The sequence below is a fragment of the Salmo salar genome, chromosome ssa25 (assembly GCF_905237065.1).
Source record: "Salmo salar chromosome ssa25, Ssal_v3.1, whole genome shotgun sequence".
Taxonomy (NCBI): Eukaryota; Metazoa; Chordata; class Actinopteri; order Salmoniformes; family Salmonidae; genus Salmo; species Salmo salar.
The window spans coordinates 9,538,760-9,610,848 of record NC_059466.1 but is presented as its reverse complement, the minus strand read 5'-3'; the positions used below and the strand labels follow the sequence as shown (position 1 = coordinate 9,610,848).

The window sequence follows — 72,089 nt, the reverse complement described above, 5'->3', positions numbered from 1 at the left end:
CTTATTGATGAAGCTGATGACTGAGGTGGTGTATTCCTCAATGCCATTGAATGAATACCGGAGCATATTCCAGTCTGTGCTAGCAAAAGTGTAGCATCCACGTCATTTGACCACTTCCGTATTGAGCGAGTCAGTGGTATTGCCTGCTTTAGTACTTGCTTGTAAGCAGGAATCAGGAGGATAGAATTATGGTCAGATTTGCCAAATGGAGGGCGGGGGAGAGCTTGGTACGTGTCTCTGTGTGTGGCCAGGAAAACAATCTGCTAGTTGCAGCAGAGAGTGAACCTGTAAAACAGATAAAATAAAGATTATATAAACATCTTGGATACAACACTAGAAGCATTGAGTGCACCTCTACCCAGCTCAAAGGAGAGAAAAAAAGAGAACGAAAATGAGCAATAAGGGAGGGAAAGCAAAGGACTTAAAAGCAGAGCTAGAGAGATGGAGAGACTTATAATAATTCAATCAATGTCATTGATGGTACATTTGGAGGAAAAAATCTCCACTGTATGAAATGTTATTTTCCTATTCCAGGGAGACATTTTCCCTCAGCAACATTTTTATTTCCTCTCCACAGCTAAATGGCCCACCAAATGAATGTTATCTGGAAGGCACATTTCCTTATTAAACACATTTTTATGAACACATGTTGATTATTGTGCTTCCTCTGAAAATGTTACGTTCACAAATTTTGATGGCTACCTTTAGTGGCTTTTGACATTAAGTGGTTATGTTAATCAAATATAGCTAATTTACCAGTAATATATTTGTAGATCTGTAAATTAGAATTTGTGGCAAGGCTGAGTCTTGTATGGTATATTATATGTACTGTGTTACAATACTGTGGTTGGGGAGAGCACTACATGTACTACAAACAGTTTTCACAAAAGGCAGAAGAGAGCTTAGCATCAAAGGTGCTTCTCATGGATTGAGAAGTGTAACTTTAAAGGTTTTCTAAGTCTTCAATGGTTTACAAAAGTAAGATACCACTTCAAATGGGAAAATAATAATTTCAAAGTGCATCATTATTCAATATGATATATCTTGCAAATAATCCCCATATACTGAGGTATCTATGTGAATACACCTAATTCAACCGCAACAGTAAGTAGCAGTGGAGAGTACTATCACTAGAGCTTCTTCTTTTGTATCATATTGCCATCTAGCTGATAAAACAGATAATTACATCTAAAGAGGTTTTGTATGAGATTAAAGCTTGAATCCTTAATGGTGAAAACTACCACATCCGTTTGCAATATTACAACAACAAAGAGTTATTGCAAACAATCAACACCGTTCACATTCATATACTGTATTCACAAAGCTCATTATAATATCTAATCTCTTCGACTGTACATTGCATTTCGTCTGGACATTGAGGATTTCTGGTTTTTGATTAAGATTTGTTTCCATAAATTAAAAAATTAAAAAAATCTCCCTTTTTCTCCCCAATTGGTCGTTAGTCTTGTCCCATTGCTGTAACTCCCATACGGACATGGGGGAGACGAAGGTCAAGAGCCGTGCGTCCACTGAAACACAACCCAGCAAAGCCGCAATGCTTCTTGACACAATGCTCACTTAACCCGGAAGCCAGCCGCACCAATGTGTCGGAGGAAACACCGTACACCTGGCGACCGTGTCCGTGTGCATGCGCCCGGCCCGCCACAGGAGTCGCTAGAGCGTGATGGGACAAGGGAATCCCTGCCGGCCAAACCCTTCCCTAACCTGGACAATGCACCATGGGTCTCCCAGTTGAGGCCGGCTGCAACAGAGCCTGGACTCGAACCAGGATCTCTAGTGGCACAGCGATGCAGTGCCTTAGACCACTGCACCACTCGGGAGGCCTGTTGTGTACTTGTTTGACCTTTTTACGGCATTGTTTGGAGTTAGTAACATAAGCATTTCACTGCACCTACTATAACATCTGCTAAACTGTGTACACGACCAATAAACTTTGATTTGAATATGCACTGCTATTTTCTTTTACCACTTTGTGTGATGCTCCTTAGGTCCCCCTTTGTCAAAACAATAAAACAACAGCAGTGGGGCGGACAGTGGCGCTTTCCTCTACTGGGTATTCAATCTTTAACCATCCCAACCCACTGAACATCAGCGTTAGAGATTGAAATGTACAGGTCATTACATTTTTGAGAATCACAGATGTTAGTGGTCAAAACCTTTTGGACGGGTATATTCTTAGACTTGCACTGTATTTTGAATCAATTGGTTCTAAGTATCAAATCCTAGAAACATGATTCTTATAGGGAAGCACTGCATTTTTCTTCACGTTGATGTTGTGATTAACCCTCCGCCATGGCATGTTGCTCACACAAAAGTCCGGAGTACATCTCCTCACACTCTCACCGGTCACACAGGCAGTTTCCATGGTTTCCGTTTAGATCCCAGCAACGGTCCACCTCTGAAGAGCATTCGCATTCAGAACCCATAAACCCCTCCTCACAAGCACAGCGGTTGCAGTCACACCGCCCGTAACCTGGCAACCAAACAAAAACAAAACAGATCTTGCAGTTAAAGTGCCTTCAGAAAATATCAAATTAATTAAATTGAGGTTGTGTCACTGGCTACCTCATCTCTGTACCCCACACATACAATTTTCTGTAAGGTCCCTCAGCCGAGCAGTGAATTTCAAACACAGATTCAACCACAAAGACCAGGGAGGTTTTCCAATGCTTTGCAAAGAAAGGCAACTATTGGTACATGGGTAAAGATAAAAAAGCAGAAATTGAATATCCCTTTGAGCATGGTGAAGTTATTAATTACACTTTGGATGGTGTATAAATACACCCAGTCACTATAAATATACGTCCTTCTTAACTCAGTTGCCGGAGAGGAAGGAAACCGCTCAGGGAGTTCACCATGAGGACAATGGTGACTTTAAAACAGAGTTTAAAGGCTGTGATAGGAGAAAACTGAGGATGGACTAAGCAAGTCAGTTAAGTTAAGAACAAATTCTTATTTACAATGACGGCCTATGGGACTCCCGATCACGGCCGGTTGTGATACAGCCCAGAATCGAACCAGGGTCTGTAGTGATGCCTTAGACCGCTGCGCCACTCGGGAGCAGCAGTTGTAGTAACTCCACAATAAAGAATAGAACATATTTCAAAACATGCATCCTGTTTGCAAGAAGACACTAAAGTAATACTGCAAACAATGTGGCAAACAAATGTTTGTTACGTTCTGAATACAAAGCGTTAGGATTGGGGAAAATCCAACTCAACACATCACTGAGTACCACTCTTCACATGGTCAAGCATGGTGATGGCTGCATCATGTTATGGGCATGCTTGTCATCGGGAAGGACCAGGGAGTTTTTTAGGATAAAAATAAGCGGAATAGTGCTAAGCACAGGAAAAATCCTAGAGGAAAACCTTGTTCAGTCTGCTTTCCAAGAGACACTGGGAGACAAATTTACCTTTCAGCAGGACAATAACCTAAAGGCCAAATATACACTGGACAAAATTGAATGTTCCTGAGTTGACTAGTTACAGTTAATTTAAATGTGGAAAAAGTCCAGGGGTGGGACTACTTTTTGAAGCTGCTGTATGTACTGTAGTTATATCACAAACTCAAATCTGCATTAAGAAAATACTTTTGTATCTAGAATGATCAACAATGATGGTTTCAACGATCAGGAGTCGAGGGACTCCTAACTCCACGAAGCAACCTTTGTGACGGTCACTGTTTAAGTTTAAGTCCTCTCTCCAGGTTAGGGTCGGAGATCACATTCACTGCCCGCACACACACTGCCCTCTCAACGAGCAGTTCTCCCCTCCTCTGGATGACCTACATGGGGTGTCGCTGTCCTGTGTTGAGCATTTGCAACTGACCCCAAAGTACCCCAGCTCACATCTGGGATAGGGTAAGTCTGCCTGCCTGCCTGTCTGTGTCTGTCTGTGCCTCTGAGTGCGTTCTACTTGCACACAAGTCACATTCCCTTGATAACTGCAGTGGTCGAGGTCGAACCGTTCGCCGCACTCCCACCAGTATCAAGACATCAGTTGGACTGACAGACGCTCGGGAGAGCCCAGCAATAGGTCGAAGGTCATGGGCTTCACACAGCTCTCAGAGGACACGGTCACTTTGACGATCGTCTAGGGTTAGTATGGTGTCCAGCAACAGATGTGACATATCGAGACAATTGGATTCTTCAAAGATGTCTGAATGTATATGCTGTTATATTACCCTTCTTTACTAGGTGTTAATGTAATACAATATTACAGTTTAAATCAGCCTTATAACAACTGCATGGTCAAGCTTGAAGGACTGTGAAAAGGTTAGAGGGATCCGACTCAAAGGACTTTCCAGGTGGGAGTGCTGTAAGGCTAACTTGAGTTGCCATTATTTATATACAGCATGTACCATAACCACTACTGTCACTTTGTTTACTGTGAGGGGGTTTGATTTGACACATCATGGTTTGACTGAACTTGTCATCGCCCCAGCTCATGACCGTGTCAGCCTTTTGTGTGAGTTCTGGGAGCTAACATGAATCTCAGGTCTCAGGCAGGTAGCACATCATGCAAGCGTAGCTCATTGGCTTGTAATAGTAGTGTGTCCACTTCTAGTTGACTCGAGTGTTACTGAACCTGTTGACTGTCCCTGACCTCACTGCAGGCCCCTCGAAGCAGTCTGTGCTGTGCCCCACCGCTACATTAAGACACGTATGATACCTTGACCCCAGGAACACGTGTGTGGCTCAACACAACAGTGTGAGACAGTCTCTGTAAGATGAACACACCAATTAGCAATATATTAATGAAGTGCTGAAAACAAAAACAATATACAGAACGAAATATCAAAAGGCTTCATTTTTATGTATTCAGTAGATGACTGTCTTTTGTTACTATACTCTGTAATGTAAGCCTAATATACACACACCTAATTCAGACAGAATAAGTTTCTGTGAAACCTCTGTTTCAAACAGTCCCATTTTTTAGCACTTTCTTGCTAGTATGCCCCTTATATATACTGAACAAAAATGTAAATGCAACAATTTCAAAGATTTTACTGAGTTACAGTTCATATTAAATTTTTTAATGTTTTATTTAACCATAATTTAAGGAAATCAGTCAATTGAAATAAATTCTTTAGGCCCTAATCTATGGATCTCACATATCTGTTGGTCACAGATACCTTACAATTTTTAGCATTTTTATATTACTATAATTTTTTTATTTAACTAGGCTAGTCAATTAAGAACAAATTCTTATTTACAATGACGGCCTACCCCGGCCTCCCCTAACCCGGACGACGCTGGGCCAATTGTGCGCCGCCCTATGGGTGCCCCACACAGGATCTCGCCATGGTATTTCTTTGCATTCAAATTGCTGTTAGTTGTCCGTAGCTTATGCCTGCCCATACCATAACCCCACCACCACCATGGGGCACTCTGTTCACAACATTGATATCAGCAAACCGCTCACCCACACAACGCCATACACGTGTTCTGCGGTTGTGAGGCCAGTTGGAAGTACTGCCAAATTCTCTAAAATGACAGAGGCAGCTTATGGTGGAGAAATTAACATTCAATTCTCTGGTACAGTGGGGGAAAAAAGTATTTGATCCCCTGCTGATTTTGTACGTTTGCCCACTTACAAAGAAATGGTAGGTTTATACACTGCTCAAAAAAGTAAAGGGAACACTTAAACAACACAATGTAACTCCAAGTCAATCACACTTCTGTGAAATCAAACTGTCCACTTAGGAAGCAACACTGATTGACAATACATTTCACATGCTGTTGTGCAAATGGAATAGACAACAGGTGGAAATTATAGGCAATAAGCAAGACACCCCCAATAAAGGAGTGGTTCTGCAGGTGGTGACCACAGACCACTTCTCAGTTCCTATGCTTCCTGGCTGATGTTTTGGTCACTTTTGAATGCTGGCGGTGCTTTCACTCTAGTGGTAGCATGAGACGGAGTCTACAACCCACACAAGTGGCTCAGGTAGTGCAGCTCATCCAGGATGGCACATCAATGCGAGCTGTGGCAAGAAGGTTTGCTGTGTCTGTCAGCGTAGTGTCCAGAACATGGAGGCGCTACCAGGAGACAGGCCAGTACATCAGGAGACGTGGAGGAGGCCGTAGGAGGGCAACAACCCAGCAGCAGGACCGCTACCTCCACCTTTGTGCAAGGAGGAGCAGGAGGAGCACTGCCAGAGCCCTGCAAAATGACCTCCAGCAGGCCACAAATGTGCATGTGTCTGCTCAAACGGTCAGAAACAGACTCCATGAGGGTGGTATGAGGACCCGACGTCCACAGGTGGGGGTTGTGCTTACAGCCCAACACCGTGCAGGGTGTTTGGCATTTGCCAGAGAACACCAAGATTGGCAAATTCGCCACTGGCGCCCTGTGCTCTTCACAGATGAAAGGAGGTTCACACTGAGCACATGACAGACGTGACAGAGTCTTGAGACGTGACAGAGTCTTGGTGTGGGGTGGCATTTCTTTGGGGGGCCGCACAGCCCTCCATGTGCTCGCCAGAGGTAGCCTGACTGCCATTAGGTACCGAGATGAGATCCTCAGACCCCTTGTGAGACCATATGCTGGTGCGGTTGGCCCTGGGTTCCTCCTAATGCAAGACAATGCTAGACCTCATGTGGCTATGGACTGGCCCGCCCGTTCCCCAGACCTGAATCCAATTGAGCACATCTGGGACATCATGTCTCGCTCCATCCACCAACGCCACGTTGCACCACAGACTGTCCAGGAGTTGGCGGATGCTTTAGTCCAGGTCTGGGAGGAGATCCCTCAGGAGACCATCCGCCACCTCATCAGGAGCATGCCCAGGCGTTGTAGGGAGGTCATACAGGCACGTGGAGGTCACACACACTACTGGGCCTCATTTTTACTTGTTTTAAGGACATTACATCATAGTTGGATCAGCCTGTAGTGTGGTTTTCCACTTTAATTTTGAGTGTGACTCCAAATCCAGACCTCCATGGGTTGATAAATTGGATTTCCATTGATTATTTTTGTGTGATTTTGTTGTCAGCACATTCAACTATGTAAAGAAAAAAGTATTTAATAAGATTATTTCTTTCATTCAGATCTAGGATGTGTTGTTTAAGTGTTCCCTTTATTTTTTTGAGCAGTGTATGAACAGTGAGAGACAGAATAACAACAACAAAAAATCCAGAAAAACGCTTATCTAAAATTTTATAAATTGATTTGCATTTTAATGAGGGAAATAAGTATTTCACCCCTCTGCAAAACATGACTTAGTACTTGGTGTCAAAACCCTTGTTGGCAATCACAGAGGTCAGACGTTTCTTGTAGTTGGCCACCAGGTTTGCACACATTGTCCCACTCCTCTTTGCAGATCTTCTCCAAGTCATTAAGATTTCGAGGCTGACGTTTGGCAACTCGAACCTTCAGCTCCCTCCACAGATTTTCTATGGGATTAAGGTCTGGAGACTGGCTAGGCCACTCCAGGACCTTAATGTGCTTCTTCTTGAGCCACTCCTTTGTTGCCTTGGCCGTGTGTTTTGGGTCATTGTCATGCTGGAATACCCATCCACGACCCATTTTCAATGCCCTGGCTGAGGGAAGGAGGTTCTCACCCAAGATTTGACAGTACATGGCCCCGTCAAATGATGCGAAGTTGTCCTGTCCCCTTAGCAGAAAAACACCCCCAAAGCATAATGTTTCCACCTCCATGTTTGACGGTGGAGATGGTGTTCTTGGGGTCATAGGTAGCATTCCTCCTCCTCCAAACACGGCGAGTTGAGTTGATGCCAAAGAGCTCCATTTTGGTCTCATCTGACCACAACACTTTCACCAGTTGTCCTCTGAGTCATTCAGATGTTCATTGGCAAACTACAGACAGGCATGTATATGTATTCTTGAGCAGGGGGACCTTGCGGGCGCTGCAGGACTTCAGTCCTTCACGGCGTAGTGTGTTACCAATTGTTTTCTTGGTGACTATGGTCCCAGCTGCCTTGAGATCATTGACAAGATCCTCCCGTGTAGTTCTGGGATGATTCCTCACCGTTCTCATGCTCATTGCAACTCCACGAGGTGAGATCCTGCATGGAGCCCCAGACCGAGGGAGATTGACAGTTCTTTTGTGTTTCTTCCATTTGCGAATAATCACACCAAATGTTGTCACCTTCTCACCAAGCTGCTTGGCGATGGTCTTGTAGCCCATCCCAGCCTTGTGTAGGTCTACAATCTTGTCCCTGACATCCTTGGAGATCTCTTTGGTCTTGGCCATGGTGGAGAGTTTGGAATCTGATTGATTGATTGCTTCTGTGGACAGGTGTCTTTTATACAGGTAACAAGCTGCGGTTAGGAGCACACCCTTTAAGAGTGTGCTCCTAATCTCAGCTCGTTATCTGTATAAAAGACACCTGGGAGCCAGAAATCTTTCTGATTGAGAGGGGGTCAAATACTTATTTCCCTCATTAAAATGCAAATCAATTTATACAATTTTTGACATGCGTTTTTCTGGATATTTTTGTTGTTATTCTATCTCTCACTGTTCAAATAAACCTACCATTAAAATTATAGACTGATCATTTCTTTGTCAGTGGGCAAACGTACAAAATCAGCAGGGGATCAAATACTTTTTCCCCCCATTGTAACAGCTCTGGTGGACATTCCGGTAGTCAGCATGCCAATTGCACGCTCCCTCAAATTGAGACATCTGTGGCATTGTGTTGTGTGACAAAACAGCACAATTTACATGCTGACTAAATACGTTCGGTAATGACGATAGTTGCTTACGAAACTCCATTCTTTGGTAAGTACCGAAAGTATTTTGAAATTATTAAGGTTGATAACCTGGTGAATGGCTAGTTGGATGGCTGCTGCCTGGGCTTAAAGGAGAATCGCCAAATTCAATGTCTCCTGTAAAACCAGATTCTGGTTCAGCGTGTCTTACGGTGATTGTCCATATGCCACATATCTTCCATAGAGTATTGCTCTAGCCCTGTATGCATCTGCTGGCTGCGGTGTTGTTCATAAGGTCTGGGGTCAGCACAGCAACAGTTGACTTTGGCAACAGGTCACTAAGCTCCTGGGTGACCAATCAAATACAAGAGGGCCATTGAGTTATTCTCATTGTAGGCTTATTCAATTTGATTAAATTATATTTATACTCTATTGTTCCTGCAGGAAAATGTGTGAACTGTCCTGGATTTGACCTGTACACCTACAACACCTGAATGATTTCAAATGTCATGAGAGAAGTTCCTAGTCAGTCTCTTACTCGTATTTTTCTGCCATGTCCTCTGTGACAGCAAAAATGGCCTGCACATTGTTTTCAGTGAACAGGTTGCTAAGATCAGCAAATTAGGGGTAAACCTGTAGAAAACAAAACAGAATAACGAGGATGATTCGTTGATTAATAGAATAGATTTATATTGTTTGCAGGAAATGATTATACTTGGCTGTGGTATAGGCCTCCTTTCATGTGACACCCATCAGTTGCGCTGGTATTTGCGGTTTGGTTCTCTGCAGCTTGGAAGCCATGATTTGATACATACACCACTAGACAGACATTCTGAGCTAAGCCAATCATGTCCTGAGGAAAAAGTCATACACGCAGTTGGTCAATCAATATTGGTATCCCACTGCTGACGCCAATATGGAATGTTGGCTGTATTCAAACTAGGGTCCCCTAGGAATGCATTGAGAAACAATGATCTAGATTAGAAGTAGATAGAGCTGGATGAAAAGAGCCCTTGCTTCACACACTGCCCCCATCTGAGGCGCTGGCTTTTGGGTGGCTTTTGGGTCAGGGGTTGTAGGGAGACTGGGAGAGTGGCTGATTCTGAAGCTTTTTCCACATTTAGAGTCGTCTTCCTTACACTTCCTCAGCTCTGATTCTGGAACTGGTACGTCACCAAACACACCAAAACTTGGTGGGGAAAATGGACAGGCTTGCTCCATAGACTATGTAACACAACAATTGCTACAGGTTAACTAGAAAAAGGTTTAGAGTTATAGGACTGAAATATTTACCTATGCCTCTTGCCTCAGGATTGACATCCTTTGCTGCATTCAGCACTGCTGCCCCAAGTTTAGCTGTGCTGTATAGGCTTACTGTCCCCACTAAGGTGGACGAAGTAAGGTAGTTAACATCCACAGGGTTTCTCTTGGGCTTCGCCTTAACCTCAAACGTATGTGGTTCCCTGAAACATATCGTACATGTTACCAATCAATGGATGGGAAATTACATTTTGTGCCTGTGTGTGCACGTGTTACCAGGCCTCAGCTCCAGACTGATCATCTGGGGGCTCAGTTAGGCAGTCTTCCTCTCCTCCTTGTCTGTTTTCTGCCCAGTGCCTGTGTGCTGGCTTTCAGGGTACACGATGTCCCTCCCCACAGCTCAGCTCTCTGTCTGGCCCGGGTGCCACAGCGATCTTTCAGGTCACCCTCAAAGTACTGACAACCAAAAGTGCATACCATTGTTAGGTTGCAATTTTTCGGAGTAAATAACTCACAAACACTAGAGAAGCTTAACCAAGTTTAATTCTTCCCAAAGGGTCGACACAGCTGTATTCAAACAAAAAAAACATTTCACACAAGCACTGATATTTAACCCTTTCTCCTAGGCTGAGTCTCCTTCTCCACAACTGAACATTCAATGCAGCTCTGTTGCTAGACAGAACCTTAGTGATATCTGTTCTTCCTCACTTCATCTAACCTGACCTCTACCCCAAAGTGCTCACTCCTCCCCAACTCAAGGCTGTCATGGTTATTGATACAAGACTGTGTCTCCTCTCCTCCCAGAGTATCCCTGATGGCTAACAATAACATATCCTGACAATGTAAACGTTACACATTACCCTCTCTCCCTCAGTGACATTGTTAGTTTGCAAGATTTCCACCCAACACATTCCAAAGCCATCTGTCTTTCCACAGAAAGCCAGTAACTTCTGACATAAAACCCAGTCTCTTTCACTCCTTATATAATATGCTTCTGATCTATCATGTATTTAATATCTCAATGTACAAAGTTTAACCCGAATCCAACACCATTTATATTATTCAATAATAAACCATTAGGTTACACCAGTATAATGCTTTATACTCTACTCAAGTATGCCTTGTAAAGTGAGTACTCAGATTACTTTTTTTGTAGTAATGAGTAACTTAACACATTAGTTTTTCAGTTTCTTTTACAGTTACGTCCATTTTTCTTTGTTGGCACAAATAAAAAATGGAAATCCCTCCACCTAGGCTATGTTCACCGCAGTTCGCGCTCTTCCTGTTTGTTTACTAACGTTGTGGGGGGTAGCTGGCATGGTAGCTGGTAGCTAGATAGCTAACGAGATGGCAGAGACAACAGCCTTTGTCATGGAAGTATTCACATTACTTTGAATTGGTAGAAGAAAAGGACTGATGTTACCTCTCAAATCTTGATTGACGCTACTTGCAGGATTCAAACGCAAACACAGGATCATCGGGTTCAGGCGAGTGCCACATTTATTGTCTAGTAATAAAACAAACAACGTAGCTAGGTGATCAAGTTAATCAGTACTTTGTTGAAGAACCTTTGGCAGCAATATCAGCCTCGAGTCTTCATGGGTATGACGCTACAAGCTTGGCACAGCAGTATTTGGGGAGTTTCTCCCATTCTTCTCTGCAGATAGTCTCAAGCTCTGTCAGGTTGGATGGGGAGCGTTGCTGCACAGCTATTTTCAGGTCTCTCCAGAGATTTTAGATCGGGTTCAAGTCCAGGCTCTGGCTGGGACACTCAAGGGCATTCAGAGACTTATCCCGAAGCCACTCCTGCATTGTCCTGGCTCTGTGCTTAGGGTCTTTGTCCTGTTGGAAGGTGAACCGTCGCCCCAGTCTGAGGTCCTGAGCGCTCTGGAGCAGCTGTTCATCAAGGAGCTCTCTGTACTTTGCTCATCTTTGCCTCGATCTCAGTCCCTGTCGCTGAAAAACATCCCCACAGCATGATGCTGCCACCACCATGCTTCACCTTAGGGATGATATTGGACAGGTGATGAGTGGTGCCTGGTTTCCTCCAGACGTGACGCTTGGCATTTAGCCAAATAGTTCGATCTTGGTTTCATCAGACCAGAGAATCTGAGACCTTAAGGTGCCTTTTGGCAAACTCCAAGCGGGCTGCCATATGCCTTTTACTGACGAGTGCCTTCTGTCTGGCCACTCTACCATAAAGGCCTGATGGGTGGAGTGCTGCAGAGATGGTTGTCCTTCTGGAAGGTTCTCCCATCTCCACAGAGGATCTCTGGAGCTCAATCAGAGTGCCCATCTTGTTCTTGGTCACTTGCCTGACCAAGGCCCTTCTCCCCCGATTGCTCAGTTTAGCCGGGCTACCAGCTCAAGGAAGAGTCTTGGTGGTTCCAAACTTCTTCCATTTAAGAGTGATGGAGGCCACTGTGTTCTTGGGGACCTTCAATGCTGCAGAAATGTTTTGGTACCCTTCTCCAGATCTGTGCCTCGACACAATCCTGTCTCTGAGCTCTACAGACAATTCCTTCACCCTCATGGCTTGGTTTTTGCTCTGACATGCACTGTCAACTGTGGGACCTTATATGGACATGATTTGGAAAGGCACACATCAATTGAATTTACCACAGGTGGACTCAAAACAAGTTGTAGAAATATCAAGGACGATCAATGGAAACAAGATGCAACTGAGCTCAATTTTGAGTTTCATAAGCAAGGGTCTGAATACTTATGTAAATAAGATATATTTTTTTATAAATTTGTAAAAATAAAATACATATTATGTTTCCACTTTGTCGTTATGGGGTATTGTGTGTAGGTTGAGGAACAAAATTAATTTAATACATTTTAAAATAAGGCTGTAACGTAACAAAATGTGGAAAAAGTGAAAGGGTCTGAATACTTTCCGCATGTACTGTTTGTGTAAATCATTTATTTCAAGTATTGTAAAGGAGATATTGCGTCTGTCATTATTACATGAGTTGGTGTAGCCCAGAGTTATAAATTAGGCTATGGACCGCCATTCAAAAGGTAGTGTTCGCCCTCTACTGGCCATAAGAATAAATGTCCAACAGACACCCGCAAGGAATTTTTGTGTGTTTTTTGTAACGCAAAAGTAATATAACGTGTCGCTTTCCATAGTAAGTAACAAGTTGCTTTTAATGCAATTAAAGTAACTTTCTGAGCTACTTTTAAAAGTAATGTTCCCCAACACCCCTGCGTGGGACTTGCCAATCCCTCAATTTGGGCATTGTATTGAATATCAACTACTGTAGGTGCCTAATGGCATTATGTGGTTTGATACGAGGCAACCTTTCTCCTGGCCAATAGCCTCAGGGGTCAGGGGACACTAGATCAGCAGGCTCACCTTGTACTTGCACCAAGAACAGCCTGGACTGGAGGAGATACACTCTTCACGGGTGGAGGAGGCATCCTGGGGGCAGTCCTGTGCACATGCTAAAACCACAAAACTATAATGATAAGCCTGTCAATAAACTAACATAACAACGTACAACTTTTATGATACTAAGCGATTGCAAGCAAGGATTTTGTTACTCATCAGTTGGGTAATTTACAGGAAGTAAATCTCAGGCGCTAAAATCACAGGCTGTCACCGGAGAGTCTGCAAAATTAAATCACCGGAGAGTCTGCAAATTATTAGCAATATGATACTGATATATAAGCTCGACTGTTACATTAGTGGGAAAACACAATCATCAAGAGACCACAAATGTGATTATGCATGTGAAAGATGCATGTTTATGGTGAAAATTATCTTTCCCAAACTTGAAACTCACGCTCTGCTTATGTATGCCTGTTAGGCTCTACACCCCTGGTAAAGCGGATTAATGTGCTTAATTTTAAGAAGTCACTTGGCCACTTTAGTTGTGATACAAACTTTATCAAAACATATAGGCCTATAGGCTAGGCTACATGAGGTGTGTGACTATGATTCGAAAAAGTCACACAGAAAAAGGCATTGTTTATTGCCTTATGCTGGGAATCATTCACAAGTGATAATATATCATTCAAAAGTGATAGGCTAATATTGTCACCCACCAGACTATTCTTGATTTATTCTAGTCTTTACATATACCAAATAATATATGTGTGAAATGTGTTTTGATTTAGAATGGACCATTATCGAAACAGGGTCAGGGGAAGAAATACATGTCATCTATGCCCTTAAATAGCTAATGGAGGACGCTTTTCCTGTGGTTCATTTTCATGCCAGCCAGGTAGGCTATACTCCTGTGGTAAAGATAAGCAATGTGCCAAATATTAGGAAAGTTGAGAAATAAATATACTAGGCCTAGCCTATAGAAAGCTGATGGGATCGTCCTCTTTGTAATAGAGGCCATCGCTCTGTTTTCTCGCGCAATTGCATAGCCTATAGAAATGTTGCGCAACATGAGCTCATAGGCTTTCAGAAAGTATTTGATTAGATTTTCGAACATTTGCATTGATGTCAGAGTGATCAGAGGGATCGTTCGCAAGTTTGGTAAGCTACTAATGACCAGCAGCAGCATCAGAGCTTGGAGAAGCCTAATTACCATGAGTAAACGGTCACATGGAATTTGACTGCCTTCATGACTTGTGACCGCAGGTGTGGTGGTAAAATGGTCACCGCAACGGCCCTATCTGTAACCATGTTTCCATCCAGTTTATATGCGAGTAAAATCATACTGTATATAAAAAAAAATCATGACTGCTGTGATAGAAACAGGAGGTTTTTGTACAACTTCATAAATGCCGACAGATCATTTGTTCGTTCGACATGTTTGGTCTTTTTGTGTCAGTAAAATATATTTAGCGAGAAATGGCGGTGGAAACGCCTTTTATGCACAAATATTGATATAACAACCATCATAACGAAGTAAACTTGGAGCCACGCGATGACATGGTGTGTAGTCCTCCCACTACGACTCGGGAAAACATGCAGTTTATTAGGCTAGAGATAAAATGAGTTATGATGAACTTCACAGGGTGGTGAAGGTGCAAGGTGATCTTGATTCTCCTTTCCAATAAATATCAACAATCTTATTCTGGTGACATGATGATCGATGCTTGACTGCCAGTTGACAAATCAAAATAGTCCAGCTCTTACACATGACAATCTCAGAATGTAGACTAGCCTACCTGCACAGCCTACAAGCACTGTATCTGCCACCTGTTGGCTAGAGCGCACGTGCCAAGACCCGAGTAAGGAACATTTGTTATTCAATGCAACAGTTTGTGACAACAATCGGTAGAGTTGAAAATGTGATAGAAACACAGGGAATTTAAGATTTTTGTTCAGTACATAAAAATAAGCGAAAAAGTACATTTTGTGTGCACTACGTCAGCATGGACTGATTTTTCTTTCTCTAACAAGTCAGTTTTTAGGATATTCTCATTAAAATATGTCGCCAATTGGATGGAAACCTAGCTATTGTCAGCTACCTCACCTATGGGTCAACCTCACACATACAATTAGAGCATGGCAGTGTGGTGCCAGGACAACAATCTCTCCCTCAATGTGAGCAAGACAAAGGAGCTGATCGTGGACTACAGGAAAAGGCAGGCCGAACAGGCCCGCATTAACATCGACGGGGCTGTAGTGGAGCGGGTCGAGAGTTTCAAGTTCCTTGGTGTCCACATCAGCAACGAACTATCATGGTCTAAACACACCAAGACAATCATGAAGAGGGCACAATAAAACCTATTCCCCCTCAGGAGATTGAAAAGATTTGGCATGGGCCCCCAGATCCTCATAAAGTTCAACAGCTGCACCATCGTGAGCATCCTGACCGGTTGCGTCACTGCCTGGTATGGCAACAGCTCGGCATCTAACCGTAAGGCGCTACAGAGGGTAGTGCGTACAGCCCAGTTCATCACTGGGGCCAAGCTTCCTGCCATCCAGGACCTATATACTAGGCAGTGTAAGAGGAAAGCCCAAAAATTGCCAAAGACCCCAGTCACCCAAGTCGTAGAATGTTTTCTCTGCTACCGCACGGCAAGCGGTACCAGAGCGCCAAGTCTAGGATCAAAAGGCTCCTTAACAGCTTCTACCCCCAAGCCATAAGACTACTGAACAATTAATCAAATGGCCACCGTACTATTTACATTGACACCCCCCTTCCACCATTTGTTTTTTACACTGCTGCTACGTTGTTTATTATTTATGCATAGTGACTTCACCCCTACCTACATGTGTCACACTCATTGGAATTTAGCACTTTCCTTTAGTAGTGCTATAGATAGTGTAGTATGAGTTGAGCTCTTGGTAGCATGGTTTAGTTGTCGATGGCAGCTTGCTGGGCTGTCTCTTGCAATGTACTGGGCCTGCTGGGTTGTAATGTTGGGTGTAGCCTCTCGCAGCTGCGTCATGCGGGTCCCCTGTGTATGTAGTCACCCTGAAGGTAAATTCCAGTTCTTTTATACTCTAGACTAGTTCTTGGGCGTGTTTAGCAATTAGTCTATGCCAATCTGTGGAATCACAGCACACCATACAGGCAAGGAAAATAGTCCATGCGATTCAATTCGAATTCACACGTGAGAATGTAAGGAATTAAATGAAAGGAAATCGCTGTAAACTACACACAGCACACATGATTAAATGGCACTCGTACGTTACTATGGGTAGGCATTGATTGAAGCTCAATGTTAAATTCAAATGTCCTTACCATCATATCTATGCCAACATGACACCAATCTCTATGAAAATTTGCATATCAACTTGATTGAAGGTATACAACACTCTCCACGCCTCTCGTCATGGGCCGTCCGGCCGTTATCGAGAACCACATACCAGATTTTCTTTAACAGGGTTGTTAGCAATTGATTTTTAAGAGTATTTCTTGCATTTACAGTTGAAGTCGGAAGTAGACATACACCTTAGCCAAATACATTTAAACTCAGTTTTTCACAATTCCTGACATTTAATTCCAGTAAGAATTCCCTGTCTTTGGTCAGCTAGGATCACCACTTTATTTTAAGAATGTGAAATGTCAGAATAATAGTAGAGAGAATTATTTATTTCAGCTTTTATTTCTAACATCACATTCCCAGTGGTTCAGAAGTTTACATACACTCAATTAGTATTTGGTAGCATTGCCTTTAAATTGTTTAACTTGGGTCAAACGTTTCAGGTAGCCTTCCACAAGCTTCCCACAATAAGTTGGGTGAATTTTGGCCCATTCCTCCTGACAGAACTGGTGTAACAGAGTCAGGTTTGTAGGCCTCTTGCTCGCACACGCCTTTTCAGTTCTGCCCACACATTTTCTATAGGATTTGAGGTCAGGGCATTGTGATGGCCACTCCAATACATTGACTTTGTTGTCCTTAAGTCATTTTGCCACAACTTTGGAAGTATGCTTGGGGTCATTGTCCATTTGGAAGAACCATTTGCGACCAAGCTTTAACTTCCTGACTGATGTCTTGAGATGTTGCTTCAATATATCCACATAATTTTCTTCCTTCATGATGCCATCTATTTTGTGAAATGCACCAGTACCTCCTGCAGCAAAAGCACCCCCACAACATGATGCTGCCACCCCCGTGCTTCACGGTTGGGATGGTGTTCTTCGGCTTGCAAACATCCACCTTTTTCCTCCAAACATAACGATGGTCATTATGGCCAAACAGTTCTATTTTTGTTTCATCAGACCAGAGGATATCTCTTTTTTATGGCGTTTTGGAGCAGTGGCTTCTTCCTTGCTGAACGGCCTTTCAGATTATGTCGATATAGGACTTGTTTTACTGTGGAAATAGATACTTTTGTACCTGTATCTTCACAAGGCCCTTTGCTGTTGTTCTGGGATTGATTTGCACTTTTCGCACCAAAGTACGTTCATCTCTAGGAGACAGAACGCGTCTCCTCCCTGAGCAGTATGACGGCTACATGGTCCCATGGTGTTTATACTTGCGTACTATTGTTTGCACAGATGAACATGGTACCTTCAGGTGTTTGGAAATTGCTCCCTTGGATGAACCAGACTTGTGGAGGTCTACAATATTTTTTGTTGGCTGATTTATTTTTATTTTCCCATGATGTCAAGCAAGGCACTGAGTTTGAAGGTCGGCCTTGAAATACATCCACAGGTACATCTCCGATTGACTCAAATAATGTCAATTAACCTATCAGAAGCTTCTAAAGCCATGACATCATTTTCTGGAATTTTCCAAGATGTTTAAATGCACAGACAACTTAGTGTATGTAAACTTCTGACCCACTGGAATTGTGACTAAGTGAAACAATCTGTCTGTAAACATTTGTTGGAAAAATGACTTGTGTCATGCACAAAGTAGATGTCCTAACCGACTTGCCAAAACTATAGTTTGTTAACAAGAAATTTGTGGAGTGGTTGAAAAATGAGTTTTAATTACTCCAACCTAAGTGTATGTAAACTTCTGACTTCAACTGTACCTAGCTCAAATTCTAGACATCAGATTAAAAAGAGACTATAGCGTCCATAAAGTGAGCATTGGACTTAAAAAATGCAGAATTTGTAGGCGCAACAGTTTTTATTCAAATGTATAATTTATCTCTCTCACATGCGCATTTCTGTCAGTTTAACAACCAATTATGTACTACCTTTTGTGCATTTCTGACAATGTCAACATATTTTGGCTGCTTGGCAACAACACAGCTGCTTGCACCATGCTGCCACTTCCAAGCTGTGTTCAAATAATTCTCTCTTTCTTTCTTTCTCTCTCTCGGAGGACCTGAGCCCTAGGACAATGCCTCAGGACTACCTGGCATGATGACTCCTTGCTGTCCCCAGTCCACCTGGCCGTGCTGCTGCTCCAGTTTCAAGTGTTCTGCCTGCGGCTATGGAACCCTGACCTGTTCACCGGACGTGCTACCTGTCCCAGACCTGCTGTTTTCGACTCTCTAGAGACAGCAGGAGCGGTAGAGATACTCTCAATGATCGGCTATGAAAAGCCAACTGACATTTACTCTTGAGGTGCTCACCTGTTGCACCCTCGACAACTACTGTGATTATTATTATTTGACCATGCTGGTCATTTATGAACATTTGAACATCTTGGCCATGTTCTGTTATAATCTCCACCCGGCACAGCCAGAAGAGGACTGGCCACCCCTCATAGCCTGGTTCTTCTCTAGGTTTCTTCCTAGGTTTTGGCCTTTCTAGGGAGTTTTTCCTAGCCACCGTGCTTCTACACCTGCATTGCTTGCTGTTTGGGGTTTTAGGCTGGGTTTCTGTACAGCACTTTGAGATATCAGCTGATGTAAGATGGGCTATATAAAGTTTGCTAACTATAAGGGCACAAGGCAAGACCCAGACACAGGAGGCAGATGGTTAGAGTCCAAGATGTTTATTAACAATCCAATAGGGGTAGGCAAGAGAATGGTCGTGGACAGACAAAAGGTCAAAACCAGTTCAGCGATCCAGAGGTACAGAATGGCAGGCAGACTCGAGGTCTGGTCAGGCAGGCGGGAATGCAGTCCAGAAAACAGGCAAAGGTCAAAACCGGGGGAACTAGTAGAAGAAAATAGAAAAGTAGGAGCACGGGAAAAAACACTCTGGTTGACTTGAACATACAAGACAAACTGGCTCAGAGAGTCAGGAGACACAGGGATAAATACACTGGGGAAAATAAGCGACACCTGGAGGGGGTGGAGACAATCACAAGGACAGGTGAAACAGATCATGATGTGACATTAACTTTCTATTCAAATTTATTGGTGTGAGATCATTTATTTATTTCAGGATATGTATACCGAGTATATCCACATCACCATCAGACCATTTTATTGGTAAACTACATGGTAATGTAAAAGTATTTTTTTTTTCATGATCCAATACCTAATATAGTACACTGGTTGTAATCCAGAGAGGTTAGAAAAATTATCTAGGTCCTCTATGAGGCTGTGGAGGGATCCAAGTTGTGGATTTAAAAGAAAACATGAATCATCAGCGTACAATTACACCTTTGTTTTAAGCCCTGTATTTTTAATCCCTTCATATTATTGTTGGATCTGATATTAATAGTTAACATTTTGAGGACTATAATAAATAGATATGCCGATAGTGGACAACCTTATTTTACTCCTCTTGACAGTTTAAAACTTTCTGAGAAGTAGCCATTATTTACTGTTTTACACCTGGAGTTACTATACATGATTTTAACCCATTTTCTCCAAAATTGAAATGTACCAGGCATTTATATATAAACTTCAGTCATACTTTATCAAAAGCCTTTTCAAAGTCAGCTATGAGTAGCAGGCCTGGTTTCCCAGATTTTTCATAGTGTTCTATTGTTTCCAGTACTTGCCTTATATTATCTCCAATGTATCGTCCATGTAAAAAACCTGTCTTATTAGAATGAATAATGTCCGACAATACCTTTTTAATTCTATGCGGTATACATTTTGCTACATTTTTTTCATCACAACACTGAAATGTAAGGGGCATACAATTTTTTAAATGGACTGGATCTTTATATTTCCCACTTGTATCCTGTTTCAGTAATAATGAAATCAGACCTTGTTGAGTGTCTGATAATCTACCATTTACAAAGGAGTGGTTAAAACATGCTATACCTCAACTGGTATGTACACACTGCCATGTCTCTGACTTCTTCCCTATAGGCTGTCTCATCATTGTCGGTGATCAGGCCAACTTAATGAAGGTGTTAGAGTCCTGCTTGGCCACGCAGTTATGGGTGAACAGGGCGTACAGGAGGGGACTAAGCACGCATCCCTGAGGGGCCCCCGTATTGAGGATCAGCGTGGCAGATGTGTTGTTGCCTACCCTTACCACCTGGGGGTGGCCCGTCAGAAAGTCCAGGATCCAGTTGTAGAGGGAGGTGTTTAGTCCCAGAGTCCTTAGCTTAGTAATTAGCTTTGTGGGCACTATGGTGTTGAACACTGAGCTGTAGTCAATGAACAGCATTCTCACATAGGTGCTCCTTTTGTACAGGTGGGAAAGGGCAGTGTGGAGTGCGATTGAGATTGCATCATCTGTGGATCTGTTGGGTTTGTATTTGAATCGGAGTGGTTCTAGGGTTTCCTGGATGATGGTGTAGATGTGAGCCATCACCAGCCATTCAAATCACTTCATGGCTATCGACGTGAGTGCTACGGGGCGGTAGTAATTTAGGCAGGTTACCTTCGCTTTCTTGGGCACAGGGACTATGGGGGTCTGTTTGAAACATGTAGGTATTACAGACTTCGGTTGAGGTTGAAAATGTCAGTGAAGACACTTGCCATTTGGTCTGGGCACGCTCTGAGTACATGTCCTAGTAATCCGTCTGGCCCCGCGGCCTTGTGAATGTTGACCTGTTTAAAGGTCTTGCTGACATCGGCTACGAAGACAGTGATCAGACAGTCATCCGGAACAGCTGGTGCTCTCATCCCTTCCAGTCATCCCTTCCGAAAGCGAACAAAGCAAGAGAAACAAAAACATACATTTAGCCGTCCATTCATCAGTTGGTGTGTGTAAGTGTGTGTGTTGCGGGGTTAAAGCTACGAACCCATAGGCTTGGCTCTCTCATCTCTTCCAGGCTTTTCGGAGGGAGGGTGAACAATGAGACAGTCATTCGAATGTAAGCAATGTCCCCACGTGCTCTGGCAGCTTTCATGGCCGGGATAAGTTATTTTCTCTTCTGGCGCACAGCTTCAGGATAGTCCTCAATGAGGAAGATGTATGTTCCCCTCAAGTTCTTGGCTCATTCCAGAACCACTACCTTGTCCTTGAACCTCAGGAACTTGACAACTATCGGCCTGGGCCTGTCACGTGGGCCGGTGGTGGGTTTTCCAGTATTTTGGGCGCGTTTCAACTCAATCTCAATTTACAGTTTTCCAAGATCATTTCCCTCACTTTGTCCTACATCCATGGCTCATGTGGAGATTCTGCAATTCCGTCTACAACAATGTTGTTCCGCCTTGATTGTCCCTCAAGATAATCTGATTTCTTTGTCATTGTTATCATGGATTCACATACAGAACTAATGTCCTCTCTTAATGATTTACAGATTGTCTTCTTGCCGTTTTCCTGTTTAAACTCATCGAGCGGACCCTGGGAGAACTGCAAACTGTTCTTCAGGTCCTGGACCTCTCTGGTCAGGTCGTCCATTTTTTAAATTAGTTTACTTCACCAGTATTTGGACACAACAGTTGAAGCTATTTTCTTGTTGTAACAACTGCTTGTATAACTGCGATAGTGACACCACTGTCCTCAACAGTACTCCCACCGGCTTTGGTCTTTGTCATGGTAGCAACGTAGGCTACGCTGTTACTCCCCACAATTCCAGACAGGGCAGGTCACAGGGAAGATGGGAACACCAACAAACAGTTGGGATCTAGACAGCCACAAGCCTGGGAAAATCCGCGCTCAAAGCCACAAGGGCTAACTCAATCTCAGGCTGCATTCAAGCCCTCAAGGAAACCCTGCTTGCTTTATAGACAGCTAACCCTCGGACGGAATGATCCGCGAACAGACCGCAGCGGTCCCAGCATCTGATGCCAACGGTGCAGCAGGATCCAAAATCAAAAGGTATCTAGCTAGTAACCAAACTTTTCCAATAGAACACTTTCAGACACTTCCAAAACAAGAAACCGAGCGCTGCCTCATTCCGCATTCAACAGGAAATTATGTGATTAATGGACTGCATCAAGCTTGTGAATGGTAAATAATGTATTGTGTCATTTTGGAGTCACTTTTATTGCAAATAAGAATATAATATGTTTTTAAACACTTCAACATTAATGTGGATGCTACCATGATTACAGATAATACTGAATTAATCATGAATAATGATTAGTGAGAAAGTTAGACACACAAATATCATATTCCCCCCAAAATGCTAACCTCCCATGTGATTGTAATGGTGAGAGGTCAGCATGTCTTGGTGGTATGATATTTGTGCATCTGTAACTTTCGCACTCATCCTTATTCACGATTCATTCACCTCATGGAGTACAGAGCCAAAAGAAAAAATGCATCACTGTCCATGCCCTCATTGTAAATCTATTAAGCACTGAGCAGATAAGTCTTCAATCTATTAAATTCATATTTGAATATGTTTGTATTCTTTGCATTCTGCAACAATTAAGTCATGTCAACAACCCTCCCAGAGAATGTCCATATAACGTTAAATGTATATATTTTGTCTGTTTTAGCTTTGGAGTCAAAAGCAAATGAACATCAACAAATTCAGTACACTGCACACTGTCATTCATCTTTATTGATCATCTATTGTATACATTTTGTGTAAACATATGAATGTCCAAGACTCAGTGAACCACTCTGGTTGTTGCTCTTGATCCCAGGACAGGGAAGGGCCCAGTGGCTTATTGGTACAGTTTATAAGGCTGTGAGGTCACAGTTCAGTTTTCAGTAGAAGCTTGGCTTTTTTCATGTTCTTGGCCACTATGGAGAGAGGGACAAGAAGCTTGGGTAAGAATCTGTTTACCAGGGAAGTGGTAAATTCCATTTCATGTCAGGAAGATAATTGGAATTCAATTCAGGAATTGACTGAATTTAAATTGCCCAACCTTGCTTTATGTTGTTCTGATAGTAGTGGACCAAACGATTAATTATTTTACACTTTGAGCAATTAGAGTAATCATTTGCTTAATTTCTGACTAATAATAATCCTTCTTTCACTTTTCAGCTTTTCATTTGAGCAAGTAAAACCTTTATAAAGTATTCATCCACCCCTTTACCCACCCACCTTCTCTCCCTCTAAGAATTGTCCTTAAACAATCTCAATGCTTTATTGGTTGTATCTCCCAACTCTCTCCTCTCAACTAGTTAGTGAATTAGGTGAAGGAAGAAAGAGTAGAACCAAGTAACAGAAGGATATCTGACTCTCATAGGACCTCATTAGGGAAGAAGAGGCACACTCACAGTGTGGGATGTCGCTCGGCTCGTAGGTGTACAGGCGATTACTGTACTTCCCAACAAGGTCTAAACGCACGGTCATGGATGGATCTGTGGGGGGGAGAGATATTTTGGAGGACTTTGCCAAAGCTTCAAAACATAATACATCATTATGTAGGTATAACTAGATTGTAATGCTTTATTCATACTATTCAATTTCTAACACTATGACGACCCATAAATTACATTGATCCCTTGATCAAGACCCACATGTACTGTAAGTTATTTAGTGGTTCTTAGGCAAATCGCTACTGATTAAAATAAATGTATGCGAGGCACTGAATACAGTTACATCAAAGATCTCACAGCAAGCTTTGGACCTGAGTGATGTGTTGGGGATTCAGAATAAGTGGTGATTTATTTCCTAAGTGAGTTGGCATGGTAGAAGAAGAGACCCACCAACAAACATGATTCTTGGGACGTAGTTGCCATCTGCTGCCAGATTAGTGTCTGTAGTCTCATGCTGAAAAAGAAATCCAAAGGACATCAAAATATACATCTCTAATCAACAATCATCTATTTAGCATCTAAATTCGAACATTTACCTCCAAGTGATGAAATAATGAAATGCATAATACAATGTACAATATGTGATTGGGATATGGTTACAACCATATAATTTCATTGCTTCCAATGAGTGTATGTTGAATTAAAAAAAATGTAATCAATTACAATCAAATTGAGCATAACAAAATCCTTTTGGGCCATTTTCTGTACGGTTTTATCAACAGCAAACGCCTTCTTCAGAGCTGTGGAAGGAAGTGTGACAGAATGATAGTCAGTGAAAACCTCACCTTTAACTTCAACACACTTTATCCTAATAGTAGAATTTGTATGTATTGCTATTCTTTTGTCATACAAGCCTTTACAAATGATAATGTCTAAAGAAATGTTGGTACAACGAGACTAACTGTAAGGCAACAAAGACCTTGGTTGGGCCCTTTGGTTAGATGAAGTACAGTACCAGTCAAAAGTTTGGACGCACCTAGTCATTCAAGGGTTTTTCTTTATTTTTACTATTTTCTACATTGTAGAATAATAGTTCAGACATCAAAACTATGAAATAACACATATGGAAACATTTAGTAACCAAAAAAGTGTTAAAGAAATCAAAATATATTTTATATTTGAGATTCTTCACAGTGTTCACCCTTTGCCTTAATGACAGCTTTGCACACTCTTGGCATTCTCTCAACCAGCTTCATGAGAAATGCTTTTCCAACAGTCTTGAAGGAGTTTCCACATATGCTGAACACTTGTTGGGTGCTTTTCCTTGACTCTGCGGTCCAACTCATTCCAAATCATCTCAATTTGGTTGAGGTCAGGTGATTGTGGATGCACTCCATCACTCTCCTTCTTGGTCAAATAGCCCTTACACAGCCTGGAGGTGTGTTTTGGGTCAATGTCCTGTTGAAAAACAAATGATAGTCCCACTACGCGCAAACCATTTGATTAACTTCTCTAGGGCCAGTGGGACGATTTTGTCCCACCTACGTAACAGCCAGTGGAATCCCGTGGCGCGTTATTCAAATACCATACAAATGCTATTACTTCAATTTATCAAACATATTACTATTTTACACCACTTTAAAGACAAGACTCTCGTTAATCTAACCACACTGTCCGATTTCAAAAAGGCTTTACAATGAAAGCAAAACATTAGATTATGTCAGCAGAGTACCCAGCCAGAAATAATCAGACACCCATTCTTCAAGCTAGCATATAATGTCACATAAACCCAAACCACAGCTAAATGCAGCACTAACCTTTGATGATCTTCATCAGATGACAATCTTAGGACATTATGTTATACAATACATGCATGTTTTGTTCAATCAAGTTCATATTTATATCAAAAAACATATTTTTACATTAGCATGTGACGTTCAGAACTAGCATACCCCCCGCAAACTTACGGTGAATTTACTAAATTACTCACGATAAACGTTCACAAAAAACATAACAATTATTTTAAGAATCATAGATACAGAACTCCTCTATGCACTCGCTATGTCCGATTTTAAAATAGCTTTTCGGTGAAAGCACATTTTGCAATATTCTAAGTAGATAGCCCGGCATCACAGGGCTAGCTATTTAGACACCCACCAAGTTTAGCCCTCACCAAAGTTATATTTACTATAAGAAAAATGTTATTACCTTTGCTGTTCTTCCTCAGAATGCACTCCCAGGACTTCTACTTCAATAACAAATGTTGGTTTGGTTCAAAATAATCCATAGTTATATCCAAATAGCGGCGTTTTGTTCGTGCGTTCAAGACACTATCCGAAAGGGTAAAGAAGGGTGACGTTTCGTGACAAAAAAATTCTAAATATTCCATTACTGTACTTCGAAGCATGTCAACCGCTGTTTAAAATCAATTTTTATGCAATTTTTCTCATTAAAAAAGCGATAATATTCCGACCGGGAATCTGTGTTTTAGTACAAAGAGAGAGAAAATAAAAACATGGGGTCACCTCGTGCACGCGCCTCAGTCTCATTGTCCTCTGATAGACCACTTACGAAAGGCGCTAATGTTTTTCAGCCAGGGGCTGGAATTACATCATTCAGCTTTTTCCCGGGTTCTGAAAGCCTATGGGAGCCGTAGGAAGTGTCACGTTACAGCAAAGATCCTAAGTTTTCAATAAAAAGAGTCAAGAAGCCCAAGGAATGGTCAGACAGGGCACTTCCTGTACAGAATCTTCTCAGGTTTTTGCCTGCCATATGAGTTCTGTTATACTCACAGACACCATTCAAACAGTTTTAGAAACTTTAGGGTGTTTTCTATCCAAAGCCAATAATTATATGCATATTCTAGTTTCTGGGCAGTAGTAATAACCAGATTAAATCGGGTACATTTTTTATCCGGCCGTGTAAATACGGCCCCCTAGCCCTAACAGGTTAACACTTTTTTGGTTACTACATGATTCCATATGCATTATTTCATAGTTTTGATGTCTTCACTATTATTCTACAATTTAAAAAATAAAGAAAAACCCTTGAATGAGTAGGTGTGTCCATAGTTTTGACTGGTACTGTATGTGTGAGTATGAAAGCACAGCAGTATTACCTTGACTATGAGGACAATCCTCCATGTGATGAATGACCATCAGAGGCTTCTTACTGTGGGAACATGAGGACACAGACAAAACAAGAACACATTCCACTGCATAATAAGTAGTGGTTAGATGTGCTTACAGAGAAGTACAACGTCTCTGGGATTGTACCAAACTTAAGTCCCTAGTGTCATTATGGAGATAAGAAAACAAATAGGCTGGGTGTGTCCGAAATGGCAACCTATTTCCTATTCTGTGCACTACTTTTGATAGCGCCCTGGTCAAAAGTAGTACACTGTCTAGTGAATATGGTGCCTGTGCCATTTTGGGATGCAACCATATAATAAATATGAGGATTTCCGTTACAGTTTGATTAGTTTAATTGGACACGTTGAATTAATGGGGCGCAGTGATATGTGATTGTCTCACCTAGTTATCTTAAGATGAATGCACTAACTGTAAGTCACTCTGGATAAAAGCGTCTGATAATTGACTGAAATGTCAATTGTAATATATTATTTGTGAGGATATGGCTGTAACATAAGCAGATAGCTTTAATGAAATGTTTCACTCTCAGACATTTGAAAGACTGCTCTAATTGTCAAACATATGCCACTAACCAAACAACACAATTGCAATTTGATGTCTTGTGTATTTTGTCTAATCTTGTTTTACCTTTCTTTCATTGTCATCAGGGCTTCCTCATAGGTCTTGACCCAGGTAATGTAATCTCCCCATCCTGAGACAAAATTGAGGATGGAAATCAGAATGAATGGATTTGGTGTTAATGTAATGGGGATGGAGAACTGTTTTCATAAACTCAGAAACAAGTGTGCTTTCTAGAACCTGAGAGAGTTATTCAGCTGTCCCCATAGGAGAACCCTTTGAATAATCATTTTTTTGTTCCAGGTAGAATCCTTTTGGTTCCAGATAGAACCCTTTTGGGTTCTATGTAGAACCCTTTCCATTTTGAGTTCTATGTGGAACTCAAAATGGTTCTACCTGGAACCAAAAAGGGTTCTCCTATGGGGACAGCTGAAGAACCCTTTTTTTCTGAGTGTAGTAAACTCAAATAGACATTAGCGGTGGGGCAAGGATACATTGTTACATAATTCTTACCTCTTGAGAGAGTTTGAGGGCCTTTCCTTGTTTTCTTCTGTAGGGAAACTTCCATACAGGTGACAAAGAGCAATGCAAAGAGAGACCAGCGATACATGGTTGTCATCCGTTCTGAGGTAGAGAGAAGAGGAGGCAGTCTAGTCAAACTGTTCAAAAATACTTACATGTAATACTAATGTTTATTGCTTATTTAGTTAACCTTTATTTGACCAAGGAGTCATACTGAGACCAAGGTCTCTTTTACAGATGAGCCCTGAATTACATACATTACAGAAAATGCACACATCAAAATAGCAATACAAATTGCAAGCAGAAAGAAAAACACTGTCATAAAAAATAAACACATTCATGAGTAATAAGGTCCTCAATCAGCTTTCTGAATTGCCCTAGAGGCACCAGAACATCAAATTTAAGAACATTTTAAAGATCGTTCCACAAATAAGGTGCAAGAAAACTAAAAGCTGATTTACCAAACTCAGTAGAGACCAAAGGAATTTTCTAAGTTAGCCATCCTTGAGACCGGGTGTGGTAACTCGTAAGTCTAATGTTTAGTAATGATGTTAGGTATGGTTCGACTTTTTGTAAAAGGGCTTTATAAATGAAAACATAGCAATGTATCAACCTACAGTATAACTCTAGCCTTGACCATATAAAAGTCAAGTGTCATAAAAAGGAACCCCTTCCAAGAAACACCTGCCTTGTGCCATTTAGGGGGAGGCCTATTTCAATACAAGTGCCTAAATGAATAGTAGAGATATTCGTACATGCTTAGTAAAACAGGCCAAACCTGTTTGGTTATGTGTGTCACGTTTCCTCACACTACTCCTGTTCTCGATTATGACATTTGTCATTTGTCTATTAGTATTTTTAAATTCTAAAATAAAACCCTGTACAAGTATACTGTATTTTAGAGTTTGCACAAATCATATTAATGTATGCGTAACTTCAAACAACTGATTTTGGTGTCAGTCTGTTTCTTCTTCGGCCAAATTGGCAAAGGTAAAACGAAGGTTTAACATGATTGAATGTTGACAGAGATAGGCCTTCACACCAACCAGGTTATGCAAATGCTGCATCAAGTCAACACAATAATATTACAAGTTTCCACTAAGAAATGTTCAATAATTTTGATTTCTTACCTATTGCACAGGCATAGGAGGTGTGTCAGTATCTCCAAGCTGACAGTAACTTGGTTTTGATTTGCAGTTCTTTTTATAGACAACAGAACTCACCAAACAGGTATGGGGAGCCAAGCCTATCCAAAATATATATATATATTCTCTCTACTTGACAGTGTTCCAAACAGGACATTTTTATTTTTGCCTGAACTTTTAAACACCATCAGAATTCATAGAAAGCAGTGCACTGGGTTAGTCATATTTGATCAAATATAACTGAAGAGATGAGCTGGAATGACATTCACTCTCATGGAATGGGTTGCCAATAATAATTACCTGAAAGGCACATCCCCAATAAGCCCTAAATATGACTGCAATGAGGCATATGTCATAGTGCTTCTATGGTTATATACTGTACACCATGCCACTGCCTATTTCATTTGTTAATTTAGCAAACAAGACAACTGAAAATCCAGTGCCTTGTCACAGTCTTCACACCTACATATTTTCCCAGTCGTAGTTCGTTTTCCCCGAGTTCGCAGTAGTCTTGAACTCACTAAAGTCAGATATTGCAGTTCCTAGTTAAGTTGTTTTGAGCACGTCACAAATCATGCTTCATTGACAGCATGGCCAATGTTGAATGTTTATAATTTTCAACTAGGAAAAGAGACCCTTAATCTTAAACTTGGGACCACACAGCCACACCACTGAATAGCAGGCTAATGATTGCTTTGCAACGATTGCAGTTAGCCACTGATTCCTTCCAAACCACTCATTGTTGAATTTGCGATTCCCAACTTGTTGTGTAATGTTTATGTCCAATGGCCGATGAGCACCGATACATTTTATCTATAATTTCTCTTCATTATTTCTCTTCATATGACAAGGATTAAAAAGGATTTGCCAGTAGATTGTCAAATTGATTCATGATGATGACTGCTCACTGAGATTTTGAAACTATGATGTTGACATGACATAAAGTGATTTGATATAATTTTATCTGTGGCCAATGACCTTGAGCCTTTTTGGGTCAGCACTTCTAATATAACTCTATGGCAGCACCCAAGGGGATAGAATTTTTTTGGTCTACCCTTAGACTTGGTGGTGACGTAGTGTCCCCATGAGTGACAGAACACTGAGCGAATCACGGCGCAACACTGTATTTTCTGCTGGCTTGCCCCACCACCACAGAAAGCATTGAGTTAGGCTGAAACACCTGCATTTTGGAGCTGCCTTACTCAAGAAAACTAAAAAGAGACCATGTTTGTATGCGGCTTTATTAACGCAATGATATATATATATATATATATATATATATATATTTTACATTGTTTGCAAACTGATACGTGACACATATTAATGCCAAAATAACATGCAAAACAGGCAAGCCTGCTAAAAATGTGGGGCTCAAAAGCCACACCTGCCCTGAATGACGGGTCGCCACTGCACATGAAATCCCGGCAACTTTGAGAAAAAACACTTTATTTCGGAGTTGTCCCGCCCCCACTGTTAGGGCTGAGACGCAAGCATCTCGCCATTACATCCAGTATCTCTTATTTAGCACAAGCGCATTTCAGATTAATGATGCATTGTGGGATGGGATGCTATTGACATAGCGACAGGAGTGTTGATTGAAGAACAGTCTTGTTTTTATCAATAACTTTGGGGAATTTGTCATTTCAGCAGCTGCCATGAACGGGTCAGTGGCCCAAAAGACCCAAGACACTTTAGGGAAAGTTATAAAGAAACCGCCGCTTACTGAAAAACTGCTCAGCAAACCGCCGTTTAGGTATCTGCACGACATATTCAGTGAGGTGAGTGATTAGCTAACATTGGCTACTAGCTACAAAGAGTTCTTGCTAGTTAGATTGGATTTGATAGCTAGCTACCATTTATCCCCTGCTAAAACCAGCCAACTAACCTTTCAGCATTGAGACTGAGTCATGATAATTAGCCAATTTACGTAACAATAGCTAGCTATCAAATCAGCGTCGTTTTTCGTTGCTAGGCGCTCCTGTCTGCTTGGTTTAGTAAACAAAACCAAGTCGCGGCGCCGGGAAATGTGACTTTTCACTGTATCTATGTCAAAAATATGAAATTATTTGCTAATTGGCTGGCTATTTACTCATGAAACGGTTTAAAACATTATCCTATAACAAATTAAATGTCTGCCCCTGTGCTAGTTAACTCGTTAGTTAACGTTAACTAGCTAGTTAGCTAGCAGGTATAGTTAAATATTTTTGTCACCAAAGTGTTGTGAGGTTGTCATCCCTGTTATGAAATGAGTCCTCCTAACCTTCTATTCTCGGTGACGGTCAATGAGCTTATCCCTAAATGCAGCTGGATTGCTTGTTTGGAATTGGTCTGTCTTCCCTAACTAACTAGTTAGGATGGCAACATGAAGGCATGGCACTGTGGAAGGGTGGTGCTTGCTTGTTATAGCCCAAATAATATAAAAAGGAGATCCATTGTAATTTGTACTTGACATAACAAGTATCATGATGGCAGGGCCATGGGACAGGCAGGGGCATGCCCTCATAAATGGTGCCTTCAGAAAGTGTTTACACCCATAGACTTTTCCCAAATGTTGCTGTTTTACAGCCAGAATTTCAAATGGATTACAGTTTGTCACTGGTCTACACACCATACCCTATAATCTCCAAGTGGAATAAATTATTATACTTTTTTTATGTTCTTGAGTCAAGTATTCAACCTTTTTGTTATGGCAAGCCTAAATATGTTCAGGAGTAAACATTTGCTTAATAAATTGCATGGACTCACTCTGTCTGCAATAAGTGTTTAACATGATTTTTGAATGAATGAATGAACACATACAATTTTCTGTAATGTCTCTGAGTCAATCTGTGAATTTTTAACACAGATTCAACCACAAAGACTAGAGGTTTTCCAATGCCTTGCAAAGAAAGGCACCTTTTGGTAGATGGGCAAAAATAAAACAAATCTGACATTGAATATCCCTTTCAGCATGGTGAAGTTATTTATTACACTTTGGATGATCACTACAAAGATGCAGACGTCCTTCCTAAATCAGTTGCCGGAGAGGAATGAAACCACTCAGGGATTTCACCATGAGGCCAATGGGGACTTTAAAACAGTTACAGAGTTTAGCGGCAGTGATATAAGAAAACAGAGGATGGATCAACAACATTGTAGTTACTTCACAATACTAACCTAATTGATATAGTGAAAAGAAGGAAGCCTGCACAGAATAAAAATATCCCAAAACATGCATATGGTTTGCAACAAGGCACTAAAGTAATAATGCTAAAAATGTGGCAAAGCAATTCACTTTTTGTCCTGAATACAAAGTGTTATTTTTAGGGCAAATCCAATAAAACACATTACGGAGTACCACTCTCCACATTTTCAAACATAGTGGTGGCTGCATCATGTTATGGTTATGCTTGTAATTGTTAAGGACTGGGGAGTTTTTCAGGATAAAAAAATTAACGGAATGGAGCTAAGCACAGGCAAAATCCTAGAGGAAATCCAGGTTGTCTGCTTTCTACCAGACACTGGGAGATTAATTCACATTTCAGCAGGACAATATCCTAAAACTCAAGGCCAAATCTACACTTGAGTTTCTTACCAAGAACACATTGAATATTCCTGAGTGGCCGAGTTTCAGTTTTGACTTAGATTTTCAAGTAGATTTTAGGCAAGACCTGAAAATGGTTGTTGAGTAATGATCAACAACCAATTTGACAGAGCTTGAAGAAATTTGAAAAGAATTATGGGCAAATGTTGCACAATCCAGGTGTGGAAAACTCTTAGCGACTTACCCAGAAAGACTCCCAGGTGTAATCGCTGTCAAATGTGCTTCTACAAAGTATTAACCTAGGGGTGTGAATACTTATGTAAATTACATATTTCTGTGTTATATTTCCCCCCCAAAAAAATGTCTAAAAACATGTTTTCACTTTGCCATTATGGGGTATTGTGTGTGTGTGGGTGGATGAGAAAACAAATTGAAATAATTTTGAATTCAGGCTGTAACACGTCAAAATGTGGAATAAGTCAAGGGATATGATTAATTCTGGAGGCACTGTATGAACATAGGGTGTGATGCTGTGAGAATGGCTTCCTCGCTAGAAGGTTTGCCAGTGGCTGGGTCTGTGCCACAGGCTATACCAGGCTCAGCAAAGATTATCCAGGCAGAGCAGACTGACAGATCCACCTGCGCAAGACTACACCATCTTCTGGACACAACACACTCTCTGAGCAAGTCTGTCTTATAGGTCATTCAAGTTGCTTTTGGCCACTGCTGTTCCCACGAGCAGCAGAGCTGAGTACACTCTTAACCCCATTCAATTGGTAGTCTCTCTCTCTCCTCCTTCAGTGAAGTTTCTCACCGTTCAGTATATGCTCATGCATATTTGATAAGTGTGTTTGCGTGGATGATGCAATTGACCCTTCGCTAAGCCCCACCTCAGAATTTAGGGCACCAATCGCAGTGCTCCAATGGATAGCAACTGTTGTCGAGTCCGACATCTCGGACAAGCTCATGTTTAAATCGCATTAAAGATATTTTAGCTATTTGATTTTGAATTATAGGACCCTTTTAGGTAAACTCAGCAAAAAAAAAGAAACGTCCCTTTTTCAGGACCCTGTCTTTCAAAGATAATTCCTAAAAATCCCAATAACTTCACAGACCTTCATTGTAAAGGGTTTAAACACTGTTTCCCATGCTTGTTCAATGAACCATAAACAATTAATGAACATGCACCTGTGGAACGGTCGTTAATACACTAACAGCTTACAGACGGTAGGCAATTAAGGTCACAGTTATGAAAACTTAGGACGCTAAAGAGGTCTTTCTACTGACTCTGAAAAACCAAAAGAAAGATGCCCAGGGTCCCAGCTCATCTGCGTGAATGTGTCTTAGGCATGCTGCAAGGAGGCATGAGGACTGCAGATGTGGCCAGGGCAATAAATTGCAATGTCCGAACTGTGAGACGCCTAAGTCAACGCTACAGGGATACAGGACGGACAGCTGATCGTCCTCGCAGGACTGGCAAAAAGTGCTCTTCACTGACGAGTCACGTTTTTTTCTCACCAGGGGTGATTGTCGGATTTGCGTTTATCGTCAAAGGAATGAGCGTTACACCGAGGCCTGTACTCTGGAGCGGATCGATTTGGAGGTGGAGGGTCCGTCATGGTCTGGGGCAGTATGTCACAGCATCATCAGACTGAGCGTGTTGTCATTGCAGGCAATCTCAACCCTGTGCGTTAGAGGGAGGACATCCTCCTCCCTCATGTGGTACCCTTCCTGCAGGCTCATCCTGACATGACCCTCCAGCATGACAATGCCACCAGCCATACTGCTTGTTCTGTGTGTGAATTCCTGCAAGACAGGAATGTCAGTGTTCTGGCATGGCCAACGAAGAGCCCGGATCTCAATCCCATTGAGCGCGTCTGGGACCTGTTGGATCGGAGGGTGAGGGCTATGACAGCCCACCACAACATACCCAGGAGTTTCCTGATTTAGCAAGGGGTCATCTGTGTTTTAATAGAAACACAGTTTGAGATCATTGTGAGGGGATCTTTCCAGTGGTTGAATGGGAAATTGAGCTTTCTGTGAAAATGTTGTCAGAGGTTGCAACAGTAACCAAGGGGGCAAAGCAAAGGGTTAATTACAGACCACTGAATTTAGCATGCGTGTATTGAATATAATTGAATTGACTATTTATTAGGTTTTCGCTCCACAATAAATAGGCTCAAAATGATTCGCCTTAAAATCAGTCATGCTGTACTGCATTGATAATTACAACCATATAGTGGCTAACCGCTGCCTCATTTGGCAATGTATCCTAACCTTTTCTCCTATAGGTGATCCGGACCACTGGCTTCATGAAGGGACTCTATGCAGAGACTGAGATGAAGTCAGACAATGTAAAGGTAAGACATTTTCTCCATTTGATCACTTGGAGGAATTTGTGAAACACCAGAACAGACTGAAATCTTGTAGGCCCCCTGCCTATGAATATGTTGCTTTGACCTAATTGTTATACTGCACTGTGACAGATCTAATGAGTTATTGTCTATTTCATAGTCATTATAAAATAAATGATACATAGCCTAGCTCTTAACGTGTCCACGTGCTTCCCAACCAGAACAGTTCGTTCATATATTATGCCAAAATTGTGATGTTTCCGTCTTCTGAAAGGTTTTTTTCGGGTGGTCATGCTCACAACAATTTCGGAGTCGAAGTCTATGCCCCTTCATTGGTCAACAGTAGGGATTCTTCAATGAAGTGTTTGTTTTCATTCAACAATAGACGACCTGTTTACATGAAGAAAAATAATTACTTGGGAAATCCTACATCAAACATCTTAGCTATCTCCATGGCAAAAACGTCAACTCAAGGAATCTGTTTTATCTTACAATAATTTTGAGGAAGTGTGTACTGGCTACGGTGTCTGAAAATGGACAAACGGTTACTATTGCCGAATTTTTATTTTATTTATTTATTTTTTAATTTAAATTTGTTTCTTTTTTTTTCTATTTAAAAAAAAAAAAAAATCTATATATTTTTCATTTTTTACATGTATTTTTATTTATTTCTTTTTTTCTTCTCATTTTTCAAGCCAAGGTCTTTTTTAAGGGAGTATGCAAGCGAACTCGTTCGGCTAGCTCAGTTCGACTAGGCGCCAGCCAAACCGACTCATATAGAAACCTTTAGGCCTGTTTCATACAGTGATTGCTCTGTGAGCTGGGAATGAATCACACTCACTATCTGATTAGCCGGGGCCTTTTTAACACTAAGTGGATAGATATCATCTCACTGAAGTGTGCTTCTGCCCATACTTATCTGTGTGTGTGCATCACTTCCAGCACCCTGCCTGGGTGTGGAAAAACATCCAGCCATTACATGACATGATTAGTGTAACCCAAAACAGCTTGTGTAGTTATATAACCTGTAATTCAAAAGGCATAGAGGCACATAGAAACAGTGATTTTATGAGAGTAATCAGATGAAAATAATTTTGTCACTGTATTTATTATGTACTAATCATATGTGTTAAACATGTTACATTTGTAGTGTAGGCCAAATAATTGTGCTAATATTATATACTTATTATTTTCTGGCCCACCGACTTGGCTCAGAAAAAATTTGGCCCGACTCCAAACCTAGTTGACGAACCATGATATATAATATGTCTTACAGAGCCTTTCCATAAGTCCACTCAAGTTTCGTTAACTGTCTTGACTGTGATTAGGGTGTGGAAACGATCACATTGTACAGCGCCTTATTTTCCTAACAGAATTGCACAGCGATCTAAGACACTGCATCGCAGTGCAAACTGCGTTGCTACAGATGCTGGTTCGATACCCGTGCTGGCCGCGACCAGGAGACCCATGAGGTGATGGTGGGCTTTTGGTTTGTCTCCCTCTCTAAAAACAGAAATAAATAATTCTAAATAACAAACTGGCTTTATTTACAAATTAGTAAATGTTTTACCCCATGTTCAAGAATGGCCCTTAGCTATTCATTTAGAATCCTCTAAATCTAATTATTGGCGGAGAGTCACGTCATAACAAAAAAAAAATGGTGATATAGTGTAGGGCTACCGTAGGCAACATGAGTCTCACTAGTGTTGAGTAATGTGCTGTTAAAAGTGGTATAGGTCTTATTTATTTAAAAAGCATATTGAAGTTAGAAGCAATAGGATTTGAAGCAATAGCCTACCCGCTGTGGTCAACTATTTCAGCACTGTTTCACACTGCTGTGAGACAAGCATGGGGATTGGTCTTGATAAATCAATGATTTTTATTTTCACTGAATCTCTGTTTGGGTATTGGTTAGACTCCAATTAGGGTGTGGAAATGTTATGCTTTTAGGACTGTAGCCTACTCCTGCCCATTACGTTGTACAGCGCCATATCCTCTTGGAATAGAAACACTTAAATTAATTAAGCTACATTTCTTAAAATCAATCCCATATACTATGTTCTTACATAAAAAGTTTTAAATTCTCTAGTACAGCCAATATTGAAGGCTATCATATGCTTCTCAAAGATGCCCTCTGGTGGCAAACTAGTGTTAATGGTAACCATGGCTGACAATTAAATAACGTGCCATAGAATTCTGCGACAGCCCGCAAGGTGTGCTGCAGTATGATGCAACTTTTACTGGAATAACCACTGTAGAGGGGGGAGAGAGAGAAGTAGAGGGTGCATACTTAAATTCACACAGGACACCAGATAAGACAGGAGAATTACACCAGATATAACAGACTTACCCTAGCCCCCTGGTACATAGACTATTGCAGCATAGATAAGACGAGGGGGTCGGGGGGGACACTGTTGCCCCGTCCGATACCCCTGGACAGGGCCAACCAGGCAGGATATAACCCCACCCACTTTGCCAAAGCACAGCCCCCACACCACGAGAGGGATATCATCAACCACCAACTTACTACCCTGAGACAAGGCTGAGTATAGCCCACGAAGATCTCCTCCACTGCAAGAGCCAGAGGGGGCGCAAAACCGGTCAGGAAGATCACATGTGCTCAATCCACTCAAGTGGCGCACCCCTCCTAGGGACGGCATGGAAGAGCACTAGTAAGCCAGTGACTCAGCCCCCGTAATAGGGTCAGAGGCAGAGAATTTCATTGGATGGAGGGGAGCCGGCCAGGCAGAGACATTAAGGGCAGTTCGTCGCTCCACTGCCTTGCCGTTCACCTTCGCACCCCTGGGCCAGACTACACTCAATCATAGGAGATACTGAAGAGATGAGTCTTCAATAAAGACTTAAAGGTCGAGACCGAGTCTGCGTCTCTTACATGGATAGGCAGATTATTCTATACAAATGTAGCTCTATAGGAGAAGGTCCTGCCTCCAGATGTTTGCTTAGAAATTCTATGGAGAATAAGGAGGTCTGCATCTTGTGATCGTAGCGTACGTGTAGGTATGGTACAGCAGGACCAAATCGGACAGATGGGTAGGAGCAAGCCCATGTAATGCTTTGTAGGTTAGCAGTAAAACCTTAAAATCAGCCCTAGCCTTAACAGGAAGCCAGTGTAGAGCGGTTGCAAGATCGAATACCTGAGCTGACAAGGTATAAATCTGTCGTTCTGCCCCTGAACAAGGCAGTTAACCCACTGTTCCTAGGCCGTCATTTAAAATAAGAATTTGTTCTTAACTGACTTGCCTAGTTCAATAAATAATGGTAAAAAAAAAAAAGTCTCCAACACAGGCTTCCAGGGTAGGCAATTTTGGGTTTTCATCGAAATGTACAGCTGTGTGTTGTCCGTATAGCAGTGAAAGTTGACATTTGTTTTTCCGAATGACATCACCAAGAGGTAAAATGTATAGTGAAAACAATAGTGGTCTTAAAACGGAACCTTGAGGAACACTGAAACTTACAATTGAATTGTCAGAGGACAAACCATCCACAGATAAACTGATATCTTTCCGACAGATAAGATCTAAACCAGGCAAGAACTTGTCCGTGTTGACCAATTAGGGTTTCCAGTCTCTCCAAAAGAATGTGGTGATCGATGGTGTCAAAAGCAGCATTAAGGTCTAGGAGCACGAGGACAGATGCAGACCCTTGGTCTGACGCCATTAAGGTATTTTACCACCTTCACGAGTGCAGTCCCAGTGCTATGATGGGGTCTAAATCCAGACTGAAGCATTTCATATACATTATGTGTCTTCTGGAAGGCAATGAGTTGCTGCCCAACAGCTTTTTTTTTTTTTTTAAATTGAGAAGAATAGGAGTTCTTTTTTTAAAAACATTTTCAAGGTCAAAGGTATGGCTTTTTCATGACAGGCTTTATTACTGCCACTTTTAGTGAGTTATGTACACATACGGAGGATAGGGAGTAATTTATGTTTTACATAGGAGGGCCAAGCACAGGCAGTAGCTCTTTCAGTAGTTTAGTTGGAATAAGGTCCAGTATGCAGCTTTTAGGTTTAGAGGCCATGACTACTTTCATGAATATGTTAAGAGATACAGGATTAAGAAAATTGATAGTCTCTGTTGATCCTAGGTCCTAGCAGTTCTGTGCAGACTCAGGACAACTGAGCTTTGGAGAAATACGCAGATTTAAAGAAGAGTCCGTAATTTGCTTTCTAATGATCATGATCTTTTCGTCGATGAAGTTTGTGAATTCATCACTGCTGAAGTGAAAGCCATCCTCTCTTGGGGAATGCTGCATTTTAGTTAGCTTTGCGACAGTATCAAAACTAAATTTAGGATTGTTCTTATTCTCAATTAGGTTGGAATAAAAGGATGATCGAGCAGCCGTGAGGGCTCTTCGATATTGCACGGTACTGACTTTCCAAGCTACTCGGAAGACTTTGTTTGGAGCGTCTTTCCAATTTTCTGTAAGCTTTCTTCAGGGCTCTGGTATTTTCTATATACCAGGGAGAGAATTTCTTGTGACAGTTGTTTTGTTTTTAGGGGTGCGACTGTACTCTTGGCTCTGGCCCGTTCACTGCTTTTTCTTTCAGGCCTGAATATCAGCTGTGTTGTGAAATACAGGGCCTGGAGAGCTCAGGGGCTGAATGGAGATAGAGCTTGTTATAAGTTAAGTTAGTGGCCAGCTTAATGTTACACTGTTGGCATGGAGCTTAGGTTGTGGTCTCAACTGTGCTTATCTGGAAATGGATAACAGATGAGGACACCGTTTTGGAATGGTCTGTGCAGTGCAACTCCCTTAGTTCCATTTGTGCGTTGGCACGTAACTATACGATGTTGAGATTTCCCTCAAGTGCACATGGTGAAGAGGGGTTTCACACAAGCATGTCTGCATAAACTCTCCAGTGGTCATGTTTACTCTGATATCAATGGAGGATCCACTCAAGAAAACTGATGCAAAGAAACGGGTCAAAGCAGTTTTGTTATGCTAACCTCCGAGGGGAAAAAAAACATTCCCATTAGACGGTCTTCCTAAAGCCGTTGTTCTCACTCTTTCTTTCAATCCCTCTCATCCTTCCTCTCTCCTGCAGGATAAGGATGCTAAGATAGCGTTCCTGCAGAAGGCCCTAGATGTGGTGATGCTGGTCATCGGCGAGCCCCTGTCGGCCAAGCCAGCACGCATTGTAGCCGGCCATGAGCCTGAGAGGACCAACGAGCTGCTACAGGCCATCGCCAAGTGCTGCCTCAACAAGGTCTGTTTGCTTGGAAAGACCCATGTACATGTGCAATGGAGTTAAGAACGTGCCTGTAAGCTCACTCCACAGCTAGCTTGAAATGTTGCCGATGGAGATATCGAATTGGTAACTTTTGTATAGCTCAATTGGTTCATACGTTGTCAAGGAGGGTGGTCACATGTGTTGCGATGCAGAGGGTGACTCGTTCGAGCATGGTATGGGGACAGGGACAGTGGAGGAATTTAAACTGTTAGCAGCACATTGGCATCTGTTTCACATGCGCACACCTGTAACTACACAACATACACCCTCACAGACAGACAGACGCATGTGCACACACACACGCACACTCTGTCCAGATTGTCATACACATGCAACCAAATTTGCAGACACGTTTGTGTGCATTTCTAGCGGAATCTTCAGTCCACAACATCCAAAGTTGCCAAAAAATACAATATTTTACATAGCCACAGCCGCAAAGAAAAGTTAGCACTTGCTGCAAATATGATGAGCATATGTTTGTGCATTTGTGCACACAAACCAAATGCTCCAGATAAGGTCATGCATGTTTACACACACTAATGATGCTTGTTGGGTGAAATCTGAAGAGGATCAATTACATTGTAGCACATTTTAATTGGACCCTGAAGACAGCCAGTTCGAATAAAGGGCTTCGAGCTCAGGGGATCTCTGCCATGCCGCCCTAAGGGTATCATCATGACAACCGTTCACATGCATGTAAACTAGCTAGCTAGCACAATATTAATTATAACAAGGACCACAATGGAAATACATTTAGACTTTGTGTTTTTAATCCTCAGTAATTTATGTATTGTTGTACTCGAATGGCTGCGGCACCTATGTTAGATATTTCTAATAAAATGAATTCAATTCATTATGAACAGGCAGATGGGCAGGTAATTCGACACAAAGATTGATGTGTGATAGTAATGTGCACTCCTACAATGCATTACTTTGAAAAATGTTCAATCCCAATAAACAAAGTTAAAGAAAAGATATAGATAAGGTAGAAAGGACTATCTGCGTTGAACTTAATCTTGCACTGACTCTATGCATACTCCAAAGACTACATACACTGAGTGTACAAAACATTAGGAACACCTCTTTCCATGACAGCCTGACCAGGTGAACGCTATGATCCCTTATTAATGTCACTTGTTAAATCCACTTCAATCAGTGTAGATGAAGGGGCGGAGACGGGTTAAAGAAGGATTTTTAAGACTTGAGACATGGATTGGGTACGTATGCCATTCAAAGGGTGAATGGGCAAGATACCATTTTTAAGTGCTTTTTGAACGGGGTATGGTTGTAGGTGCCAGGCGCACCGGTGTCAAGAACTGCAATGATGCATTGGAGTCAACATGGGCCAACATCTGTGTGGAGTGCTTTCGACACCTTGTAGAGTCCATGCCCCAATGAATTGAGGCTGTTCTGAGGGCAGAAGTGGATGCCTTTATGTACATACTGTATCTACCTCAAATACCGCATACCCCTGCATGTTGGTCTGGTACCGGTACTCTCTGTATATTGCTTATTTGTGTTATTTTATTTTATCATAATTTTTTTACACTGCATCATTGGGTAAGGCTCGTAAGCAAGCATTTCACGGTATAGTCTACACCTGTTGTATTTGGCGCATGTGATAAATACATTTTGATTTGAAAGTAAGTTGACAATCACGTCTGTCCCCTGTGTCATGTCGTCCCCAGCTGTCCAGTGAGGAGGCGGTGAAGCGGGTGCTGGCCGGGGACAAGCTGGACCCCAAGGGGAAGGCCAGCTCCTCCCGGTCCCAGGACAAGGAGAACAGGGAGGGACGAGAGCGCCAACGAGACCAAGTGGTGAGACCAGGGGCTTCATCCACAAAGCCTCTCGAAGTGAAATGCTGATATAGTATCAGGTCCCAACCTGTCCATATAATTTTATTAATTATGATCTCCAAGGCTAAACTGGTCCTAGATCAGCAATACTACTCTGAGATGCTTTACGAATACGGTCCAGACACACACAATTCAGACTGGACAGGATGTATTCCCATCAGACCATGACATACCTTTGAGCTACACTCTCCTCTGTATTTATTTGGACAGTGAAGCAAAGATTTTATATTTTGCTCTATACTCCATCATTTTGGATTTAAGTATTTCCATAGATATCGGTGTTACCATTTTAGAAAAGAAAGCACTTCATGTATATAGTCCCCTCATTTGAAGAGGTCATAGGTGTTTGTACAAATTCACTTGTCTATTAAAGTAGTCAAAAGTGTAGTATTTGGTCCCATATTCATAGCACGCAATGACTATATCAAGCTTGTGACTACGAAGTTGTTGGATGCATTTCCAGTTTGTTTTGAATAATGATGATCATACCCCACATAAAAATGCTTAACTCCCCATTTCATTGATAATAATGAGAGGTTAGCATGTTTTGTTGTAGCCTCTGAATGGCATCTCACTCATCGTTATTCATGATTTTTCTTAATCGTGGCATTATCAGGATTAATTTAGAAGTGTTCAAAAACCTCTTATCTACTCACTTAAAGAAAATGACTCCAGTCATTCACCATTCAGTTACTATTGGACTAAACAGAAAACAACCAAAACAAACTGCAAATGCAACCAACGAGTTTGTAGTCACAACCTTGATGTAGTGGGTGCTAGGAATCTGGGACCAAATACACTAAATTCAATTATTGTTGTATGTAACTTCAACCTCCTAAAGTAAAGATTTGTCATACAGGGCTAATGTTTGCCTGGTACCACAGTGTTTTGAGGGTGTCCCTATGGTCACATAATGCATCTGTGTGTATGTACGGGGTGTGTGTGTGTGTGTGTGTGTGTGTGTGTGTGTGTGTGTTTCTCCAGGAGAGGAAGGAGATCCGAGAGCACAGTGCCGGGGGTTGGGAGCAGAAGGACCCAGACCTGCCCAAAGAGCAAGAGGGCAGGCGGGGCGACAAGGAGAAGGAGCGCCACCGCGAGAGAGAAAGGTCAAAGAAGAGCCGTGATCGAGACCGTACCAAAGACCGTGGCAAGGACAAGAGCCGGGACCGAGAGTGGGACAAAGACAACGAAAGAGAGAAAGACAGAGAACGAGACAAGGATAGCGAGAGGGACAGAGAAAAGAGCAAAGTCAAGGAGTCGCACAGAGGGAGAGATCGAGAGAGGGATAAGGAGAAAGATTTAGACCGGGATAAACGGCGAGACAAGGGAGAGAAGGAGGGAGAGCTCCGACACAAACAGGGGGAGGAGAAGGGTGACAAAAAGGTAGAGTATGTCTGTCATTCTGTGGCTTTGTGCAAAATAGTCCTCAATGTAACAGTGGCTGCAACAATGCTTCTATGAGATCCTGAGGAGTGTGTGTGTGTTTAGGCCAGAGCGTCAGAGGACACAAAACACAGACCCCATCCAGAGGAGCCCAGTAAAACGGCCAAACCTGAACCAGCGGTAAGCTTTAAATTACGCCAACCTCCTTCTCTCCTATGAGCAGTATCTACTATTCTCAGTCATTTTCATATTCAACCAATGCTTACATTTCTCATGCCACTCCAGTCCTTTCTCATGCCACTCCAGTCCTTTCTCATGCCACTCCAGTCCTTTCTCATGCCACTCCAGTCCTTTCTCATGCCACTCCAGTCCTTTCTCTTGCCACTCCAGTCCTTGCCATGGTTGTATTTTTGTTACATGTTAAGTCTAACCCCCCCCCAAAATGATATAGATGTACTATTGTAAACTGGATGTTCCACTGGATATCATAAGGTGAATGCACCAATTTGTAAGTCGCTCTGGATAAGAGCGTCTGCTAAATGACGTAAATGTAAAAATGTAGTTTGGGAAATGAATGTACTGTAATCAGTACATTATGAAAGTGACTTCAAGTCCCATTGAAGACAAGCAAAACTCAACAACATAAATAACGTTTTTACAGTTTGGCAGTTGCAATAGCATATGAATGTGTGATGTCAACCCATGACATTTAAAAATGTCAGATTTTTCATTATATTAATGGAGGATATTAAGATTAAGACTTGCAGTATCTAGAAGAGTGTTGATAAGGGATTGATTTTAAGGGTTCACCTATTACCTGGGGCAAGTGAACTAAGCATTCCCACAAGTTGAGCATGCTCTGAGGTTTCCCCATTGGGCAGGTGATAAAAAATGAATAAAAGTGAAAACTACCAAACTACAAAGAATTATAGTAGCCTAAAACTGATCTTTCCGATTCCTCACCAAGTGAAAGACACAATTTATGGCATTAATGGCAGTCGGGCAAGTTATCCCAGCTATGAGAAAATTTTTACTGATGATGACCCAAATAAAATGGATTCCTTTACTTATCTTTCTAATTCCTCCCCTATGTGTAGGTGAAAGGAAATATATGGCACTTCTGTGTGTAAATAGCTAATTCATATTTTCAGTCAAGTGAACATAAACTTGGGCCTCCTGACATGACGCCCTTTAGAATTTTATAACATTTTTTTTTATGGCAATTATAAATTGGTTAAAATTGTGACACGTTTGGGACCAACTCCATATTAATGCCCATGATTTTGGAATGAGATGTTCGACATGCAGGTGTCCACATACTTTTGGTCATGTTGTGTAAGTCTTTTTCCAGAAACCGTAGTCTCAAAATCCACGATATTTCAAAATAGTTCTGATAGATTTGAGAACAAAATGTGATCAATGTCCACATGGTGTGACACATTTTTGTGATTTAAAGAACCATTTGGTCACCATTGCGCGGGGGAGGGTTCTCTTACAATGAGAAAGTACGAATGACATTGCTGGAGCACCTGTTCTGGACAGATTGTGAGCTTTATCAAAAATATTTATCAAAATATTGCACTTCTCTGCCGTTACCATAAAATGGGTCAATTCCTTAGTCCTTTGGTGTGACGTCTTTTGAATGTATAATTGAATATAATAATTAATTCTAAGTATAAATAGCAATGAAAATATGTGTGGAAATCAAATGGTAAGCTTACTGTTAACAATAAAGCCAATACAGCCTGAGATTTCTACAGGCGTGCCAACTTTTTTCCCTTGGTGTGACTTGAAGATGGTGACACACCAGAGGAAATAGCTGTCACCCTGGGGGACATAACCTATTAATAAACTTCTATAATTGCCTTTTTAGATGTATTTCTCATCAAATAACACCTATTTGTATTAGACTTATCCTGTATAAATGTTGATCATTTTAAGTGGTTCTGAGTGCAATATTTACATTTTCATTCACCCATGTTTGGTTTCTCACACCCTGCAGGTGACCATTGCTCAGGCAACCTCTGGGTCTCTCTGTGCTGCCTGGGCAGGGTCTGGTTATTTTACCTGGCCCTAGTGATGGTGCAGGCCGATATTGGGGACTGGCTGTGGTGCCTCAAAGTCCTGGTTTTCACTCCCTGCATTAGACCATCCATCCCCTTGATCCCTCTCTGTCAAATCAGTTTCACTCCCCCTGACGGATTGGCATATGTAGTCCCCCTGGGAGGGCCCCCATTGGCAGGGCCTCTTTTGAAGACTATTCACCCTGCCTCCTATACGCCCCAGTCGGTCTTACTCTGAGTGTCTCAGATTTCCTCCGATGGTTTTCCGGTGCGGGGCATGGCACGCCAGTGCAGTGATGCCTGGAACGGGGGTCACCCTATTACCCGCCTACATCAGAGATACATTGTGTTTTTCAAACCCTGTCATTGGCTCCATTGTGCGGTATACTCCAAAAACCCTCAAACAGAACACCTATCAAGCCGTGCCTCGGCTCCTATGGCTCCCACGGCATCAGCTGTTGGGGCCTCCCACTCGGTGCACATGGGTCAGACCCAAAACCAATGTTGGCTACTCTCAGGCACCACAGACCCTTTTGGTGACTTTATAACCTCGACTGGTGACGCACTGACATGTAATTCAAATGTCTGCCCTGTCAGCTTTCAATGGTACTTTCTGTGCATACAATGGTGACCACGGGGAAACGGTTTGATTCTGGGTAGGGAGCCTAAGAAACGGCTACCACATCCACAGAAGGCACTAGGTGTGCAAATGACCCATTCCTGACCCTGGGAGGTAGTGATGAAAAATAACAATACAGGAGTCCTTTATTTATTTTACATTTGAGTCATTTATCAGACCCTCTTATCCAGAGTGACTTACAGGAGCAATTAGGGTTAAGTGCCTTGCTCAAGGGCACATCCGACAGCTTGTTCACCTAGTCGGCTCAGGGATTCGAACTAGCTACCTTTCAGTTACTGGCCCAGCGCTCTTAACCGCTAGCCTACCTGCCGCATTTGAGGCCCTTCAATTGGAATGAGTACACTTAAGTCCTTTTAATGAGTGTTCATTACTGATGTTTAAAAGTAGAATTTTACAGCGGTCAGACATTTTCGAAAGTGTCATTATTTATGTTTTAACTGTAAAATGTGACTGCCTGTTGTATATTGTCCACCGGTGTGATATAATGTCCTATGGAGTGACGCCAATCGATAAAGGGGGAAAAAAAGGTGTTTTGAACAAAATGTAAAAATGAAGCAAGTAACATCTTAATATGCAAGTAAACTAAGGACAAGTTCAATGAATGAAATGGTTCATTAAATTTGATTTAAAAAATTAAATCGAAGGTGGCCAGGCACATTTTGAATTGTTTAGACATAGTTTATTGCAGCTATATGTTTTTACTTTCATTTAGAATAATACTTTGTTCACTTTTGTTTTGGCCTTAGCAACTACCCTAATGTCAATTATTTGTTTATGCTCCCATTTATAATCTTGCCCCAACACCGTGTGTGTGTCATAGCCTTAATGCATTTGTACTCTCACCTTCAACCCCAAGGCTGAAGATGATGAACAGGAGGTAGCTACATGCCTAATAGTAATGTAGTTGCTCTAAATGCATTTGTGTTAGCATAGATGCTAATTTGCTCGCTTGCTTCATTTCACTTCAAGGGCTCTTACTCCTTGCTTGTTGCTAGGATAGAACACATTAGATTTTTTTCCCGCAACTTTGACCAAGACAGCTGTCATCTGCAGCACTCTGCATTCATTGAGAGATTAGTTATATTTAGCACACTCTTGGTTTGTGAGAGTTTCCAGTCTATTGCTTTTATCTTCTGTTTTCAACTCCAGTATTTCAGTAGAATTTCATCATTATTTATCTAGGCTAGCCTATATTTGCTAAAAAAAATCAAATAGAAAACTCAACTTATACTTGGGAAGACTAACCATTTTAGTTGGTCATAAGACTGCTGTTGTTTTTTGTTGTGTAGAATAACTTCAGGAGCTCAGCAATAATGATGGCGCTACCCTGCTCAACTCTTAAGGGCGCATCTCACACATTTGTATCTTTCTCTACAATACCACCAGAGATGGAAAATAAATTGACATTTTCTGAGTACGGATATAGACTACTGCTACATCCTTGAACTGATGTTGAATATGCTTTAGTTGTGTGGCACAGCTAAGATGGAACCCATTTAGTACCACATGGTCATAGGTTAGGGCTAAGGTGCCATCCATAGAAGTAGAAAATTGGGACAATAACATATTAGACTGGCTAATATAGTCTATTTCTATGCTGCTATTAGTGTGATAATGGTTCATTCTGTGCTTCTGTGCTACCGCTGGAATTATCCACTGAAGCCTATTGAAGATGCATCTGAAGAGGTATCCTTCCTTTGCTTCTATCGCTAGAGCTATTTAGCAGATTCAGAACTGCGTATAACTCGCTAGTGCAGTATGGCTGCCTGATAGGTTCACCTACTTTAACATAGCGCTGTGAGCATCTTCAGTAGTTTGTTTGGCTGTCTTGGCATAACTTGTCATTCCATGTTGTAGAAAAGAAAAAAATCATCGCAGCTTGGTTTTCCTACTGCTTTACTTGCGTTGTAGCTCCCTTTGGTGGAAGGTTTGGACATAGGTCTGCATTCAGATATTTACTCAACGCTGTCTTTCTCTGTTTGTAGACAGCGGAAGTCACATACAAGCAGGTAACCTCTTATTTTTAAAGAGGGGCTGCCTGTGTCCTCCTTTTCCTACGAATGACCCTGCATGTGTGCATGTTTATAAGTGTGTACACATGCTCTCCATCCGTAATGGGACACACTTACCCAGTCATCTTCCCCTCCCATCTCCTCTCCTCAGTCTGACAGTCCAGCCAGAATACCTCGGCCTTCATCTGCCAAGGGGCAGAGGCGCTGGCCCAAAGCAGGAGGCCAACAAGGTAACCCCAACCACCCCTCAACCCCTCCGGCCTTTCGCTGAAGTCATTCTTCTGTTTACACCATAATATGAATAGACACATAAAATAGATACAAATAATTGTTCTGTTTCCTCTTTTCCAGAAGAGTTTGACAGTGAAGGTGAGTATTTTTCTCACTGCACCGACAGTGCTGGAGTCTTTTTCCCATTTAGTAGTCCAGGTGGACATTTCTATGCATCTCTGTTCTAAAAGCCCTAGCCGTTAGTAGTTCTAGTTCTTGCTATCAAGTTCATCGGTTGTTCCAATAAAAAGTGTTAGAAGGGGTGTTCTCATGTCAGCATCATTTTGTAGACGGAGACGCTCCGTTGGCACAGAGGCCGGTCCCCCTGGAGAACGGAGATGCCACAGACGCAGTGCCAGCCCACACGGCCCTCAGGTCTGTACTGTGTGTGTGTCCACAGCTGACTAAGCAAATTAGCAGGGTTTGAGGGCGCTGCTCGATTTGCACAGTCAGCAACAATGGAAACGGTCTCTCCCGTAACCTCACAACTTTGAACCGTCTTTCTGCCCATTTCCTCTGTGTGACCGAAAAAGTTGTGTAACATGCAGCAATGTGCGTTTGCATGCTACAGCTCTCCATTCACTGACGCAAATCCTCCACTTTCTCCTTGATCAACCGCAACACTCAGCTGGAGTACTCTCTCTTTACACCACAACAAGTTGCTCTGCTAGTCCCCACTTATCATTTTCTCAGTGTAACGTCAAACGCGTGACTGTCCCATGGTGGAATAACTGACTGACTGAATGGGAGTGAGTGTTGTCGACTGTTGAGGGCCAGTAGAGCAGCAGGGTTTCTCAACTCTAGTCCTGGGAACCTCTTTATGTTCAGGTTCTCACTACAACCAAATACTGCCATTAGACTCTGGTCGATTTTATTATATTATTCCAACTAAATACAGTAACTCCTGTTCCTGTCTACCTGTCTTTGAATATTTGTGATTATTTGAAGATGTGATTCTCAGTGTCTCTTGGTTAAATGGTTGTCTTTAACCATCCAAACAGATGACTAATTACTGGTAATCAATTGGTGAAGAATATAGCGTACATAGCGGGTCCCCAGGATCAGTTTTGAGAAGCACTACAATTTATTTGTAATAGAGGCTATTGGTGAAAGAGTTGCTTTACTGGCTGGCTGATCATTCATTAGTGTGGCCCATCTTATCTCCCCAACAGGAGGATACCTCGGCCCAGCAGCACCCGGCCTGCCCCTCCTCGGGTCAAGAGGCAGGAGAGCTACACTGACGTGACCCCAGCTGAAAGGTGACTTCCCCTCATACCTTTTACTTCCTGTGCCACTATGAATTATACAGTAGTCAGGATAGCAGCGCTGCATTTAGCAGTGCACAGCATTTTGGAGCTTTTATAAATATATGACGTAGAACAAACATGCCTCTCTGGCATGTAGATTTAGGAGTCACATCAGCTCTATTTGTGACATTTCTATCTGCTACGTTCCACAGTGTTTACCTACTGAACCAGGCTGAGAAAATGTTGTACTTTGCTCCATGGCCTCCCTCTAAATTTTGTGTGTGTGTAAGGCTGACCAGTGCCAAGCCCCCAGCGGCCGTCATCACGGAGGGGAAGAAGCTTTCTGAGGATGAAGATGAGCAGTTTGTGGTGTTGGAGGCCGCCCCTCCTCCCCCCGACATGCCCGAGATGGTGAGGGAGTATATACATACAGTACCTTCAGAAAGTATTCAGTCCTCTTGACTTTTTCCACATTTTGTTACGCTACAGCCTTATTCTAAAATGGATTAAATAGTTTTTACCCCATAATGACAAATCAAAACAGGTTTTTATAATTTACTCAGTACTTTGTTGAAGTACCTTTCGGCAGCGATTACAGCATCGAGTCTTCATGGGTATGACGCTACAAGCTTGGCACACCTGTATTTGGGGAGTTTCTCCCAGTCTTCTCTGCAGATCCTCTCAAGCTCTGTCAGGTTGGATGGGGGGGCGTTGCTGCACAGCTATTTTCAGTTCTCTCCAGAGATGTTCGATCGGGTTCAAGTCCGGGCTCTGGCTTTGCCACTCAAGGACATTGAGACTTGTCCCGAAGCCACTCCTGCGCTGTCTTGGCTGTGTGCTTAGGGTCATATTCCTGTTGGAAGGTGAATCTTCGCCCCAGTCTGAGATCCTGGGTGCTCTGGAGCAGGTTTTCATCAAGGATCTCTGTGTACTTTACTCCGTTCATTTTTCCCTCGATCCTGACTAGTCTCCCAGTCCCTGTAGCTGAAAAACATCCCCACAGCATGATGCTGCCACCACCATGCTTCACCGTAGGAATGGTGCCAGGTTTCCTCCAGACATGACGCTTGGCATTCAAGCCAGAGTTCAATCTTGGTTTCACCAGACCAGAGAATCTTTAGGTGCCTTTTGGCAAACTCCAAGTGGGTTGTCATGTGCCTTTTACTGAGGAGTGGCTTTTATCTGGCCACTACCATAAAGGACTGATTGGTGGAGTGCTGCAGAGATGGATGTTTTTCTGGAAAGTTCTCCCATGTCCACAGAGGAACTGTGCCGGGCAGCCATCTCTAGGAAGAGTATTGTTGTTTCCAAACTTCCATTTTAAGAGTGATTGAGGCCACTGTGTTCTTGAGGACCTTCAAAGCTGCAGAAATATTTTGGTACCCTTCCCCAGATCTGTCTCGGAGCTCTACGGACAATTCCTTCAACCTCATGGCCTGGTTTTTGCTCTAACATGCACTGTCAACTGTGGGACCTTATATAGATAGGTGTGTGCCTTTCCAAATCCAATCAATTGAATTTACAACAGGTGGACTCCAATCAAGTTGTAGAAACATCTCAAGGATGATCAATTGAAACAGGATGCACCTGAGCTCAATTGCGGGTCTCTCATAGCAAAGGGTCTGAATACTTAACCTCTTCAGCATCTGATCCCGTTAGCGGGATCAAAATCCAGCGAAAAATCATATCGCCAATTAGCATTAAAAAAAAATCATAATTTAAAAAATAAATAAATAATATATATATTTTTTTTTTTATAGATACACCTCTCCTGAATCGACCCACGTCGTCCGATTTCAAAAAGGTTTTACAGGAAAAGCAAATCATTAGATTATATTAGATGAGTCCATCGTAAAAAGCAGCTTCATAGCCATTTTCCGACCAACCACTTGCATCACATATAATCAAAAAACAGCTAAATGCAGCACTAACCTTTTACAAACTTCATCAGATGGCACCCCTAGGACATCATGTTATACAATGCATGCATTCTTTTGTTCAATAAAGGTCATATTTATATATAAAAACAGCATTTTACATCTCTGTCTGACGTTGACTACATAATTTCCCCTCAAAAGCGTCCCGGTAAACAATGCTACATTTCAATAAATTACTATACTATAACGATTTTTTAAATGTATATTGTCAATCTAACATTTATAGATGAATATCTCTTGAGAACACCCGTCATACCAGATTTTAAATTAACTTTACTGGGTAATCACACTTTGCGATAAAAGGAGATGCGATACTCAGAAAATGAGCTAATATACAGAGCTCGGTGCCATCTTGGAAGCAATAGAATGTACCATCTCATCTTGTATAATATTGTCAATAATCGCCTACCTTTAGTTGTCTTCATCAGAAAGCATCCCAGGTCCACAACAGATGTATTTTCGGTCAAAAAGTCCATACTTCACGTTCCATTAACCTGATGTTGGTAGCGTGTCCTATGGCTCTCTCGAAGCGCAGCTCTGAAGTTCAGAATAAATGCAATGCTCGCGCATGTAGGTTCGTTCAAACATGTCAAACGTATAAAATAAATCTTCAGGGCCTCTAACACCAAGAGAGCCAATAAGATTCGAGGGGGATGATGTCATGGCCTTTAAAACCGTATCCAAAGGTGGGGGCAGACATGGCCGCCGGCGTCATAATGGTGATGGCCCATCCCCTGTGACCAATTTCAAACTCGTGTCATTCACTGAGTTTTGACTCTATAAGGCTCAAACCACTGTGAAAGGACTGGCGACATCTAGTGGAAGCAATAGGAAGTGCTCAGTGAACCATTGCTCACGGTGTGATTAATAGGCAAAGTGATGAAGTCGAGTCCACAATTCAGAATTACACTTCCTGTTTCAATCGGTCTCGGGGTTTTGACTGCCATATGAGTTCTGTTATACTCACAGACACCATTCAAACAGTTTTAGAAACTTTAGAGTGTTTTCTATCCATATATAATAAGTATATGCATGCCCTATCTTCTGAGTTTGATTAGTAGGCCGTTGAAAATGGGAACGATTTTTTTTCAAAATGCGCTGTGGCGCCCCCTATCCTACGGTATCCTCAAGAGGTTTAAGGTATTTCTGTTTTTATTTTTAATGCATTTGCACAAATTTCAAAACTGTTTTTGCTTTGTCATTATGGGGTATTGTGTGTAGATTGATGAGGAATTTTGTTTTATTTAATCCATTTTAGAATAAGGCTGTAACGTAACAAAATGTGTAAAAAGGAAAGGGGTCTGAATACTGTCCAAATGCACTGTAGGTCATTCAGGTTGCATTTGGTTGTGCTGTTCCCACGAGCATATACTGCACTGTATCTGTTCAAGAGAAGGCAGCAGCAGTGTTGGTCATTCTGAGACTTTCTTATTGTTTATTCACTATTTGGTCCTTCCACAGGAGCCAACAGTGGAACTCCAAGGCGATGAGAATCATGGTGAGCAATCCTACACGCCAAACAATCACTTAATTTGACATTGTAGGTGCTTATAATTCTAGTACAAATTGCTAGACCTTGGCCAGGGTATATTAAGGAGCAGTCTGCAGTTATTTATATCCATTTTCAGACTTTTATATTAATGATATACCGATTTGATTCCTGAAAAATATAACTTATATCTCATGAGCTTAGTTCAACTGTCTTACCCCATCAAACCCCACAAAATACACTTGTTTTACTCCAATGTTTGTAAACACTGTAATTGTAAACAAGCAGCATATAGCCTCAACATGGTTAAACTGCAAGTTTGATCTCATGAATGGTCAGTCCTTGCATCTTTACCTCTGTCAATGAATTTGAGTGGTCACATTTCTCAAGCCCCAGTCCTCAGCTATTTACCAAAACAGTGGAGGGTTACCCACTTACTTGAACCACTTTAAGGATGGTGAACCTTTTTTCATCCCCAGGTGGGCTGGTGAAAAAAATCCTTGAAACCAAGAAAGACTTTGAAACATCACCATCATCTCCAAAGTCGAAAGACCAGGTAAAATGTCAATGGTGTCCTACCGATGTAGTGATCTTGATCTCCACTAGAGGGCAATGCAATGACAGCATAACGACTGTGTTCCAAGTATTTGGCTCTCTCGTTCCTCTCCCGTGACTTAATTCTAGACATTTTACTACCTCTCACGGAGCGTACACACTGTTTATTTCTTGAAATTCAGTATCTTACGGATGTGGGGTTGCAAAACCCATAGCATACAGTCTATTAGCTGAAGAAAGAATCTTGCAAATGGAGTGACAAAGTGTAATTGCAAAAAACATTTAACATTTTGATCTCCTCAGTGGAGCTAGAAAAACAGCATCAAGCGGGTTGATTACATCAGCGAGAATGAAGATTAAATCAGCAAAAAATCTCCACCCTTTGTTGTAATTTAATATGGTTGTTTCTCATTTTATGTTTTGCAAGTGTTTTTGGCTGAGAAAGCGTTGCAAAAATGCATCCAAATTAGGCTTATCTAGCTCAATGTCTCAACAACCAGTTTGAGAGAAAGTATGTTTTATTTTCTTCTGTCTAGTTCACATGCCTAATGAATAAATTTGATCATTATAATGTCAAATGGATTTCAATCGGCTGCACTGATTTTTACACCAGCTGCAGCATTTTAAAGAGACAAAAGCAATAACGTGGATTTGACTTAATCTACTAAACTTAACTACATTTCCTTTCTGGTGTGATTTAAGTCTTCCTCAGAAAAAAAATCTTCCTTTTTTGGGGCCATGCTATATCCCACTTTTCTACCTTGGCCTCCTGCCCTACCTCTCCCTTTGATTCAACCATAAACTGTTTTCTCCACATTTCATAGTTGATAGATTTTTCATTACTCTGAACATGACTTCCAGTCTGACGTAACACCATTATTGCTGCCCCTCTTCTGTTTCCCCGAGCGTGTTTATTGGCCAGAGAGGGCTCCCACAGTCAATATTTGGATAGGGAATCGGTGTGAAGGCCTCTTGTCATGCTCCAGCGGTTTGGGTTGTACGACGCTGCCTGTTTTGGGTGGTCTTTTCTGCCCAAGCATGCTGCTCCCTCCGCTCCCTGCCCAGCTGACCACCCGACTCTGATGCTAAAAGGCTCTGTCTAGCCCCCCCCCCCCCTTTTCCTGACCCCATCCCTCTTCCCCAACAATGTTGTCTGTCCCAGGCCAGCTGCTGATGAGCGGGGAGAATGAGTGCTCCTATCTACAAAGCGTGCGCCAGGCTCCGTCCGTTGTTCTGCTCCGACGCGCATTTATCTCATAGCAACTCAGATGGACTCCCCCATTCCCAGTTTGCCTTCGGATGGACGGCTCCCCCACCCGCCCCAATAGGTCAGATTTCACTGCGCGCCCCTTGTAGTTTTACTTTCAAAATAATCAGACTGGATTTCCCTTTGGTTTCCAAATAAGTTTCCGGTTCAACTTGAGCACAGCCCACAGGGTTATCGTAATTGACTTAATGAGCTTTGGGATTCCAGGCCCCTTATTATAGGGCATCTAATGGGGGGGGCTGTGTTGCTGGGGCATTCTGCAGTCTGAATGGAAGGTAGGTGTACTTGTACAAGCCACGCTATGTGCTACCCCCCTCTATGTTACTGGCCTTGCCTCGTCCGCTGTAGGACGGACTATAATGGCTTCCTTCCTGACATGAAAGGGTTGACGGTCAGTGTAATAGAGACGTTGCTCTCTTGTAATCACGGCGGAACATGGAGGGTTAAAACATGTAAATATTGAACTTCCCCCATCCCCCGGTGTGAGGTCTGGAATTACGGCAGGACGTGATTCATTCTTAAATGCTTTATCAAACATTTTGCCGTATCCCGCCACACAAAGTGCACCATAGAAGACTTTGCTCTATGTTTATAGGTACGACCTTCCCCATGACCTTGCAGAACACTTGTATATTATTCTAAGATACTTCTGAGGCCTTTATATTTAGACAGATTTGGGCCCTTGTAGCAGCTGCGTTTTCACACAATTTTTTTCGGACTGTCTCCCTTTTCTTACCCCATCAAATTAGCCTTGATGAAAGTTTACAATGTATAAATAAACCCCGTGGCACACATGGATGGTTGAGTTAGAGTCACGGAGGAGGAGTGCCAGAATACTCTCGGCAGAATCAGCAGGAAAATAAATAGTCCAATACCCACCAGGCCCGTGTCTTTGTAAACATTCACCTTTTTTTGTGGAAACGTAATGAAATGACCCTGCAGCATTCCATTAGCCATATTGCCCTTGCAAGAGCAGCACTTTGAGATTCCAGTGGAATGAGAAAAGGTTTCTGAAAAATACCTTTCTGAGACTGGACTCCAATGCAGACCGTGGCGTTGTAGGTCCTGTTCTTCTTAAGTCGCTTCGATCACACCAATTGAGTCAAACCCCATAACCTTACAAGCTAGATGTCTTAGCAGCTTCAACCTTTTTAATGTAGCCTACTTGGTCAAACAATTGAATCAAGCCCTTTTCCCTGTCCTCGGTCTTTTTCAGGGGTAGGGGAGGTTCCCCCTTGTACCCCTGGGTTCAGGGCACGGGGCTCAGCTGTGACCCCCTCAGGGGGGCTACACACTGACCCTAACATCCTGTAACCCCTCTCGCCCTTAGCCTCACTCTTCACCTCACTGACTCCTAGCTATTTTTTATGATCTGGCTGGACATTTGGATGATGTCTTTCTCCCCCCCCCCCCCAAAAAAATAGCAAACCTCTGAACAACACTGGACTAATCATCATCATGCTGTATTACCTAGCTCCTTGGCCTACCTCTGAAACCCTCTCTGGGGACACAATTCAGGGCTCTTGTGTAGCCTGCATTGTCTCCATCTTAGAGCCAGTAGCCAGGAGGTGGATGGGTCTAAAGTGACGTCATCAACTCCTCGTCTCCTTTCCTTTGCCTGCTCTGTTCTGAACACGACTATGTTTTGAAATCTATCGCAGAAGCCCGAGAGAGCCAGGAGACTTGTTCATCTGTAAAAAAATGTAATGAAAATAAAATAATTATTAGCGTGGGGATGAAGGAAATAAGACAAGACGAGACGAGGAAATCCAGTTGACACTATTGGGACCGTAGTAATGCTCAGAGAATATGAGTAAACATACTGTACGTTCACCTGATCGACACTGGAAATTGAATTTATCATATACCCTAAGTATGTGATGCTATTCACCACAGAAACGTTGTTACACCATTGCTGTGTGCAGTTTATATGTTTGTCGCCAGACGTTTCAGCTGACCATAATTGAGGTTGATGAAGTGGCTTATTACATCCGTCTGGAAGCCAATACTCTGCCCTGAAATGGTCCGGTGGTGGGTAAATTAATTATTTAATTAAAGACGCCCAAGAGGTCAGTAGGTCTCTAACAGGTTTCACGCTGGCAACCCATTCTTCTTTTCAAAAGCCTTACTTTGAAGACAGTTATTCTCCCACCACTTCTCACCAGCTCCTTATTACCGCTCCATAAATCATGTGCTTTGCATGTGTTCCCTCTTTAAGCAAGTTAGGCATCAGAGGGTTCAGATGAATTCCACATTGCAGCGCAGCAGCCTGCCCTGCAGCCAGGCCAGCAGGTCTGTGAGAACTTTAGATCCAGCTCTTAGTCCCCGGCATGAGACTAGATGCCCATCAGAGTTTCCACAAGACATAGTAAAACATTCTGGCACGAGAGTGAACGTTTTGGGTTGATATACTCAGCAACACATTGTTTACAATGCCAAACCAGAGGGACATTTCTTCTGCAAAGAAAAGCAAGATTGCAATTATTGACATATCCCTGACACCCTCTGATCTGTATGGATTGATTAGGGGCTCCTAGGAAAGACCGATAGAAAGGGAATTGATGTTCAACACTCAGCGGTCTCTGGGTGCCACCTGCTCCCAGGAAGGATCATTAGCTCGTGTCTCCACCAGTGGCGGTCGGTGCCGTTTTCCGATTTCCTGTTTTTTTTGTGTGAGCATGGCCTTATTTCTATTACAGCATATCGGATTACTCTTTCATATTCCATTCACCCAGTTCAATGTAACATCGATAGGTTTAGGCCACTACGTGATACTCAAATTTGCCCTATACCCATCATGAGGTTGCTACAACCTAGCCTACAAATGAACGTTTATAACGTAGGTGCACAGGGCGAGAGACAAATTGGAGTAATCAAGGTGACTGACAGTGACCCATTCAATACCGCTTTGCACACTCTCGTCTGCTTCTAGATGATCTAGGGTGTAATCATTAGTGCTAACAGTTGCAAAACGGTAGGTCCATCCCCATTTCGTGCTGTTTGCTTCCGTTGAAAAAATGTTTTTCAACCGAATTGGTGGAATGAACCCCTTATCACCCGCACACACAGGTCACTTTCATAACAGCCATACACAAACATCACATCTACGTGCTTTCCTTCTCTTACGATGTCCCTTCGCTTGTGGACTTCAGTGCACAACACAACAGCTGTTGTGATCAGGTGAAAATACCTCTCCAAGCCAAAACTTCATACCATAACCGCTACACACAGCCTGCATCGTTGTCACCATATTAGCTAACATAGTTCTAGTAGCTAATGCATTAGTAAACCCACAATCCAATGCATGTGTACAATCCCACAGTAGTGTACAGAAAGCAGTTTAGCAGTTACACTGGAAGGACCCAGTGGCAATACATTTCTAAAATCGAAAGTTTACCTTGAATTGGAAGTGTTGGATAGCCTTAGCCAGCTAGCTAACATTAATATCATTCCTCTCTGTTTGAGTCAGGTTGTTGAATAGGCTAAATTAGCTAGCGTAAGTGAAACTGGAAAAACTAAAAAACGAAATATCTCTGTCCAACTATTGTCTCTCTGTCTTTGAGTCAACTATTCACCACATGTTATGCACTGCAGTGTTAACTAGCTGTAGTTTATGCATTTAGTACTAGATTCATGGAAGTTGTTACTGTGTAGGTCTATGGAAGGGGGTGAGAACCTAGCAGGCTCATGGTTTTGTATTGAAGTCAATGTATCAGAGGTGGCCCGGAAAATATCTGTCCTCCGGCTACACAATGGTACTACCCTACAGAGTGCTGTTGAGGCTACTGTAGACCTTCATTGCAAAACAGTGTGTTTTAATCAGTTATTTGTGATCCCGAGTGGCGCAGTGGTCTAAGGCACTGCATCTCAGTGCTAGAGGCATCACTACAGACACCCTGGTTCGATTCCAGGCTATATCACAACTGGCTGTGATTGGGAGTCCCATAGGGCGGCGCACAATTGGCCCAGCGTCATTTGGCCAGTATAGGCCATCATTGTAAATAAGAATCTGTTCTTAACTCTCTTGCCTAGTTAAATAAAGGTTAATTGGTGACGTGAATATATTTTGCACAGTTTTATCTAAAAAGGACAACTTAAAAAAATAAAATGTTTCACTATTTGGTTTTTTATGAAATTCACTGAGTAGGATGGTCCTCCCCATTGTCCTCCGAGGAGCCTCCACTGGTCTCCACGGCCAACGGAGCTTCCGTTACTGACTTCATGAGCTAATGGAAAAACCTGCCCCCACACCCTCCTCACCTTTCCTCCAGCCACCGGACTCAAAACAAATCATGTTCTTGGGTCAGGGTGAAAAAGAGGAAAGTAGGAGTGCGCTGGACTTGTAGAGCCTGACTATGAAGGGCTGATATATGCTCGCTGGACAGAGTGCACCGTGCAGACCAGGGACGGGATTTCTTTGTTTTACTGGTTTTCTGAGGGGTTGAGGCTGTGCAAGAGGACAGAAAACAGAGCCGCGCCTGTCGGAGCTTCGTCGGCGTTTGTGTAGCCGCAGTGTTCACGGGGTCGAGGGGAACGCCACCCACATTGCAGACGACGATTAGACATTTCTATCCTCGCACACTTTGCAAACCACAGAGGGAAGGGGGAGGGGGGGGATGAGGCAGCTTGTCAGACATTTTTGCTGGCTTCCTGAAGGAAGACAGTTGACATTTTTTTACATTTTAGTTCTATGTAGTTTAGCGTGTTTCTAAGCTGTAATTATTGACTTGGCTTGTTTTTATAAGCGAAATGATAAGAAGCTAGCTCGTAATGAAAGTTGGGTTAGTGGCGCTTAACGTGAAGTTTTGCCCACCTATCTGGCCTCTATACCTCTATGACGGTTGGTTTGTTTTGAAGGGGAGGTTGTTGGTTAGTTTACACTGTCATGTAGTAGGAATGTGATTTTTATTTTTATTTTTTTCGGACCCGTGAAAGCCAGAATGACACATTGGCCCAGGAGTTGAACTTGAAAGGGACATAAATGTAGTAGTTGTTACCGAATACTGTAGTAAAATAACTTCACTGCCATAGCCTGTTACTAAAATAAACAAGGGGTTTTAAGTCCACAGGAGTGTGGATGGGTGCCATCTAGTGTGTGTGTGTGTGTGCGCGGCTGCAGTGCCACACACACCAGTCTGCAGACCCAGCTGAGTAAACGTCCCTGGCCCTCACTGTGCCAAGGGGAGGCCCTCCACCCCCTCCCATCCTGGGGCTGAGGGGTGACTGGGGCATAGCAGGGCAGGACTCCCTAGCCACATACCATACAGAGGCCTTCAACAGCCAGTCCCCCCACATTAGCCAGCATAATTCAGCCACGCGTTTGATATTTATATACACAGCCTAGGTTTGTATAATTCCTGCCTAACATTTTTAGCCTTGAAATCCTAAACCACTAAATGCAGCCCTGCAACTGGCTCTGTACATTTGATACTTTTTATGTGATTCGGTTGAAGTAGCCTCTGGTAGAGTTGAGAGGAGTGTGTGCATGCACATTTGCAGGTGTGTGGCAGAGGTAGAGAATTTTAGCATTATTACAGACATCCAATAGCTATGAAGAGTTGCTTTGCAGCACATCACAACATATGTGTGACCTTGTATTGAAACTTATTAAAAGTCTATTTTAAGATTAACATGTAATGCGCTGAATTTATAAAATACATCGGCCAATTCAGAAGGGAAGAGAAACTTTGGAGGTAGCTCTCGAGACTAGAATTTCTTTCTGGGATCACTTTCGCAGTAACTGGGCTGGCACTATATCAGTGCCCTGTAGATGGCGCACTCTGTTCATAATACGTCTGGCACCTGAGACAGCACAGACAGGGAAACAGGCAGTTTCCATTTTGCCTACTCACAAATTGGTTTAGAGCATCATAATTTGGGATATCAATGAAAACTCCATTGGGAGTACAATAAATTGTAGCCTTAAATTTAGTTAACAGAATCATGTTCAACATTCATTCATTGGTTCTATTTATAGTTTTATTGGTTAGGGGTAAGTCAAGTCCTGTACCTTTACCAAAAGTGGATATACGCCAATCTTTGTCTGAGACTCTATTTCCCAGACCCTTTAGACAGTCATACAATGCTTTAACCTTTTCTTTATCAAATGATCCATGGAGGGACCACTCTGAACATTTCTCAGAATACTTTTTGCACCACTTACGTACTCCTACGTGTAGGTGTGCAAGTTGTTTATTATTTTTCTCCATTGTTACTTTATCAAATCTCTAGTAACCCAGTATACTTCACCAATTCCTCCTTTAGACTAGTGTTCTATTCTTTCAGGGGTTTAGATATTTACAGTAGTTCTATTTAACAGCATATTCGGGAATAGTATGTTCTCCTTTCATATCTCTCACATACACAAATTCCCTATATAATGTTACAGATCAACGTGAATGCCTACAGACATCCACACCACTCATGTGCAACTCCAACGACTTAAAATGCCTACAGTAACACTTCGTGCTATTATCAGTGGTTCTCAAACCACGTAGACTATCGTTACATCTTCCCTGTAGCTCAGTTGGTAGAGCATGGTGTTTGCAACGCCAGGGTTGTGGGTTCGATTCCCACGGGGGGCCAGCACAGAAAAAAAAAAATTATGAAATGAAATGTATGCATTCACTACTGTAAGTCGCTCTGGATAAGAGCGTCTGCTAAATGACTAAAAATGTAAAAAAAAAAAATGTAAAAATGTATCTTCAACGGTTCTTTTGCTGCAACATCCTATACATATAAAATAACACCACGTGCTATTAGTAATGGCTGCAGACACACGGAGACACTTCTTCGGTATTTACCATATGTATCTTCAACGGTTCCAGTGGTTTTCAGACCACGTAGACACTTCTCTTTATAAATGCCAACAATTGTCAGTGGGGCCTCCTGCCCTCACTCTAGCCTTCTCTTAAGACTATCTTGCCGCCACTTCCTATACATATAAACTCAGCAAAAAAAGAAAAGTGCCTTTTTTCAGGACCCTGTCTTTCAAAGAGTATTCGTAAAAATCCAAATAACTTCACAGATCTTCATTGTAAAGGGTTTAAACACTGTTTCCCATGCTTGTTCAATGAACCATAAACAATTATTGAACATGCTCCTGTGGAACGGTCGTTAAGACACTAACAGCTTACAGACGGTAGGCAATTGAGGTCACAGTTATGAAAACTTAGGACACTAAAGAGGCCTTTCTACTGACTCTGAAAAACACCTAAAGAAAGATGCCCAGGCCTTAGGCATGCTGCAAGAAGGCATGAGGACTGCAGATGTGGCCAGGGCAAAAAATGGCAATGTCCGTACTGTGAGACGCCTAAGACAACGCTACCGGGAGACAGGACGGACAGCTGATCATCCTCGCAATGGCAGACCACGTGTAACAACACCTGCACAGGATCGGAACATTCGGAAATCACACCTGCGGGACAGGTACAGGATGGCAACAACAATTTCCCGAGTTACACCAGAAACGCACACTCCCTCCAATGCTCAGACTGTCCGCAATAGGCTGAGAGAGGCTGGACTGAGGGCTTTGTTATCCTGATGTAAGGCAGGTCCTCACCAGACATCACCGGCAACAACGTCGCCTATGAGCACATACCCACCATCACTGGACCAGACAGGACTGGCAAAAAGTGCTCTTCGCTGACGAGTCGCGGTTTTGTCTCACCAGGGGTGATGGTCTGATTTGCGTTTATCGCCAAAGGAATGAGCGTTACACCGAGGCCTGTACTCTGGAGCGGGATCGATTTGGAGGTGGAGGGTCCGTCATGGTCTGGGGCGGTGTGTCACAGCATCATCGGACTGAGCTTGTTGTCATTGTGGCTCAGTTGGTAGAGCATGGTGTTTGCAACGCCAGGGTTGTGGGTTCGATTCCCACGGGGGACCAGTACGGGAACAAAAAATGTATGAAATTAAATGAAATGTATGCATTCACTACTGTAAGTCGCTCTGGATAAGAGCGTCTGCTAAATGACTAAAATGTAAATGTAAATGCAATCTCAACGCTGTGCGTTACAGGGAGGACATCCTCCCTCATGTGGTACCCTTCTTGCAGGCTCATCCTGACATGACCCTCCAGCATGACAATGCCACCAGCCATACTGCTTGTTCTGTGCGTGATTTCCTGTCAGTGTTCTGCCATGGCCAGCGAAGAGCCCGGATTTCAATCCCATTGAGCATGACTGGGACCTGTTGGATCGGAGGGTGAGGGCCATTCCCCACAGAAATGCCCGGGAACTTGCAGGTGCCTTGGTGGAAGAGGGGGGGTAGCATCTCACAGCAAGAACTGGCAAATCTGGTGCAGTCCATGAGGAGGAGATGCACTGCAGTACTTAGTATCTGGTGTGGCCACCAGCTGCATTGACTGTTACTTTTTTTTGCCCCCTGCCTTTGTTCAGGGACACATTATTCCATTTCTGTTAGTCACATGTCTGTGGAACTTGTTCAGTTTATGTCTCAGTTGTTGAATCTTATGTTCATAGAAATATTTACACATGTTAAGTTTGCTGAAAATAAACGTAGTTGACAGGGAGAGGACGTTTTTTTGTTGTTGCTGAGTTTATAATAACTGTAGATAACGTTATAGATCGAAATACTCAGCTCACAGAACTGGCTGGGTTATCCATTGACACGCACTCAGTAATCTTCTATATTACCTCTTTCACACCAGAGCCAGTGTCCTGACAGCTCTTATTCACTCAGTACTTAATCGTAATAATATATCTTATTATCCAAATTTCAATCCGTTTAACACGTACTTTCCACACTCTCACATCCACATTCACTTAGTACTATTCCCAAACACACTCGGTAATCTCCCTAATTACCCCATGTGCATCTCTGCACTATATATATATATATATATATATATATATATATATATATATATATATATATATATATATATATACTGCTCAAAAAAATAAAGGGAACACTAAAATAACACATCCTAGATCTGAATGAATGAAATAATCTTATTAAATACTTTTTTCTTTACATAGTTGAATGTGCTGACAACAAAATCACACAAAAATAATCAATGGAAATACTATTTATCAACCCATGGAGGTCTGGATTTGGAGTCACACTCAAAATTAAAGTGGAAAAACACACTACAGGCTGATCCAACTTTGATGTAATGTCCTTAAAACAAGTCAAAATGAGGCTCAGTAGTGTGTGTGGCCTCCACGTGCCTGTATGACCTCCCTACAACGCCTGGGCATGCTCCTGATGAGGTGGCGGATGGTCTCCTGAGAGATCTACTCCCAGACCTGGACTAAAGCATCCGCCAACTCCTGGACAGTCTGTGGTGCAACGTGGCGTTGGTGGATGGAGCGAGACATGATGTCCCAGATGTGCTCAATTGGATTCAGGTCTGGGGAACGGGCGGGCCAGTCCATAGCATCAATGCCTTCCTCTTGCAGGAACTGCTGACACACTCCAGCCACATGAGGTCTAGCATTGTCTTGCATTAGGGGGAACCCAGGGCCAACCGCACCAGCATATGGTCTCACAAGGGGTCTGAGGATCTCATCTCGGTACCTAATGGCAGTCAGGCTACCTCTGGCGAGCACATGGAGGGCTGTGCGGCCCCCCAAAGAAATGCCACCCCACACCATGATTGACCCACCGCCAAACCGGTCATGCTGGAGGATGTTGCAGGCAGCAGAACGTTCTCCACGGCGTCTCCAGACTCTGTCACGTCTGTCACATGTGCTCAGTGTGAACATGCTTTCATCTGTGAAGAGCACAGGGCGCCAGTGGCGAATTTGCCAATCTTGGTGTTCTCTGGCAAATGCCAAACGTCCTGCACGGTGTTGGGCTGTAAGCACAACCCCCACCTGTGGACGTTGGGCCCTCATACCACCCTCATGGAGTCTGTTTCTGACCGTTTGAGCAGACACATGCACATTTGTGGCCTGCTGGAGGTCATTTTGCAGGGCTCTGGCAGTGCTCCTCCTGCTCCTCCTTGCACAAAGGCGGAGGTAGCGGTCCTGCTGCTGGGTTGTTGCCCTCCTACGGCCTCCTCCACGTCTCCTGATGTATTGTCCTGTCTCCTGGTAGCGCCTCCATGCTCTGGACACTACGCTGACAGACACAGCAAACCTTCTTGCCACAGCTCGCATTGATGTGCCATCCTGGATGAGCTGCACTACCTGAGCCACTTGTGTGGGTTGTAGACTCCGTCTCATGCTACCACTAGAGTGAAAGCACCGCCAGCATTCAAAAGTGACCAAAACATCAGCCAGGAAGCATAGGAACTGAGAAGTGGTCTGTGGTCCCCACCTGCAGAACCACTCCTTTATTGGGGGTGTCTTGCTAATTGCCTATAATTTCCACCTGTTGTCTATTCCATTTGCACAACAGCATGTGAAATTTATTGTCAATCAGTGTTGCTTCCTAAGTGGACAATTTGATTTCACAGAAGTGTGATTGACTTGGAGTTACATTGTGTTGTTTAAGTGTTCCCTTTATTTTTTTGAGCAGTATATGTATATATATATAAACAACAACATGTGCTATCAGCAGTGGCTGCAGCCCATGTAGACACGTCAGCGGGGCTTTTCATGGTACCGTTACTTGCCCTTCTCTATAAGATTAGCTCTAACCTTCTGTCATATGTAGCACCGCCATGGTTCCTCTATAGTCTCTACAGTATCTATAGTCCCTGAGCATCCATAGTCCCTATAGCATCACAGTCCCTATAGCATCAATAGTTTATATAGTCATAAATGCTATGTTCTCTATAGACACTATAGTCTATGCATGTAGAATATAAGAACATGCATATAGAATAACACACACACACACTTTCACACATTCTCTCAGTACGTATTATCCAAATTTCAACCACTTAACTAATATTTCTTAATATCCAAATTTCAAGCTTTTATTATCCAAATGTAAATCTGCTTAATAGGCAAATTTCTATCCTGTTATTATCCCAATTTTCTATTAGCTTAATAGTTTCCACTCACACAGCTTTCACATTCACTACACTCACACAGCTTTCATATTCACTTTGTGCTGTTACTTGACTTAGGACTAGTGGTGCCCTCCAAGTAACAGCACAAAGTGAATGTGAATTGTGTGAGTGTAGTGAATGTGGATGTGAAAGTTCTGTGAGAGTGGAAACTGTTACGCTGATTGAAATTGGGATAACAGGATAGAAATTTGCTTATTAAGTAGATTGAAATTTGGAAAAAGCTTAATTATTTATTTTGTTCCGTTTTTTTTACAAATTCATTTAAATTGACTTACTGAAATCAGAAGACATGTCCCTCAATTGCTCGCGGGGAATGTGTCTCCTCCTGGGCAGCTCACAGTAAGGGTCTGGTCTGGGCGGGTCTCGTCGTCTTTTGGTCAGACGGAAATGTCCCTCACGCTTCATAAAATGCGCCACCGGTTATCCTCACAGACCCCCCTGGAAAGCTCTGCAGGCAGAATCAATCATCCTGTTCATTGACGCTAAATTGTTGTGAAAATTCTACACTGGGACACTCAAAGTCAATCTTAAATGAATCATTCTTTATTATCAGCGCGCTGGAGAGGTTCCAACCAACTCAATGTGCCAAGTATACATGTCCATCAGGAGCTCTACCGAGGCAGTTCTGTTAGTTATCTTATATACTGCAGACAAGTTATATTTGCATGATTTAGCTTATTTAGCTTATTCATCATTCATAACTAATTCATCATTAACGTTCGCTTCATTCATGTGACCGACCAATACTGGTTCATGCATGTGACAGACCAATACCTCACGAGGCTTCTTCTCTAAGCTGAGACCTTGAAACTGAGAGATCTTTCGTTCTTAAAGCAAGGGTCTGGGTGTACTGCCAAATTGAACGAATCCTCACAATCAGTATCTGCAATCGGTCACTTGCACGAACACGAAAATACAATATCCTAGCCAAAATCCATTTTTTTCTATATTGTAACAATCTTTCTTGGCTTCTCTCCTACTCCATCTATCTATCCACCCCTTCTCTCTATCCATCCTATCTATCCATCCCTCCTTCTCTCCAGACCCAGAGCCTGGTGTCGGAGGCGTCCAGGAAGAAGGAGCGGGACCTGGTGTCTAGAGAGATTGAGCGGCTGCGCTCGTCCATCCAGACGGTGTGCCGCAGCGCCCTGCCCCTAGGCAAGATCATGGATTACATCCAGGAGGACATGGATGCCATGCAGAACGAGCTGCACACCTGGAGGAGGGAGAACAAGGAACATACGCAGGCACTGCTGCATGAACAGAGGTTTGGAGGGCTACACACACACACACACACACACACACACACACACACACACACACACACACACGCACACACGCACACACACACGCACACACACATCATACACAAACACACACTAAAGCAGGGTACTCCAACCCTGTTCCTGGAGAGCTACCGTCCTGTAGGTTTTCGCTCCAACCCTAATCTAGTGCACCTGATTCTAATAATTAGTTGGTTGATAAGCTGAATCGGGTTAGTTACAACTGGGGTTGGAGTGAAAACCTACAGGAGGGTAGCTCTTCAGGAACAGGGTTGGAGAGCCCTGCACTAAAGCCTGGAGGTAGGAAAACAAGGCGCACACACAGGCCCTGATGCAGCAACAGATCTGGAAGACCACCAACACACACACACACATGACTTAGCGTACATTTATATTTTCGCGTGTGTGCATCTTTTCCAGAGTGACGGACAGCGCGGTGGAGCCTCTGAAGGCCGAGCTAGCCGAGCTTGAGCAGCTGATCAAGGAGCAGCAGGACAAGATCTGCGCCGTCAAGTCCAACATCCTGAAGAATGAGGACAAGATCCAGAAGATGGTAACCAGCATCAACTTCTCCTCGCGAATATGAGGGGGAGCCAAGGTCCAAATAAGGGATTATCGCCCTTAAAAAAGCACAGAGCGTTCAGGGTGAGCCTAGTTCTAACTTGGTCTGGTGAGGTTCGAAATAGAGGCCTCAACTGCACTTTTACACTCACCCACACTGACTGACTGGTTAGGGGAGAGAGGGTTCGAATTCAACCCCCTAGGGAGGAAGAGAGAGACGCATGTTCTTTTGCTAGTGCTCCATCCACCTTAAGGTGATTGACACCTTTACTACACTGAACCAAAAAATAAACGCAACATGTATAGTGTTGATCCCATGTTTAATTAAATTAAAATATCCACACGCAGTAAAAGCTTATTTCTCTCAAATGTTAAGCTCAAATCTGTTTAGATCCCTGTTAGTGAGCATTTCTTCTTTTCTCCTCCATTTCTCCATCCACCTTACAGGTGTGGCATATCAAGAAGCTGATTAAACAGCATGCTCATTACACAGGTGCACCTTATGCTGTGGACAATAAAAAGCCACTTTAAAATGTGCAGGTTTGTCATACAACACAATGCCACAAATGTCTCAACTTTTGAGGGAGCATGCAATTGGCATGCTGACTGCAGGAATGCCCACCAGAGCTGTTGCCAGATAATTTAATGTACATTTCTCTACCATAATCTGCCTCCAACATTTGACAGTTCTTCCAACCAGCCTCACAACTGCAGAACACTTGTAACCACGCCAGCCCAGGACCTGCACATCTGGCTTCTTCACCTGCGGGATTGTCTGAGGAGGGGTGGGAGGGGTGCTGAGAAGTATTACTGTCTGTATTAAAGCCTTTTTGTGGGGAAGAACCATTCTGATTGGCTGGTCCTGGCTCCCTGGTGGGCCTAAGCCCCCTCAGTCCCACCCATGGCTGCAACCCTGCCCAGTCATGTGAAATCCATAGATTAGGGGCTAATTAATTTTTTTCAATTGACTGATTTCCTTATATGAACTGTAACTTAGTCAAATCTTTGAAATTGTTACATGTTGCGTTTTATATTTTTGGTCCGTATAGTTTTTTGACATTACATACTGTATCCATTGTGGGAATAAGGCTTGACATTGCTTGAAGCTGTAAAATAACTCCAAAGGGCACATGGACCAAGCCAACACCCTCCACTTCTACTTGATATACATTTGATACAGACATCTGTAATTTTTAAACATGTCTGTCAATTAACAACTCTGTTTACCTGAAGCTTCTTCAAAGCCTGTACAAAGCAATAGATCTGAGGTTTGCTCAGGAGCTAGGGACGCTATGAGCAGAAGACATGGCAGTCCTTTGACTCTTCCTTCTGTCAACCACTATGCTTGTCCCAGATCTGTTTCAAGGTCAGCAAGGTCAGCAAGACATCAAAAACAGACCTGGGATCAGGCTAGTCGAGCACCACTGTGCTTTGAGAAATTGGGTTAGTATAGAACTGTTCACCCATTGAAACAGTAGCTTTGGAGTTAAAAGTAACATGACATTTTCATAGATAAAAATATATATACACTACCAGTCATACTCATTCAAGGTTTTTTTTTTTTTTTTTACCATTTTCTACATTGTAGAATAATAGTGAAGACATCAAAACTATGAAATAACACCTATGGAATCATGTAGTAACCAAACAAATTGAAATATATTTTATATTTGAGATTCTTCAAATAGCCACCCTTTGCCTTGATGAGATTTGCACACTCTTGGCATTCTCTCAACCAGCTTCACCTGGAATGTTTTTCCAACAGTCTTGAAGGAGTTCACTCATATGCTGAGCACTTGTTGGCTGCTTTTCCTTCACTCTTGAGGTCCGACTCATCCAAAACCATCTCAATTTGGTTGCGGTCAGGGGATTGTGAAGGCCAGGTCACCTGATGCAGCACTCCATCACTCTCCTTCTTGGTCAAATAGCCCTTACATAGCCTGGAGGTGTGTTGGATTATTGTCCTGTTGAAAAACAAATGATAGCCCCACTAAGCACAAACCAGATGGGATGGCGTATCGCTGCAGAATGCTGTGGTAGCCATGCTGGTTAAGTGTGCCTTGAATTCTAAATAAATCACAGACAGTGTCGCCAGCAAAGCACCCTGTTAAGGTTTGTTTCCTTGTTCCTTGTCAATCATTGGCTCATTGGTTAAATTAGCCTTATGACAATATCTTTAATTAAATCATTCAAAAACCTTTATTAATGCAATTGCAGACATAAGTTGACAACAGGAACATAACGCATGTTTCCGAGTAAGTCAGAAAAGGTCCCAAGTTATTTTATTAAACCTGAAGTCCAGCCCTAGTGATGTCACTGCCTACGTCATCATCTTCTACTTATGAGACCAAAACCATGCCTACTCAACACTAAAACTCTTGTTTCTATAGCTATCTAAAAGCTTAACAGTAAATGTCCAAGTTGATTTATAGTGGAATGTCTGACTAATCTCTTATTTCTTACACTCCCCTGCAGAGTTCTGTCTTCACAGTCACACATTTCTCAGACAGTTTCTTCATAATAGGCAGAGAGACTAGAAAAGTACTGTGGAACAATATTAAACCTCATAATGTTGTTAATCTGTAGTCTTGGACCCTATAAATGTGAGGGGTTTTATAACCCCTCCCCTTCTATTAATACAACATAAGCATAATCAATTATTATAATACATCAAACATTTGGTACAGCCCCTATCATGACCACTAGGTGAACCCCTTTCAACCCCCACACCATAACACCACCTCCATGCTTTACGGTGAGAAATACACGAGGTCATCCGTTCACCCACACCGCGTCTCACAAAGGACAAATTTCCACCGGTCTAATGTCCTTTGCTTGTGTTTCTTGGCCAAGCAAGTCTCTTCTTATTATTGTTGTCCTTTAGTAGTGGTTTCTTTGCAGCAATTCAATCATGAAGGCCTGATTCACACCACTTGAACTCTGTGAAACATTTTATTTGGGCAGCAATTTCTGAGGCTGGTAACTCAAATGAACTTATCCTCTGCAGCAGAGGTAACTCTGGGTCTTCCATTTCTGCGGCGATCCTCATAAGAGCCAGTTTCATCATAGCGCTTGGTTTTTGCGACTGCATTTGAAGAAACGTTCAAAGTTCTTGAAATTTTCTGTATTGACTGACCATGTCTTCAAGTAATGATGGACTGTCGTTTCTCTTTGCTTATTTCAGCTGTTCTTGCCATGATTCGGACTTAGCCCTATTTGGTAAAGTACCATCTTCTGTATATCCCCTACCTTGTCACAACACAACTGATTGGCTCAAACGCATTAAGAAGGAAAGAAATTCCACAAATTAACTTTTAAGAAGGCACACCTGTTAATTGAAATGCATTCCAGGTGACTACCACATGAAGCTGTTTTAGAGAATGCCAGCAGTGTGCAAAGGGTGGCTATTTGAAGAATCTTGAAATATAAAATATATTTAGATTTGTTTTAAAATGTTGGGTTACTACATGATTCCGTATGTGTTATTTCATAGTTTTGATGTCTTTACTATAATGTAGAAAATGGTAAAATAATGAAACCCTTGAATGAGTAGGTGTTCTACAACTTTTGACCTGTAGTGTGTATATATATTTATATATTTGACTAAATCTAGCAAAACTAAATAAGTTGTCACTCATGTTTTTATGATGACAATTTGCCCAAATTGCATGTGGAAACTTTGTGATTTCAGAGTTCATAACATGATTGCTCTTTCATCTGAATTGGTTTTCGGAAAAGCGTATCCCCACCTAGTGAATATGACATGTTTTATGGAGTTTAATTTACATATATTTTTTTTAAGTAAGATTAATAAGCAATGATATATAAGATGATTTATAAGATGAAGCCATACTATGCTGGTGAAATTGCACTAGAATATACACCATATGGTTAATGAATGAAAATGTGAAGATGAAAAAAAAAAAAGTGGATCGCAGTCTAAGTCCCTAACAACCCAACATTTTACACGAACGTGTTTATTTGTCCATGCTGAAAATAACACAACGTTTTCGTGCTGAACTTGTTTCACTCACGAAGCCAAAACGGTCACTTCAATTGGATACAGACTGCACATTTATTACATTTAAATAGTTATTTACCTTCTTACGCAAGTGTAAACAAGTAATACTGTATACAGATTTTAATCCATAATTTCATATCAGTGTTATTAGCTAGCACATCAAATGTACATGTTAACATTGTACTACAAAATAATTAACACTTTAAAATAATGTGCTC

General features: G+C 42.3%; 2 protein-coding genes and 1 long non-coding RNA gene across 10 annotated transcripts; 1 reads left to right on the top strand and 2 right to left on the bottom strand.

Annotated features, from left to right (window-relative positions):
• Positions 1-1,835: 1,835 nt before the first annotated feature.
• On the bottom strand, positions 1,836-11,469 carry LOC123730537 (uncharacterized). Its single transcript, XR_006762002.1, has 3 exons — positions 11,383-11,469; positions 9,993-10,415; positions 1,836-2,494 (listed from the first exon to the last, which is right to left on the bottom strand). It is a non-coding gene; the product is annotated as an uncharacterized lncRNA (long non-coding RNA).
• An 11,660-nt stretch (positions 11,470-23,129) lies between these two features.
• Positions 23,130-29,254, bottom strand: LOC106586124 (anterior gradient protein 3). The gene is made up of 8 exons (XM_014173009.2): positions 29,157-29,254; positions 28,018-28,128; positions 27,574-27,637; positions 26,913-26,965; positions 24,518-24,594; positions 24,245-24,308; positions 23,813-23,896; positions 23,130-23,332 (listed from the first exon to the last, which is right to left on the bottom strand). The coding sequence occupies exons 2-8, from the start codon at positions 28,121-28,123 to the stop codon at positions 23,283-23,285; spliced, it is 498 nt and encodes a 165-aa protein (XP_014028484.1). The 5' UTR covers positions 28,124-28,128; positions 29,157-29,254; the 3' UTR covers positions 23,130-23,282.
• Positions 29,255-30,670: 1,416 nt separating this feature from the next.
• LOC106586123 (TRAF3-interacting protein 1) lies at positions 30,671-69,435 on the top strand. 8 transcript variants are annotated; one of them, XR_001324133.2, is made up of 18 exons: positions 30,672-30,949; positions 34,986-35,054; positions 40,115-40,276; positions 41,989-42,117; positions 43,141-43,539; positions 43,645-43,719; positions 47,099-47,119; positions 48,228-48,251; positions 48,406-48,484; positions 48,606-48,623; positions 48,815-48,899; positions 49,697-49,783; positions 50,062-50,182; positions 53,170-53,206; positions 53,677-53,753; positions 67,050-67,273; positions 67,710-67,934; positions 68,298-69,435. XR_001324133.2 is itself a non-coding variant. In XM_014173004.2 (17 exons), the coding sequence occupies exons 1-17, from the start codon at positions 30,827-30,829 to the stop codon at positions 67,873-67,875; spliced, it is 1,893 nt and encodes a 630-aa protein (XP_014028479.2). In that variant the 5' UTR covers positions 30,672-30,826; the 3' UTR covers positions 67,876-68,160. The 8 variants fall into 8 exon arrangements, 7 of the variants coding, with proteins under 7 accessions (XP_014028483.2, XP_014028479.2, XP_014028478.2 ...); XM_014173004.2 differs by lacking the exon at positions 68,298-69,435 and having other exon boundaries at positions 48,609-48,623; positions 67,710-68,160; XM_014173003.2 differs by lacking the exon at positions 68,298-69,435 and having other exon boundaries at positions 67,710-68,160.
• Positions 69,436-72,089: the final 2,654 nt, after the last annotated feature.

Coding starts and splice junctions, on each gene's coding strand:
- LOC106586124 (XM_014173009.2), bottom strand. CDS start 28,123: ATGACAACCATGTATCGCTGGTCTCTCTTTGCATTGCTCTTTGTCACC. Junction 26,966..27,573: donor CTGATGACAATGAAAGAAAG/GTAAAACAAGAT, acceptor ATGTTCCCACAG/TAAGAAGCCTCTGATGGTCA. Junction 24,309..24,517: donor TTGTTATGCTCAATTTGATT/GTAATTGATTAC, acceptor TTTCTTTTTCAG/CATGAGACTACAGACACTAA.
- LOC106586123 (XM_014173003.2), top strand. CDS start 30,827: ATGAACGGGTCAGTGGCCCAAAAGACCCAAGACACTTTAGGGAAAGTT. Junction 48,252..48,405: donor CGGAAGTCACATACAAGCAG/GTAACCTCTTAT, acceptor TCCTCTCCTCAG/TCTGACAGTCCAGCCAGAAT. Junction 49,784..50,061: donor GACGTGACCCCAGCTGAAAG/GTGACTTCCCCT, acceptor TGTGTGTGTAAG/GCTGACCAGTGCCAAGCCCC.